This window comes from Rhinolophus hipposideros (assembly GCF_964194185.1).
Source record: "Rhinolophus hipposideros genome assembly, chromosome: 2".
Taxonomy (NCBI): Eukaryota; Metazoa; Chordata; class Mammalia; order Chiroptera; family Rhinolophidae; genus Rhinolophus; species Rhinolophus hipposideros.
This window is the reverse complement of record NC_138048.1, coordinates 2545018-2617106: the sequence shown is the minus strand read 5'-3', so window position 1 is coordinate 2617106 and position 72089 is coordinate 2545018. Positions and strand designations below refer to the sequence as shown.

General features: G+C 43.7%; 2 protein-coding genes across 2 annotated transcripts; one reads left to right on the top strand and one right to left on the bottom strand.

Annotated features, from left to right (window-relative positions):
- Window positions 1-59314: 59314 nt before the first annotated feature.
- On the bottom strand, window positions 59315-62817 carry CHST2 (carbohydrate sulfotransferase 2). The gene is made up of 3 exons (XM_081069051.1): window positions 62679-62817; window positions 61763-62061; window positions 59315-61657 (listed from the first exon to the last, which is right to left on the bottom strand). Exon 3 carries the CDS (start codon window positions 61473-61475, stop codon window positions 59895-59897), a length of 1581 nt encoding a protein of 526 aa, XP_080925177.1. The 5' UTR covers window positions 61476-61657; window positions 61763-62061; window positions 62679-62817; the 3' UTR covers window positions 59315-59894.
- On the top strand, window positions 62242-64334 carry LOC308506394 (uncharacterized protein; the record flags this gene model as incomplete). The annotated part of the gene is made up of 2 exons (XM_081069804.1): window positions 62242-63207; window positions 63302-64334. The coding sequence occupies 2 exons, from the start codon at window positions 62242-62244 to the stop codon at window positions 63305-63307; spliced, it is 972 nt and encodes a 323-aa protein (XP_080925930.1). The 3' UTR covers window positions 63308-64334.
- Between the last annotated feature and the right edge of the window lie 7755 nt (window positions 64335-72089).

Below are 72089 nucleotides of genomic sequence, written 5' to 3'. Positions count from 1 at the left end.
TTTTACTGAAACTTTACCTCCCTTTCTCTAACTCCTGGTGTATAATATTTTATCCAAGTCTGGACTGGTTTCTGCATTAAAGATCACGAAGGGAGAGAGAAATCAACTGGGAGGCTCAAAGAAAATATAGGATAACCCAGCTCAGTAGGCAGATTTTTTAAGGCAGTAGTGGGGAGAAGATCATGATGGGAATAGGTGGGCAAGGTGGGGAGAAGAGCATGATGGGAAAAGGTGGGCAAGGTGGGGAGAAGAGCATGATGGGAATAGGTGGGCAAGGTGGGGAGAAGAGCATGATGGGAATAGGTGGGAAAGGTGAGTAGCCTGGATGCATGGACTCCCAAAGAGCTGTAATATTGACATGTGGGATAGGATGGGAAAATTTAGGAAGAGTGTAGTCCAGAAGACTAACCTGGGAGCAGTTCCTATGTGCCAGGCTAAACTGTTCAGACTTAATTACACAGACACTGGGGACCCACTGAAGGTTTCTGAGCAGGGGTGGGACATGATTCCATCAGATAATCCCCCAAAGTCACTGACTGATATTACCTCAGGTACTGTCTTCCCGGAAATACTTATGTTTCAGTTAAAAACTTCCTAAAGGCACATCCAAAGAAATAGGTGCCAAACGAGAGAATATCTACAGGGGACATATCTTCGAATGGGGGCCTCCAACTACTCCACAGACCACTACTTAAGTATCAGGATGGTACTTTTTGAGGCTAAGATTTAAAAAAAAAAAGTCATGCCTGAAGTTTCCCTACCATTTTGCCCCTGATACACCCAAGACAGATGGCAATCATTGATAGAACTTACTCCCATGGGTGTACCCAGGTTTACGTGAGAAGCCAGCTCATTGAATGGTCTGAATCAATCAGGGTTCAAACAGGAAACAGTTTTATTTTCTTCCAGCCACTGCCTTTAGACCTGCCTTTTCAGGTCTCCCTTCTCCACCTCTTGACCATACTTGACTCATTTCATACCTCTCCAGTCTTTTAACGGCCAGTTAAAAGAATAAGCCTCATCTTGGTAATCAAGACTCACTCTCAGGCCTGGTTCAGTCTCAGTTAAAATATCAGTCCCGTGTAATTCAACACTCAGCCTTCTTTCCATCAACAACCTGACCTCCTCGTGTCCTGCTTAGCCCTGGTGTGCATGGGGGTAGACAGGGTTCTGTACTCCCTCCACTCAGCTCTCTTCTGGGGTAGATTCAAGGAAAAGGAGGATGGTGCAAAGTGGACCTACAAGGTATTTTTGTGATCCACTGTTGGTGCCCTGAGGAAGCTCCCACCCCAGGATTGGAAGTAAGAGCCAAAGCTCTCTCCCTTGGGGCATGTGATTCATTTCCTTGATGATTCCTTTTGAAAATCTAGTCTTCTCTTTATATAGGTTGGAGGTGCTTATTGGACTCAAGACCACCAGGCTACTTTGGCTAGGCCACCTCTTGCTAAGTGCTGCAGGGACATGCCTAGCAATAACTTCCTAGGATCTTATCCAATCATTACTGGCTTTGGGTCTTTAGCTGAATTTTTCAAGACAGCAGAAGTGCCATCCAACACCTGATGTTATGGAAGTTACCATTCACTAACTGTAACAAACATTTTTCTGTGACTTACTCACGAGATCATATAAAATGCAAGTCAGTGAGAATGAAATTATTATACAGAAACCCCTGAATCTACTCTAATTTTCTTTTTAATATTATAAAACATGGATACTTGAAGCATGACTAATAACAAGTTTGTTGTGACATGCCTCACAACTCATGTTTTGCAACATAAATGGAACCTTTCCTTTACTGGAGCAACTATAATCTTATTCCAAGTTGAAGATAAAGGTCCATTTATGCACATGTATCAATTCTAAAATGTCAGTGTTAAGTATTACTTTGTATTACTAAATTACATATCATGTGGGGAGGTAAGAAATAGTGGCTAGAGAGACAACCAAGATGGCGCAGTAGGTAAATGTGGTGTTAACCTTCTCTCACAACCACATCAAAATTACAACTAATATACAAAACAGCCATTATTGAGAATCACCTAAAATCAAGCTGAATTGAAGCCTTTCAACTAAGGACATGCAGAAGAAGCCACCTCCAGACTGGTAGGAAGGTCAGAGACGCAGAATGGGCTGGTCCCACACCCTCACATGACCATTAAAGATCGGGAGGGCTCTTTTGGCTGTGGGGGTCCCTCCCCATCCCCTAGAGGAGCGAGAGATCCCAACTCAGAGCTCCAGTGCTGGGGAGAGAAGTTCCCATACTTTCTGGTTGTGAAAACCAGAGGAGATTGTGACCGAGTGAGACTGAGGGCAGCTGCACTCACAGGCGCTCCTCTTAAAGGGACTGTGTGTGGACTTACTCACCAATGGAATCACTCACTCTGAGTTCCAGTGCTGGGGAAGCAGCTGAAAAGGCGATAGGGACAAATAGTGGGGAAGTGAGTTGTCTGGCTTGGGACGGGGGCTAGACAGGCAGCTTTCTCCTGGACGGGGCATCTGGAGGAGGTCACTGTTTCTTTGTTGAGCTCTCCCCCTTCCTGGCATGTAGACACAGGTGGCCACTATATCTGAGTCTCAGCTGTTCATTCACCCTGCCCTGGCTATTTGAGATCCCACCCCACCCAACTTTCAGGCATACCCAGGCCACTTTCAGTGTCTTTTTCATGCACACAGCCAGCCTTGGCTCAAGCTGCCTAGGGTCTCTCAAAAGTTCGGGGAACCCAGACAAGCAGCATCTGGCTTAAGCTTGTCCTATACCTCTGGCTGAGCAGCCCTAAGTCGATACTAGCGTCAGCTAGCCTTGGATCTCAGCTTGGCCTCTCAAGGTGCTTCCAAGCACAGCATGGGTGGCAGTCATCTGCGGATTTCTTTGTGGCTCCTGCTACGTGGCCTCAGGTCGGGCACGGGCTGTGGCTGAGCTTGACCTACAGTGGATCCCCTCCAAGGTGGTTGTGGGCACAGAGCCAGGAGTACAGGTTCCAGGCTCTTGGCCTCATGTGGAAAGGTGCTGGCTCAGGTAGTAAATGGTCATCAACTGTGATTGGATGGCCATCAACTGTAACCAGGGAGCCATTGGCCACTGATATAACTGTCGTGCCTACGCTAGCAGCAAATGGGGGCTAGCAAGAAGATGGTGCCTGGCAAGAGTGGATTGCAGTTAGGATGGCGGGTTGCGGACAGTGTGGCTCCTGCTTCCTGTGTCTCCAACCCAGCCGCCAGTGAGACTATAGTGGTATGACTTCCCTATCTATGGCTCCATGGATGTTCCTTTTTGGCCTCACCATGTCCTGCATTCTTATGTGGGGAGCAGGACAGAGACCCCGCATGACACCCTGCATGACAGTGGTCCTGTGGCCGACACTCCCAGTGGGCAGCTTCAAAATGAGCTGGAGCATTGCCCAGCCATCTCCAAATAGGACACACCCAAGGGGCAGATTGGGCAGGCACCAGAGTCCTGCTCCATAGGATCAGCCCCTGCACAACAATCCTTCCACTATAGTCAAGGCCAGTTCTCACAACCAGTGAACCCAAGGGTCAGTCCTACCCATTGATGTACGATTATAAAATAAATTTCAATTACAAGAGGAGGACACACACAACCCACACAAGGGACACAGCTGGAGTGTGTGGTTCAGGTGGCCAGAAAGACTGTGCCTCTGAACCCACAGCACACCTGCTACATAAAGCCACTCTACTAAGAATAGAAGACATAGAAGTTCTGCCTAATACATAGAAACAAACACAGGGAGGCAGCCAAAATGCGGAGACAAAGAAACATGTCCCAAATGAAAGAAAAGAACAAAGCTCCAGAAAAAGAACTAAGCAAGCGAAATGGAGATAAGCAATCTATCAGATGCAGGGTTCCAAACACTGGTTATAAGAATGCTCAATGATCTCAGGGAGAAATTCAATGGAGAGATAGGAAGCATAAAAATGCAGATGGAAACCATGTAAAAGAACCACTCAGAAATAAAGGATACAATAACAGAAATGAAGAATATATTACAGGAAATCAACAGTAGATTAAATGAAGCAGAGAATCCAACCAGCAATGTAGAAGATAAAGTAGCATAAAACACTCAACCAGAACAGCAAAAAGAAAAAGGAATCAAAAAAATTGAGAGTTTAAGGGGCCTCTCGGACAATATCATGTGTACTAACATTTGCATTATAAGGGTACCAGAAGGATAAGAAAGAGAGCAAGGAAAATTGAAAACCTATTTGAATAAATAATGACAGAAAAATTCTCTAGCCTGGTGAAGTAAATAGACATACAATCCCAGGGAGCACAGAGAATCCCAAATAAGATAAACACAAAGAGGCCCACACCAACACATAACATAATTAAAATGCCAAAGGTTAAATACAAAGAGAGAATCTTAAAAGCAGCAAGAGAAAAGCAGTTATCTACAAGGGAGCCCCCATAAGACTGTCAACTGATCTCTCAATAGAAACTTTGCAGGTAAGAAGGGAGTGGCAGGAAATATTCAAAGTGATGAAAAGCAAGGATATAGAACCAAGATTGTTCTACTCAGCAAGGCTGTCATTTAGAACTGAAGGACACATAAGGAGCTTCTCAGACAAGAAAAAGCTGAAGGAGTTTATCACCACCAAACCAGTATTACAAGGACTTTTAGAGGGACTTTTTTAAAATGAGAGGGGGGTAAAGGAGGGGTGAAAGGGGAAGGGATTAAGAAGTACAAATTGGTTGTTATACAGTAGTCATGGGGATGTTGGGTATAGCATAAGGAATATAGTCAATAGTATTGTAATAACTAGATATGGTGCCAGATAGGTACTAGTTCTACCAGGGTGATAGATGGAAATAGGGTTGGGGGCATGATGAAAAAAGTGAAGGTGTTAAGAAATATAAATTGGTAGTTAATACAGTATGAGGAATATAGTCAATGATGTTGTACAGATCATGTAGGGTGCCAGATGGCACTGGACTTATCAGGGGGATCACTTCATAGACTGTGTAGATGTCTAACCAATGCATTATACACCTGAAACTGAAGTAGAACAATCTTGAATGTCAACTATAAATATATAGGTATATATAGTCATGGGATGTGGAGTACACATAGGGAAGATAGTCGATGGTGTTGTAATAGCTATTATTTATAAGATGTCAGAGGGATAGTGGCTTGGAGGGTGGGTTATCACTTTACGAGGAATTTAAATGTCTAAATATTACATTGCTTTGTACACCTGAAACTAATAAAAGAAAAAGAAAAGACATCCTGGCTAATTGCTCCTTGCATCCCTGATTCACCTCTCTGAATGAAGCCAGTAGGAAATTGATGGAGAGAGTGGGAAAGGGCCATGACAGATAGCGTGTGGCATGGAGGAGGTATGATGGCTTTGCACATGCAGCCTCCACAGCACACTTGCTAGAGTTTTCCGGTGACTGGGTTGTGAACCCCCTTGGTCTCTGTGGCCTAATGTGAGGTAAACCAACATTAGAAGAACTGCTGAAAACCTGACCCAAATGCATCACTTTGGCACCAATACCTACTCCCACCCCTTGGTCTACGACAGATGACAGCCTCAATCTTCACAGTGGTTTCTTCAATCATTGCAGCATGCAATAGCCTCTGTTTCTGTGAGCAGGGAGAGGTTCATAAAGAGTAGCCAATTCTTAACAATTTCTTAGTCTCTTCTCAGTTAGCGAAAATATTTAGAATCACAGGCCAACCAACAACAATCAACAAAACTCTAAGCACCTACTAGGCACAAGGCTCTGCAGGCCCCCAGTTCTATGGTAAATACAAGCCAGTCTACCTCTAAGACTAGAAAGACTGGACCCTTACCACATAACACTAGATCTCACAACATTTTTTCTTTAGGAGTGGACCTCAGAGTGGGATGTGGGTCACGAGGGAAGGAAAGGAGAAAGATCATCAAGAAGTGGAAGAAATAAGTTTCTAGCACAAGATGCTTAATTATAGTTAGAAATTAGAGACTACGAAGAACTAGGATTCTTAAGAGAAGAGAGGTCTAGAGATAGAGTTGATTCTGAAATCAGGAAGTATGACTCCTAAACGAGCCAGATTCATCCATTCAACAGATTGGATTGAATGATTTCTAAGGCCTTGCTCCTCAAGGCATATCCACAGACCAGCAGCATCACCACCAGCAGACCTGGAAACTTGTTAGAAATGCATACCCTCAGGCCCTACCTCACAAATAAAGAATCAGAATTTGCATTTTAACAAGATCCCCAGGTTACTCACAAGCATTTTAGAGTTTAAGATGTACTGGTCTGAGCGCCAAGAATTGATTATACATATGTCTACAGATGGAGACCAGGAAGTCTGCTTGAGCAGAAAACATTCTGCACTGCTGAGGAAGAACCAACCCAAAGCTTGTCCTTCTCTACACATCTAGAGAATTCTCAAGTGGCTCGTGCCTCTCACCTGGAACGCAGTTTTTTCAGTGAGAGCTATTGATTGCTACAGCTGCTTTAGAATTCAAGAGTGCCCTCTTTTCAATCACTGAGACTGGAGGAGAGCTGCTGAATTAGAACTCAGAATGCATTCTTCCTACAAATCAGTGTTAGTTATGTGTTGGCATGATTTATACCTCCAAATTAATTTATATAAATGATTTATACTTCCCAAAAAGACCCATGACAATTTGCACCAAAAGAGATATATTCAATAGGGCCATTAAATGCAAAAGAAAAATTATACAACATTGAAAAAAAAGAAGCAAAAGGAAATGTCTCAAGCACCTTGGGTATCATGACTCTTTAGGCTAAGCAATAAGTGTAGGTCTGGGTTGCTGGTAGCCAAACAAAAAGAGAAACATGATGAGTTATAAAATTCTCATTATCTGAAACACATTGCTCAAGGGAGACAAGATATATTTTTGTTAGGAAGAAGAAGTTAAGTATTTAGAGAAGGAAAGTTTAAAGAAACAAGTCTGCCCTCAAAATCTTCAGAGGGAAAAACAGACTTCAGATGAGTTTCAAGAATAAATGTTCTTCATTTTATATATACCCTTAAAAAAACTCTGTCTAAAATTCTTCAGGACAGCAAATACTTTGTCCCCCTACCAAGGCACTGAATACAACCTGAAAATTCACTACTAGTGAAAATATATTTCCTTCTTTTCCTCTCCCATACAGACTTAACATTTAAAACACTCAGATTTTCAAAGCATTTTCAAGTATTATACAGTGGTCACCTGTAATCTGCAGGGATATGTTCCAAGACCCCCAGTGGAAGCCTGAAACTGCGGATAGTACTGAACCCTGTATATACTGTTTTTCCCTATATGAACATAGGTACGTACATTTTCACTTTAAGGAAGCACTTTACGGCTTCTCTTTGGCATATCTGAATTGCCAGTATCACTACTCTTGCACTTTGGAGCCAGTATTAAGAAAAATAAGGGTGACTTGAACAAAAGCACTGAGATACCATGACAGTGGATCTGATAACCCGGATGGCTGCTAAGTGATTAATGGGCAGGTAGCGTGCACAGGGTGAATACATTGGACCAAGAGATGATTCCTGTCCCAGGCAGGACAGAGTGGGATGTCTCAAGATTTCATCATGTTTCTCAGGACAATGCCCAATTTAAAACTGCTGAATTGTTTATTTCTGGAATTTTACATTTAAATTTTCTGACCGAGGTTCACCGTGGATAACTGAAACCTTGGAAAGTGAAACCATAGATAAGGAGGGGCTACTGTACCTTGTTTGACCTTCACAGCAACCTTCGGAAATTATGTTCTCTATGGCACTATGAGGAAAGCAGGCCCAGGAAAGTTTCTTGCCTAATTCACACAGTGAGTCAGTCTCAAAAGTTAACCTGGAATCTATGTCTCCCTAAACCCAGTCTGGTGTACTTGATGTTACTATAAGCTCACCATTCTTGGAAGTCGAGATTTAATTCCAGTGATCAGTCTGAAAAGCTCATTTCCAGCCACCAAATGGCAGATTCTTAGGGGAAGCAACTCTTTAAGACAAGAGGAAGATGGACCTGTAATACACTGCAAAGCCAGTGACTGCCTGCACTTAGGAAGCTCATCCCCAAAAGGATCAACGAAAGAGTGCCTCCACCTCAAAATGCCTGCACTTTATAGCTCCAGCTGAAACCCTAAGAGGAGGTTTTAAAGACTAAAATAACTTTGAGAAGGGGAAGGAGAAAAGTAAGCCTACCATAATCAAAGAAAAACAGCCAAGACAAATGAAAGCAATGTCTGCTGGGAAGGGCCATTCAGCGACAAGCTTGTCTTGCCAGAATATAAGTCAAGAAAAGGTGTCAACATCAAAACTGAGATTGCAGAAAGACAGGGTGAAGATGAACTGTGCAGTGGGGCAGGCTGATGACACAGAAGATGATAACAGAGACTCAGGATACAAATAATGTCGCCTCCACTGCAGGGAGAGCCCCAGCGCCACTCACTTCCAGAAGGAAATTCTCAGTGTCTTCCTGCCAGGAAATTTGAGCCAAGAGCAAAATAATCTCTAGTGCCTTCTCTCCTCACCACTGATCCACCACTCAGGCAAACAACCTGGAAACCTGGGGCTCTGAATAACAGATAGCAGCTGAGGACACTGTTTTGTGGTAAAGCGAGTCTGCTCTGTGGGCCATTTAGTAACGGATCATGTTTCCCTTTTCATTGCTGTGGCTAGGAAGCTCAGAGCCAAAACCGCAGCCTGCCTCTTGCAAGGGTTCAGGACCAGTGGTGTCTATTTCTTTGTGGCTTTGGATTTACATTTATTTCCTGCACCATTTTATCCAGTGACTGACATGTATTTTTATGTCACATTAAATTGGTTTAGAGTGAGGTGGGATAAGATGATAAATAAATAGGAAGAAAGGACCATGACTCTGTGTGTGGTATGCGTGTGTGAGGGGGATGGTGAGAGGAGAGAGAAAATATTTGTGAGTTACGAATTCATGCGCACCATTGGGGATAACAACAGGAACCTCACAACATCTGCCAAGAGTCCCACGTTCGTCCCACAAAACCCTGCTGGGCAAAAGAGATGGCTGACAGAGCAAGAGACCAAAACCAAAACACTGGTGCTGTTATCCATGCCTGTAAGACCCACAGCCACCATTCCTGAGAATACCCAGGAACTGTGCACTTTGCCACACTGTCCTTTTTCATTTTGGGATAACTTATATACAGTTAAATACAGAGATCATAAGTGCTCAGTTCAATGAATTTTGACAATTATATGTACTTGGGTCACGACCAGTTCCATAAGGCAGAGATCATGTCCATCACCCCACAGCATCCCTGTGCCACTTTCCAGTCAGCTCTCTCCCACGAAGACAACCATTGTTTCATTTCTATCACTGTAGGTTCATCTCGTGTGTCGTAGAATTTAGCATAAACGGAATCATGCTGGATATTTGCTTGGCATCCGATTTCTTCGCTCAGCATGAGGTTCCCTCATGTTGTGAGGTATCAGTAATTTGTTCTTCTTTATTGCTGAGTACTGTTTAATTATATGGATGTACCATAATTTGCTTCTCTTTGTACCTGTTGATGGCCATGTAGGTTATTTCTATTCTAGGTTCTGGCTATTGTGAACGAGACTGCCATGAACATGCTTGCGCAAGTCTTTTTGAGGACATACATTTCCATATCTCTTGTATAAATAGCTATAAATTTAACTGCTGGGTCAGAGGGTCAGTGACATTGGCGAACAGTCTCCAAAGTTGTACCATTGAAGTTCCTACCAGCAGTGTATGAGTGTTGCAGTTGTTATACAACTGGGTTTTATCAGTTGTTTTAATTTTAGTCATTTTAGTGGGTATCTTGTAGTATCTCATTCTGGTTTAAATTTGCTTTTTCCTGATGAATAGATATATTAAATATCTTTTTGTGTATTTTTTGTTCATTTATGTGTCTTTCTTTTGTGAGTTCTGTGTTCAAACCTCTTGCCCATGTTTTTATTGGGTTGTTTGTCTTCTTATTGTTGAGTTTGTGATATTTTCTGGATATAAGTCCTTTGTCAGACATATGTATTACAAATATCCTCTCACAATCTGTATCTTGCCTTTTTATTTTCTTAGCAGTATCTTTTCACGAGCAGAAATTTTTAATTTTGATGTAATCTAATTCATCAATTTTATCTTTTATGATTAGTGCTTTCCATGTCCTGACAAAGAAGTCTTTGCCTACCCTAAGGTGATAACGATATTCTCCTTTGCTTTTTTAGAAGATTTATGACTCTGATTTTGTGTATCATGTTTATAATCCATCTCAAATTAACTATTGTACATGGCCTGCTGTAGGAGCCTTCTCATTCCCACCCCACCCCCCAGCTCCAGTTATTCGAGCATCATTTATTGACAAGCCTTTCTTTTCTTTCTTTGAAATAAATTGTCACCTCAGCCAATTACCATGTTTTCATATTTAATCTTCATAGCTGGTGATGTACTTTCCCTGTTTTACAGATAAGGAAACTGAAACTCATAAAGATGAGATGACCCAATGTCACACACCTCTGAGATGAGGCATGTGACTCCCATGCAGGACTGCCTGACTATAAGGCATCACAAGATACAGCCTCCTTCCTTCAAAGACCCAATCAAAGTCCGCCTCCTCCAGCAGGACTTCCCAAGCAATTCTAATCTTCTCTCTCACTTTCCTAAACTCAATTGCACTGAGAATATGAATTTAGTTACAGTGACAGTGGTTGTTATACTGATGTGAATCATTTTCTAATTGATACCTATGTCAATTCCCAAAAACTGTTTTTCTCTGTCCAACAATATTGTTTGGAAATTAGCAGAAGCCAGGTCTTAAATTTGGTTATGCCTTTATATCATCAAGCACAATGCTGGGTATACAGTAAGTGCTCAATAACTACTTCCTCTGAGTGGAAAAGTAGTGTTCATTTGAACAGGAGCCCTGTGCCTTCAGACCTTGCTCAAGGCACTTTGACTTTTGTGTTAGATCTCCAAATCCCACCTCAGTTCTCCCCAGAAATGAACAAGAATTTTAGTGGGACAATTCACCTGTGGAGAATTTGAAAGTAATAGTTGAATGTCCTTCAAAAATATTAAATCCCCAGAAAACCACAGCTTTGTCATAACTATAAAATGTATATGTGCTACTAGACACAGAGAAATAAACAGACGGAACACTGAATCGTGGGGCACTGGCCGACAGGGGGGCTCCAAAGAGTCCCGAAGAAGGCATTTTGAAGACTTAAAAAGACCAACCCCACCAGACAATACATGGGTACTGAGCTGAACTACGGGCCACAAAGGTCCAGGCTGGAGGCTCAAAGGCCACCAAGAAACGAAGTTAAGAAGCAGCACCCTTGTAGGGCAGGACCGTCTGGGAGTCAGAAGGGCCACTGGCCTGGGGCCCACCCAGAGGGTGATGCAGCTACTGACAAAATCAATTAATCCTTCAAAACAGCCTGTTTTGAGGAGTGGATGGAGTGATTTCCACCCCAAGGACACTGTTAGCAGGAAATCATGGGAGGGTCATGATAGAGACAAAGTCTCCAGGGAGGAGTTCCGGCAGCCTCCAGAGAAACACAGAGGTGATCAATCATGAGGACAGCAAGCCGGGGTCTCAGAATTCAGAAGGAAGTAAACAGCAGAATAATGGCCCTTGTGACGAAGATATGAAATCCAGGTTGTAAAAAGAGAAACACTCCCGCTGCAGATACCAACGGAGAGTTCAGCTTCACGATCGTGTTTGTGGGACACTCCCAATATAGGAACACAAACATTTCTGTCTCCACAAGCAAGGGTAAGTGGAGAATTCAGCAAATCTCTGGAAAACTAGGGACTGCTTCTTTTCTTCATCTAAATTGTCAGAATACATTTAGAACTCTACAAATAGGACCTTGCAATTAAGGTTAAGTCTCACCATTTAGGTAAGTCAAGAGGAAGTTAAATTGTTGAATCAAATCAGTTTATAAATATTTCTCTAAATGTCTCTTCAGGTCTTTATAATCTTTCAGAGTTCTCTGAAGAAAATAACAACAATGATTTTCTCACCAGGTACGAGGCAATTTGCTTAAAATATATGTACATACACAGGAACCCAATTACCCACACAAATGAAAGGAAGCATGGATTATTCACCAAGAGTCATTTAGGCAGGTAGTAGCGATGGCCACCACTTATTAAGGGCTTACTATAGTTCGGCAGGCCCTGTGTACCTACATACATGAATTAAATCCTCGAGAAAATTCTGTGATAAGGATAACATTAATGACTTACACAAATTATTTCATTTAGTTGTCATATCAAAGTTTAAAAAGGAGGCACTACCATTTTCTTGTTTTGTCGATAAGGAAAGAATTTGGAGATACTAACTAGCTTTCCCATGATCACACAGCCATAGAGTATGACCCAGGGAATCAATCTGTGTCTGATCCCATTGCCTGTGCTTTTCACCAGTAGACCCTCCCCACATTTTACAGATGAGGAAGCTGAGCCCCAGAAAAGCTAAATAACCTCAAAGAACACAGAAGTAGCGAGTGGCCACATCAGGATGTGAACTCTGGTCTTTCTAATTCCAAACCTCCAGGCTCTTAAGCTTCGTATTGTATTACATTAACTTTCACATCCAGTCTACTTCTATTTTTATTTTATTTGAAGACTTCATAAACTATGAAACTGGGGAAATCACAGGGCTTCCAACCAACACCAAACTTCACAGTAAAGGAATATCTCAGAAGAAGCTGGGTAAGATATCCGAGTGACCCGCCCTGCCCCGTGTTTCATCTGGCCCTGAAGGATGGCCCAGAGCACTGCTTGCACAACAGCAAAGCTGACCATGCGTCCCTATCTAAATCACCCCTGCCCTGGCATTGAGGTGATTACTCTCTAGGATGTAAGGTGAAGACATGTAGGGACTGTGGGAAAAGAGAGTCCATTGCTTTTACTTCATTATTAATAAATTAATGTAGAGCTCACAATAGATAGAAGGAAGATGGGTCCATCACAGAGAGTAATGGACATCTGCTATTGGTGATTTATCACCCTCTCTCCATTGGTGGGTTTCTATTCAGGATGCTCTGCCTTCCCACAACCCAGGGGTGGGCATGTGACCCAGGCTACACCAATGGAACAGCCCCCAGAAATTGACGTTTCTGGAATTGATTCATCCTGGCAGCCCTAGCCTGGCACAGCAATGATTGGCCCCTGCTACAGAGTTTCCCAGAGCTGTTACAGTCCCTGCCGTCATGAAACAGGATTCAGTGGCTTTCTCCTCACTTCTGTGAGCTGCCTCATGTCCTCCAGCACGTTGCTTTTTTTTTTATGCTAGGTCGGGTTGTTTTCTGTGGCCTACAACCAAAAACATCCTAACTGCATCTCCTGCTAGCCAAGCGGAGGCAGAATTTGACCTTGGTGAAACTCAGCATCAGAATTTTCTACAGAGATCAAGAGGTAACTGACTAACTGACTCAGCTAGAAAAGGAATGAGTGGAGAAATGGAGGCTGTTCTGAGAGGCAAGAAAATGAGGAAATAGGCTCCCGTTTTGTTGGGTTTCTGCATAGTTTTACACCCCTGAAGTCCTCTGTCCCTTGCATGAGTCACACCTTTTCAGGTTACTCATCATTTAAACCCAGAGATTTGCTGTCCTGTGAGAAGCAGTTCAGCTATCTAGACCATGATGCTAATGAGAGCAGCATGTCTGACGTGATTCTTGTGGGCTGGTTACCTTAGTTCTGAGTCGTAGGCAAGAAAATCATTCAAAACTTGATCATAGTTCTTTTGACATTTCACACGGCTGGAGTAATGAAGCTGATGGACAACACTAATCATTGCCACAAGTTCAGGTTCAACTCATACTTCTTAAGACCTGCTCCATGCCAGGTAGTGCATTAGGCACTTCACATGCATTATCTCACTGCCTGTCAAGTAGGCATTTGTGACAAATGAGTCCAAGTGTATTAGAAATGAGTGGCATAACCACATTAGACAGGGTGAGGAAGGAAGGAGCTGAGTTAAGTAACTTTGGAAGACTCTCTCTTGACTGGATGCTAGAAGGCTAAAGACAGGAAAAATACATAAACACTGTACCCCAATAAATCTGTTTCTCACAGGGGTATTATGTTAGCAACTCTGAAACAACTTTCTATGTATGTAGATCATATATACACATATACATGATCATGAGAACCAAGTTTCTTACTGCTACGAAAAGAAGAAGTTACAAATAAGGCAATGGAATGCTAGGATAAGTCCTGTGGTGCTGATGGGCATGGGAGTTAGCACTGTGAACTTACCCATAAGTGTGTGTGTGTGTGTGTGTGTGTGTGTGTGTGTGTGTATTAAAATACACATCACATAAGAAATTACCATGCTAATCCTTTGTAAGTATGCAATTCGGTGGCAATAAGAACATTCACACTGCCTGGCACTCATCAGCACCACCATCTCCAGAGCTTGTCCATCATCACAAACTGGAACCCTGTACCCTTACTCCCCATTGTCCCATGTTCTTGTAATGCCTTTGGCTTTGATATCAAGGATCATGGTTAATTGTCCACATAAAATAGTGTACACACATGAGTGCCCCAGCTCAACCTGTCTCCTAAGAGGCTCTACAAGGTAGTAGCAATGAGCACAGCTACTGCCTGATCTCCGTTTCTAATACCAGGTTCCAATAAAAGATACCTGTGCTCCATGAGAAGTCTTTGATTCGAGGGCTGGAGCAAGAAAAATACAGCATGAACTTTGAGCATCTCACAGTGGCAAAAAGTAAAGGGTGATTTTAGAAAAGAGAGAGAGAGAATATAAGGGCATGTTAAAAGGCACACAGGCCAACCTGAAAGAGCTCCCAATGGCTAAAGCTGGAACAAGTTGAGCAACGAAATAAATAGTTTTGTTGAGTATTGAATTATAACCCCAAAATTAAAATAAATATCCCTGAGCCCATAGTGTGACAAATAAATGAGTGAGTGAATGAATGAATAAATAATAAATAGGTGGGAGAGATGAGACAAGACTTACTTATAGAAGAACTCCAATTAGTAAATATGGAAAGAATAAAAGAAACCAAAAATCACTACCACTGATAGATGCTAAAATTTGTGAGTGAAAATTAAAGGAAAAACAGGATATTTTCATAATCTCAAATTATCTTTTTCCAAATCAATATTTATTAATTTCAGAGGCAAAAAAGGTCATTTTAGAGCAAGGAAATCACTTTAGCCAACTGATCAAGGCTAATATCACTAGTGACATGGGTATGATACCATGTACCCACTGATCTGACCCACTGACAAGGGCACGTCACACCTGTGGTATTCCCAGAAATTCATCACTCCAGTCTAATCATGAAAAAATATCAGACAAACCCAAACCAAGGACACTCGACAAAATACCTAATCAGTATTCTTTAACACTATCAAAGTCATGAGAAATAAGAAGAGACTGAGGCATTGTCATAGATCAGAGGAGACTAAGGGCACATTATGCCCAAGTGCAGTGAAGCATCTTGGATTGGGTCTGCAACAGGAAAAGACGTTACTAGAAAATTCTATTATTGCCTGTAGTTTAGTAAGTAGTATGGTACCGAAGCTAATTTCTTAGTATTCATAATTTTATTTATGTTCCATTCTAACATTAGGGGAAGCCTGGTAAAGGGTATACGGAAACAACTATTTTGATAACTGTCCTGTAAGTCTAAAATTATTTCAAAATAAAAAGTTTTCTAAATATCTGGACGAAAATAAAAGCACACAGAATAAATACTTGGAGAGTCCTGAGACATCATCTTTCTAGGCAAAGAAGGCACATTTTCATTCTCCTGAATTTATTACTCATAGTAAGAGTTTGCCATCTCTGCCAGCCCCAGAACATAAAGGCCGGCAGGGCACTGGTCAGGCAAGGGACTTGGAAGGACTGTGCCACCAAGCTGAGGCAGGTCTGACTGGAATTGGGGGAACTTGTCAGGGTAAAGTTTTTTCATAGCTCTGAAACGTACAGATATCTTTCCAGGCTTGTTGTGAATATTAAATAAGGTATTAAATAACTATCCTTTCTTTTTTATCTTTTTTGTTGTTTTAAACATTTTAAAATACAAAAGGAAAACAAGATGTGGCACCTTTTACATCAGGGTTTTATAATCTAGCTTGAGACAAAATGTACACATGTGAAATAATTACCAAGAAAAACTTTACACTCTGAAATAATCAAAGCTGAGTTCAACTGGAGAGTGGGACAGGGTGTGCCAGAGCACAGCACACGCAAAGGAGTAGAAATGGGAGAATTGTGAGCTGGCATCACCCCTCCTTCTCTCTTGAAGAGGGGCAGGCCTATCCTGAGCATGGAGTGTACAGATAAGGAAAGGATGGGGCTACAAGGGGCAACTGAGCCTGACGTGGAAAGAAGCAAAGGCCTGAACGCAGAAAGACATCTGGATGGGTGCCGAGTATTACCACTTTGCAGATAAAAGCAGACCAGAAGGAGATACATTTTTTTGGAATACAAGATGAATGGAAGGAAACAGTAGAGCCATACTGACGAACCAGAGAATGGAGCTGAACTCTGGAGAGCCTGAAAGGCGGGCTAAGTCTTTATGGATGTCAGAGGCGAGAGGGGCTGTGCCTGGTCCTTTAATGAAAGTGGGGCTCAAGAGAAGCATCTAATGTTTTTGTTTGGACTGTACTTGGTAGCCCCGAAGTGTTTTAAGCAAAGGACTCGTGTTATCATAGCATGGTTTACCAGGCAGTTTTCTATTGCAGGAAATCAAAGCCACTTAGACAATTTTAAGTGGAAAAGGAATTAAGTGCCTATAAAATCAATGAAGGGCTAGAAGATTTAGTTGTAGGCTATCCTATTAGAGGGACTGTAAATTGGTGAAGGTTTTTTGGAAAGCTGTTGAATGGCACCTATCAAAACTGTAAATGGATCAAATATGATCCAGGAATTCCATTCTAGAAAAAAGACTCAATTCTAGGAAAACATTTACATATGAACACAAAGGTAAATAAACAAGGTTGTTTAGGGGAGGATTATTTTGTACCAGTGAAAAATTAGAAACTCCTAAATAGAAGCGGTTAAACAAAGTCTGATGTAAATATTACGCACTCTCTAAAAGACCTCGAGGCCTGACAATTAAATTCACGAACTTGTTGCAATGATGTTGTTAACTTTTATTGCTGTCTGAGGGATTATTCATTATAAATTTGTACCAACTGGACAAACAGTTAACCAAGTTTACTATTTGGAAGTGCTGAAAAGGTTACATGAAAAAGACGAAAACTACCTGAACTTTTCACCAATTCGTGGCTCTTGCATCACGACACCGCACCAGCTCACACGGCACTGTCTGTGAGGGAGTTTTAGCCAGTAAACAAATAACTGTATTGGAACACCCTCCCTACTCACCTGATCTGGCCCCCAATGACTCCTTTCTTTACCCGAAGATAAAGAAAATATTGAAATGAAGACATTTTGATGACATTCAGGACATCAACGGTAATATGGCGACACCTCTGATGGCCATTCTAGAAAGAGTTCCAAAATTGCTTTGAAGGGTGGACTAGGCACTGGTGTTGGTGCATAGCTTCCCAAGGGGAGCACTTCAAAGGTGACCATAGTGATATTCAGCAATGAGGTATGCAGCACGTTTTCTAGAATGAGTTCGTGAACTTAATTGTCAAACTTCATATATTGAAACTTTATGGAAAGATCTCCAAGACAATTTGAAAAAGCAAGCCACATAGCAAAACCTATAGTATGTCCCAGTTATGTGTTTTAAAAGTGTATGAACTGAACAATTGCAAAGCACTCTTCACAGAGCTGCCACTTGAGGTAGGAATAGGAAGCTAGAGCAATGGGGGGCATGCAGTTAAGAGGGCTGTTGTGTTTTCCTGCAAATATTCCTGCATTGTTTCAGCCTTTTATGTGAAGCATGCATTCATGTATCTCTTGTATGGTAAAAATATCAGTAACTTCCCCCTAAAATGCAATCAAGTAAACACATCTGGATTTAATTCAGGTCATGATAGGGATGGGTGAGCAGTGACATTCCTCTCACCTAAGAAATGAGCTGTTGTCCATTTCAGGTGAAAATGACTATTGAAATGGAGTGCTGAGCCTGTTTCTCCTGATGTTGCTCTAGTGGACTGGGAGTGAGGGGAGAAGTGGAAGTTTAATTTTTCCTTTGTGAGCCATTTAGGGTTGTAGGTGGTACCAAAAGAGATGTACTGAAAGCACAGAGACACTCTCTGAATTGATTGGAAGACTGAAGATCTTGGAAAACAGACAGAAAACAGGAAGCTGGCATCCCAGGAGAACAGACAAGTTCCCATGCGGGCAGGGTGTTGTCAGCTTATCCCCAGCAGGGCCGGTGCCACGGGCCTCTGCCTGCCACGACTGGCCTCCAACAGACTGCATCCTTCCACCGCTCCCTGAAAATTCCAAGTCCTGGGGAAGCGTCTTATTTTCCAAACAAAGATGAAAGGAATGAAGAGTATGTGTCCATTTCCTGGGTTTGATCCTGGGCATGGGGCCCTGCTCCTCTCCTCGACCTCCATCATGAGAGACTTGTCTCAGATAAGAAGGATCCTCTGACTCCAACAAGGATGACAGATAACCATACTTAGGTTGACTGAAGATTTTGCCCGATTATTAAACAGATTATTAAACACCTGCCTAAGTCTCCCCAATTCGTTTCCTTCTGATTTCTGAGCACCTCGGGTTAGCTTAGCACTGCACAAGCCACGTGAGGGGGGAGGGCTGCGCAGAGAAGGGCGGCCTTACTCTGACAAGACTTTTGTAGCAGCATCCTGAAACGAGCACTGACTGAGCTGAGGCACACAGATGATTCAGCTGGAGCCATGCGCCCCATTGCAGGGGCCCCATCGCCCCATCAGGAAAGGAAGCAAATCATTGCAATGAGTCTAGGCTGGCTGGCTGGGAGGGCGAGGGCAGGGCTGTATTCAGCAGGCTGATGGGTTACATTCCAGAAAAGAGTTATTCAGCCTAGACTAGACATAAAAGCAAATTCAATTGAGGTTCATAAAACTTATGAAGCATATGCTAAAAAAGGCCTCAGCAACTCACTCCTCAGCCTTGTCCCATAAATAACACAAGGACAAAGGGATAAGGAGAAATGAAATTGGAGACTAGGAAAACCATCTCTTTTGCACATGAGGAATTTAGAAGAGGCGCACTCCTGCATCAGGCAGTAGTTGCCAGAGCACAGGGAAGCAAAATGTCTTTGGAGAGGCCCATTTCATTTCAACTTTTTTTTTTTTTTACCATTTCTGACATTTGCAGATACATGGTATTGGCATTTCTTGATTTAGGATGCATTTACATGTTTATTGGAAAAGGAAGCACTCAGGGGGTGATCATTTCCCATGTGTAAGAGCGGTTCATAACTAACATATTCACTTCTGCATTTCACCCTAGGCTCTCTCTACATCACCCTCGTCAGTTTGGGAAAGGAAGCATGTGGATTTCTTTTCTCTGGAAAAATCTCTGGGCAGATGTGGTCACAAGCAAAGAGGAGTCTAAAGGCTTGGTCCCATCTTAGACATCAGAGTCCCATCTGCTGATGGCTGGAGAAACGCACACATGACCTTTGCGGCACTCTCACTTTCATGGCGGAGCTGCCAGGGGTGCACCAGCTGCAGTATCTAACTACACACCAGGAGTCCTTTGCCTGAAACTGAATTCCTCTTCTCATTCAGTAGACCAGCAGTTAAAACAAGCAGGTTTGGGGGAGTAAATACAGTTCCCTAGAAATGCATTGGTTGTCGAATTTTTTTCTAAAGGACCAAACAAAGCAAATAGAACTATGGCTGGTCTCTCTCTCACCATTCTAATGTCTTTAGGTCGAGTCATTCCTGGTCAAGATGAAGGGGCAAGAACTGCCTCTGAAATGACAAATGCAGAGAGAAGAGCCCTTGTGTGGCAAACAGAGCCAAAAAGACGCTGGGGGATGTGACCAAGAATAAAAAGAACCAGGACGAGAAACCAGGCTAAAGAGGGGCAGAGTGAAACCTAGCCAGATCTGGAAATGCAATGGCCTGTCAGCGTCCTTACAAAAGATTGCTTCAATTTAAATTGTTTTAAGGAACAAAAGACATAGAAGGCCAGATGCCATAATTTAAGACAAAGCAGTAACTAGAAAGGCCAATTCTCCTACAGAAAACTAGACTATATATTGTTTTCATTATCTGTTCATATACCCTCTTGTGGGGACAGAGCCAGGAGTGCAGTTTCCAGGCTCTCGGCCTCACGTGGAAAGGTGCTGGCTCAGGTAGTAAATGACCATCAACTGTGATTGGATGGCCATCAGCTGTGGCTAGTTGGCCATCAGCTGTAACCAGTGGGCCATTGGCCACTAATATAACTGCTGTAGCTACGCTAGCAGAAAATGGGGGCTAGGAAGAAGATGGTGGCTGAGCCTGCAAGAGCGGATTGCAGTTAGCATGGCAGATTGCAGCTAGCAAGTGGACAGCAGGTCACACGTCGTGTGAATCCAGCCTCCAGCGAGACTATAATGGTATGACTCCCTACCTACGACTCCGTGGGGGTTCCTTTTTGGCCTCACCACATCCTGCATTCTTATGTGGGGAGCGGGACTAGAGACCCTGCGTGACTCCCTGCACGACACCTCTGTTTTCACGTAAAACCCAAGGCCCATTTCCAAAAGGAAAAATGTACTTATGTCTGCTAGCCCATTGTTATGGAAGCTAGTCATATTTGTTAGAAATGTGTGCAGCTGCAAAGAACAGAAACTTGACTTTTAGGAACTTAAATAGATAAGGATTTATTGATCTTATGCAAGAAGCAGTCTGTGGTCAGCAGTCTAGCAAGAGCACGGGATCTTAACACTGGCATCAGGATTCCAGGGTCTTCTCTTTTTTCTGCTCCACAAGCCTGTTATTTTAGGCTTACGTCCTAAGGCTTGTTGCTCATGATTCCAAAATAGCTGCAGCACCTGCAGTCATCACAACTATGTCCAGACAGGAAGAAGAGAAAGAAACAGAAAGGGGAAGCATTTGTATCCAGAAGACAAATGGTTTTCCAAAAATTCTTTGGAAGCATTCTGCTTACAACTCAGTGACCAAAATGGTGTCACATGGCCACTTTGAGCTGGAAGAGGGTATGAGAAGCATGCATTTTTAGCTGGACATATTGCCAACACTTAACAAAATCACCATTCTATTAAAAGTGACACTGTATATTGGATGGGCAACCGGCAGAGCCATGGTGACAGTTGGGCTAAGTGTACCATGCACGGCCTGTAAGCATCAGCCCAGTTAACAAGTTGTCGTTCAGCGCAAGTGTCATGATCTGCTGAGTTCAGATGGCTGTGTGAGGAACACTGGATGTTACATTCGTGTACAAATGTGTAATGCTGATAGATTTGTACGCCGTTAATCTGATCCCAGAGTTTTCCACATCTATAAAACGGTTGTAAGCAAAGTTGGATTATCTGGTGGAAGAAGGGGCAAAGAGTCCTTTTAAAATTACGGAACATGCATCTGATTTAATTTTCTCCTCAGCTGCACACAGTCTACATTGTGATTATTTGTTCCCATAATTATCCAATTTCCAATCCCACTGAAAGCCCCGAAGTTGCTTAATGAAAATATGCCTTTACAAAATAACATAGTGATTAGACATGTATGTACTTCACAAAGTGATAACCCCAATAGGTATTACGCATCTGACCCTGTACATAGTTATCACAATATTATTGACTGCGTAATATTGTATATCGATGGTAATTGAAAAACAAATTTAACTAAATAGATGCATAAATAAAAAAGCATGCCTTTAGGTTGTTGCTGTTAAGCCAGGATCTCCTAGTCACATTGTCAGAGTTCCTGAATGTCCACCCTGCTACTGCCGCCAGCCTCTGGGCGTTTCCAGGCAGAGGTACAGGGAAGAGATGAAAGTGAGAGAAGAGGGTGAGTGAGGAGAGCTAAGAGAGAGCTGTCTGAACACTAAAGCAGGCACAGGTCCCGACTCCTGTGGTCAGGGCTCTCCTGAAAGGCTCTGGGTCTTTCAGAGTGACCCTGGGCTGGGAAGGCCGCTCAGGTAGAAAGTATTGGAAGCTGTGGAATGCGTCCGAGAATCAGAGTCCCTCGCTGGGGCATCATGTGCTTTGTCCATGCCTCCTGAAGACAGTGCCCACTCTGATGCGGAGGACATGGGCTGGCCATTGCTTTATAGCTTCCTCCAGAGAATTTCTTCTTGAATGTACTTCCCTCTGTGCAGATACCTCGCTGAGCGGCCACTGCTGGCTGGCGCGCATGGGGCTATGGGACAACAGAGTATCTGAGAGAGTTCCACAGGGCCAAACCACAGGTCGGAAACCCTCTTGCAAGTTAGTCTTCCTCTACCTCCAGCCCCTGATAGACTCTCTGAGATCACCCTGCATTCATCATCTGTCATGTCAAATGTCACTTTCTCAGAGAGGCCTTCCCCAGTCCTTCCCTAACACACTTGATGTTTCCCTGCTCTCTTTCCTATTTCTTCACGGTGCTTCTATTATACGTGTGTTTCTTACACATCTGAAAGCTTCGTAAGGGCAAGTCCTGTGCCAGTACTCTGTCCTGTGCCTAAGCAGTGCCTGGCATGTAGAAGATGTTCAGTAAATGTCAGTCCAATAATTTTTCAAAGATTTTTTATTAAAATATAGCTAACATACAATATTATGTTAGTTTCAGTTGTACACCATAGTTACTCAACATTTATTGAATATTACCAGGCATGATTCTAAATGCTTTGCATATATTAATTCACTTAAACTTTATAGCAATCTTATGAGGTAAATACTGTCATTTCGTTTTCCAGGTGAGAAAACGGAGGTTCAGTGAGGTTAAAGTTGCACAGTAAGTGGGGGAGCTAGGACTGAAAGCCAAACAGTGGCTCCAGAGTCATGTTAGCCATGGCTCCATTCTGCCTCCACATCGTAGAAGTTTCCACACACAGTGAGTTGGGTCATAGCAGTGCCTGGCTGCTGTTCCCAACACGTTACCATGGGGATCTCGTACAATCCTACAGTTGTCCTTACTTCTTAATCTTTTTCTGCCTTCTTGGACCATACTTCCCACTACTTAAAGTGACCCCAGATCTCCTTTAACACTTTATTAATCAGGCATAAAATAGACACTGATAAGCATGTATTAAAAACTGTACCAAAGTCCTTAAATGCCTGGAAGAGTCATAGTTCGCTGGAAATAACGTACATTTTAAAGCCAACTGTGAAAATGTTTATCCTTTTCTGCTCAAGGAATTTCGATGAAGGCAGATAGAATTTATTAACTATCTACTTCATTCGAGCTGAATGTTTTGCATGCATTATTTCTAATTCTTTAAACAATCCTATGAAGAAGGTAACATTTTCCCATTTTTGAGATGAGCAGCTTATGAGCAGCTTCATAAGTTTCAGTAAATTGCCTAAGGTTGTATCATAAGAAGTAAGTGCAGGATCAGTATTCCCGTTCACCAGATTTCACCATTTTTTAATGATTTAAGCATCTACCCAGACCTGAGTTCCTCACAAGGAAAGTTTACAAAGCAGTAAACATTCAACCTTGGTCTCAAAGGAAATAAAAATCCATAAGGCATCATGTGATGTCTAAGAGAGTTTAACAAACAGAACTTTTCCATCCTGATGAGAAAAGGTGCTATACTTCTTCTAACAATTGTGCCAAGAGGAAACCATCTCTAAAATTGCTAGAGCCGGTTCACAAATCACAGGAGGAAAGAAGCATTATGACTCGGCAGTTATGTCATGTATGCCCAGATTCTTCCAGAGAGAAAGCCACCTTATCTACAGCTCCTTTCTGCAAAGGTTGTGGTTTTTTTCTCTACTCCAAAAATCAAAGCCACCCTAAAAGGATGAAGATTGGCCCATTATTGGAGATGATGATGAGGTTGTAATTATCTTCATTTTACCAAGGAGGAAGTGAAGACTCAGAGTTTCAGTAAATTGCCTAACGTCATTTATTTCATTGTCAGTGAAGCCCAGACTTAAATCCCCATCTTATGACATTAAAGCCTGTGCTTTTCCTCCATTTCTAAGAGGAGCTTCATTGTCCAGCACAGGATACAAAGGGCAAGGAGAAGGAGGAAGAGAGAATGTGTCCTAGGCATGGGAAGCATCATTGAAATAAGCCCATTCTGGCTCAGGTTTTGACTTTGGGGACTACCATACTTATGTGTGTTTAAAAGCATTAATGTACGTCATACTCACAGCTCATGGGGTTTCATTATGTGAAGCTTTGGTGGTTCTTGTCTCCAGGAAGAAACATCATCAGGATCTGGGCAGGACATATTCCCCTGGACATGGGGGCTTAGAGGTTTCTCGAATTTCTTCTCATTTCCTCAGTCAAGCAAATGGTGGACCACTTAGATGACAGGCCAACTCTCACAATGACTGAGAGTTTGTTATGGGCTCCAGAGTCAGACAGAAATGAGCCCAACTCACCATCTCCGCCACCCACCAGGTGAATAACTTCACTTTCTCCCACCAGTAAAGTAAGGTTGACTGGTACATTGCTCAGGAGTGGGCATGAGGTCTGGATGATCTCATGGATACAAAGCCTTGAGCACAGTGCTGGCACTGAACAAGCTCAGCTCTTATCTCTGTCCCTTCCAGCTGGAAGTAGATGGTCCCAGAGGGGCCATTTCTGCCCAGCAATAGGGAGTTAACAGGACAGAGGAGGCCAAAACTGCTCTTCCTTCCAAGGTCAGCAAGGCATTACCTAAAGAAATTTATTTCAGACAGAACCACACGGGCTCCCTGAAAGAATCACGTGGATGCAGAACAGGGAAGCAACCCTGCCTCCCGCCACGTGGGTGCAGAACCCAGAAGCAACCCTGCCTCCCGCCACGTGGGTGCAGAACCCAGAAGCATCCCTGCCTCCCGCCATGTGGGTGCAGAACCCAGAAGCATCCCTGCCTCCCGCCATGGCAGCTGGGGTGATGTTTGCTGAGGAGCACCATCATTCACGTGGAGAAAAATAGATGAAGGAAAATACCCAGGAGCAGCTGGTTTGCCAAGCAGCCGTCCAGAATCTAAGTACACTTGTTCAATAAAAATGCACAAAAATACTGTTTTCCTTTGTTTATACCATTTCTAGCATAGAAACGTTGTCTAAGAGACCCATTACCATAACTGCGGTCACCCTCTGTGCACATAACCTGCTTCTTTCACAAAATATAATTATTCCCACTCTCCATGCTTTTAGCCAAAGATTAACTTGTAGCAATTTGAAAGGTCAAAGCTGAGATCAAGCTGCCTGTGTTTTAATCTGCAAAAAACAAAAATTGGGCCAAAACTTCAAAAATAACAAGCCCTGCGGGTAGACAGTATATTCGTAAAAGGGTTCCTGTGACATATGAACTGGTCTTTGGGTAGACAGCTTTGCCTCTGAGCAGCAGGTGTGAGCTCTGATGAAGGACTTGCCATAGTACAGTAAATGCTGGTGCTGTGTTGCAAAGGAACAAGCAAACAAAATAGAAACAGCATGGGATCCAAAGGTTCCACAGCTGAAATGAAGATTGTCTCCAGCATAGTGGCCACAGTGATTTATTCAGTCAAATGGTCAAAATAATGGCCTTGGTATGTTTGTATTGATTGTTCTTATTTTCACTGACAGAAATCATATCTGCTAACTCCATCTCTGGGTATGGGGGTTGGGTTTGGGACACAAATTTGACCAAGAGTCACCATAAACCATCCGGGAAAAAATGTACTGCCCTTTGCACAAAAACAAAACACATTCCCTTCCACATGGTTTTTCTTCAAGAAGAAATAACGAAGGAAAACAGTGCTGAACTGTGCTGTGCAATTCTTAATGGCATTTTAATAGTTCAAATTAGGAGCAAAAGGCCTCTTGGCATGTGGTTTTCAATAAACATTGCCCTATTGTGGTATTAATTGGGGAGGGGAGAGACAAACCAGAAGAGAGAAATCAGACGGCAGGCCTCAGTGCTGGCTCGCACGGTGAGGTGGTCAGTGTCACAGACGCCTCCCTAAGCTCCTCAGAAACAGCAGGCAGGCCCAGATGTCACAGTGAAGCAAATCCTGTCTGCACTCCAACATTATGCAATGACTTACAGTGCGAAGTACACGCCACACACGGTTGACGGCTCACTGGCCTGCACACTGCAACTGCTTCACTTACGTAATTTTCAGCTAGGGAAGGAAGCTTTAAAGTACATAAGAGGAAAATGACTCTTCATTTACCACCAAAATCCATCTTTACTAATCTCTACAAGGAAGGTGATCATAATAATGAAATTCCAAAAGACAGCTACATGGAATGTGCGTTTACAAGTCGGTGACATACCTGAGACCACAGTGCACCAGTGAAGGAGGAACATAGTCTTGGTTCTTTTAAGTAAAGTTGGTAGCTCAATTTACTGTTCACCCTGAGAAGAATATACCTGCAAAAAAGGACTCCTCGTGGTTAACTGGACTCAAATTCATAATAAGAATGTAGCAGCCATTGTGTGCAGAGGTCCCTCATGCATACTGTATTTCAGAGAAAAGGCACAGACTGGGCTGCCAGCCTCCTGCACTGTGCTCCTGCAGTCTGAGTCGGCCCTTAGAAGAGATCAAACGTCAACCAATAGAACTGAGACTTTCCCCATCCACTTGGAGCTGCGTAGCTATATTCTCATTTCATCTTCACTGACCAATCAGAGCAGCTCCATTCCGATCACTGAAGACAGTGTTATTTGGACATATCAAACTGTGAGGATTTGCAGTCTTCATTTGCATATAAATGGACCAATCAGTGACTTGTCGTCACTTCTCTATATCAGTCAGCTTCACCTCTGCCTCAACAAGGCACACTTTCAGTTTCCACTGAAGACTGTGTTTCCCTGACTAGAAAGGCAACATGGGAGCTTAAACTCCAAAGTCACTCGCCCAGGCTGCCTCAAGGCTGGGTTGTTTGACTACTAAACTTTCTCTAGCCATGCTCTTCCACAGCCATGATGAAACACAACTGAGCTATCTGCACTGAATAAAGTCTTCCCCCCTCACTAAACCCCAAATTGGAGAGTCCTGTTGGCACTGAATTTGTGGAGATGAACTTTTTTTAAAAAATTTATCGGGGTACCTGATTTCAAACTATACTACAAGGCTACAGTAATCAAAACAACATGGTACTGGCATAAAAATAGATACATAGATCAATGGAACAGAATAGAGAGTCCAGACGTAAATCCATGCCTATATGCCCATCTAATCTACGACAATGGAAGCAAGAATGTACGATGGGGTAAAGATAGTCTGTTCAATAAGTGGTGTTGGGAAACCTGGACGGACACATGCAAGAAAATGAAGCTGGACCACCTCCTTACACCATATACAAAAACAAATTCAAAATGGCTTAAAGACTTAAATGTAAGATCTGAAACCATAAATTATCTAGAAGAAAATATAGGAAGAAACTTCATGGACATTACCCGGAGTAAGATTTTCACTGATATATCCCCTCGCGCGAGCGAAGTAAGAGAAAAAATAAACATGTGGGATTACATCAAACTAAAAAGTTTTTTCACAGCAAAGGAAACCATCAATAAAACAAAAAGGGATCCTACTCTATGGGAAAAGATATTTGCCAATGATATATCTGATAAGGGATTAATATCACAAATCTATAAAAAACTTACTCAACTCAACTCCAAAAAAACAAACAACCCAATTAAAAAATGGGCAGAGGACTTGGGGAGACATTTCTCTAAGAAGGACATACAGAAGGCAAGAAGACATATGAAGAAATGCTCAACCTCACTAACCATCAGAGAAATGCAAATAAAAACCACAATGAGATACCACCTCACTCCAGTCAAAATGGCTATTATCAATAAATCAACAAACAACAAATGCTGGCGCGGATGTGGAGAAAAGGGAACGCTAGTGCACTGTTGGTGGGACTGCAGATTAGTGCAGCCACTATGGAAAACAGTATGGAGGTATCTCAGGAATCTGAAAATGGAACTACCCTATGATCCAGTAATTCCACTCCTAGGCATCTACCCGGAGAAATCCAAAACTCCAATTCAAAAATCTGTATGCACTCCTATGTTTATTGCAGCACTTTACACAATAGCCAAGATATGGAAACAACCAAAATGCCCATCGGTAGATGACTGGATTAAGAAGCTGTGGTACATTTATACAATGGAGTATTACGCAGCCATAAAGAAGAAAGAAATCTTATCATTTGCAGCAACATGGATGGATCTAGAGAACATTATGTTAAGTGAAATAAGTCAGAAAGAGAAAGACAAGTACCATATGATCTCACTTATATATGGAATCTAAAGAAAAGACTATGTGAATGAACTAATCAGAGTCAGTTTTGGGGACGCAGAGAAAAAACCGAGAGTGGTTAGATGGGTGTGTGGGAGGGGGTTGGGGATAAGGGGAAAGGTGAAGGGATTTGGAAGCAGCTGGTAACCACAAGATGGCCTCAGGGTTTTTCTTTTGAAAATTAATTTGGGGAAGGTATTCTATAATGTTGTAAAGATTTTGTTGGGTATCCGATGGACATGCGTCCTATTTGGGAGACCACCTCAGGGATACTGTGGATACCTGATCATGGCATTGTACATCAGAAGCTAAACATTAATGAATGCCAACTATAATTTTATATATATAATGTGATGGTTCAGTGTGAGGTCGGAGGGATAGTGGATGGGGGAAGGGGGGTTCACAGTATGAGGGATATAAATGATGAACGTCTAAGTATTACCTTGTTTTGTACACCTGAAACTAATAAATAAATTAATTAATAAAAAAAAAATTTATCGGGGTGACAATTGTTAGTAAGATTACATAGATTACAGGTGTACAATTCTGTATTACATCATCTATAAATCCCATTGTGTGTTCACCACCCAGAGTCAGTTCTCCTTCCATCACCATATATTTGATCCCCCTTACCCTAATCTCCCACCCCCTTACCCTCTGGTAACCACTAAACTATTGTCTGTGTCTATGAGTTTTTGTTTCTCATTTGTTTGTCTTGTTCTATTGTTGTTTTTGGTTTATATACCACATGTCAGTGAAATCATATGGTTCTCTGCTTTTTCTGTCTGACTTCCTTTGCTTAACATTATACTCTCAAGATCCATTCATGTTGTCACAAATGTTCCTATGTCATCTTTTCTTACCGCTGAATAGTATTCCATTGTGTGTATATACCACAACTTCTTTATCCATTCATCTATTGAAGGACATTTTAGTTGTTTCCATGTCTTGGCCACCGTAAACAAAGCTGCAATGAACATTGGAGCACACGTGTCTTTATGTATAAATGTTTTCAGATTTTTTGGGTAGATACCCAGGAGAGGGATTGCTGGGTCATATGGTAATTCTATTCGTAACTTTTCGAGGAACCTCCACACTGCCTTCCATAACGGCTGCACCAGTCTGCATTCCCACCAACAGTGTATGCGGGTTCCTTTTTCTCCACAGCCTCTCCAACACTTGTTACTATTAGTCTTGTTGATGATAGCCATTCTGACTAGAGTGAGGTAATATCTCATTGTGGTTTTTATTTGCATTTCTCTGATGATTAGTGATGTTGAGCATTTTTTCATATGTCTATTTGCCATTTGTAAGTCCTCTTTAGAGAAATGTCTCTTTAGGTCCTCTGCCCATTTTTCAATTGGGTTGTTCGTTTTTTTGTTGTTGAGTTTCATGAGTTCCTTGTATATTTTGGATATTAGACCCTTATCGGAGGAACTATTTGCAAAAATCTTCTCCCATTCAGTCGGTAGCCTCTTTATTTTGTCGATGGTTTCTTTTGCTGTGCAGAAACTTTTAAGTTTCATATAGTCTCATTTGTTTATTTTAGCTTTTACTTCCATTGCCTTTGGAGTCAAATTCATAAAATGCTCTTTGAACCCAAGGTCCATAAGTTTAGTACCTATGTTTTCTTCTATGCAGTTTATTGTGTCAGGTCTTATGCTTAAGTCTTTGATCCATTTTGAATTAATTTTGGTACATGGTGACAGATAACAGTCTAGTTTCATTCTTTTGCACGTGGCTATCCAATTCTCCCAGCACCATTTATTGAAGAGGCTGTCTTTTTTCCATTGTATGTTTTTAGCTTCTTTGTCAAAAATTATCTGTCCATATTTATGTGGTTTTATTTCTGGGTTCTCAATTCTATTCCATTGTTGAGTTTCATGAGTTCCTTGTACATTTTGGATATTAGCCCCTTATAGGAGGCAATGGTTGCAAAAACCATTCAGTTGGTTGCCTCTTTATTTTGTCCATGATTTCTTTTGCTGTGCAGAAGCTTTTAAGTTTCATATACTCCCATTCGTTTATCTTAGCTTTTGCTTCCGTTGCCTTTGAAGTCAAATTCATAAAATGCTCTTTGAACCCAAGGTCCATAAGTTTAATATCTATGTTTTCTTCTATGCAGTTTGTTTTTGTTTTCTTGTTGAGTTTTTTCAGAACTGCAATCTTGAATGCTCTGTCATTTAAGTCACATATTTCCATATCTTTAAGTTCTTTTCTGGAGACTTTTCACTTTCTTTCTGAGCTGTCTTGTTATCTTGGTTATTCGTGGCAATTACTGATTTATTATTTCTCTTCCTAGACATCTACAGGAGTGGCTTCTGCAACAGGTTGATAGGAAGAGGTATTTCTTTTGTTTTCCAGTACTTGTTGGTAGTGTTTTATTTTCTCTCCGACTGCAGCCTTTTCTTTCTCTCTCACATGGTAGTGCTATGTTTTCTCTGCACTATTCCAGCTTCTCACACAATGGGGGGATTCCCTGGGAGACAGGCTTCTCCTCTGTTAATAGTTCACCTGGGTCACAGGGCGCAGTGTCCGTGTGGGTATGTGGAGAGCTTTTGAAGTTCCAAAGCTCTTTCTGCACCAGATTCAGAGCCCTTATGTTTCAGCAGTTCTGTTTACTCCTGCAGGGATCCGCCCAGATAGGTGGGGCCAGGGGCGGGGTGAGTTGTGAGAGGTGGCCCAGAGCAATGGCGGCAACCACCACCACAGCCGGTCCTGCTTCCACAGCTTCCTCCCCTTTGCCGGAACTACTTGGGCTGCGAATCTGTGTCTGAGGTCCACAGTTCTCAGAACAGCAAATATTCTGTTCTTTTGATCTGACACTGCTACTGTTCCGCTTCTAGCACCGGGCAGGTGGGTGCGGGGCGAGCTCTGGGAGGGTGGGGGCAGCGGCTAGTCTCAGTACCTAAGGCTTCCGTTCTCTGCTCGGCAGTGATGGCTTAAACCACCATTTTCAGCCTTCTTCCCTAATTCTTTTCTCCGAGTTATCTGCCGTGAGCGTTGGGTTCAGCCGTGTTATATGCTGCCCCCTCAGCCCTGTGGGCCGTAAGCGGAGCCCTAGCAGTCCGAGTCCTTCCCTCTCCCGCAGCTGCGGTAGTTCCAGGATGCAGCGAGCTCAGAGCAGTGAGCTAGGTCTGCGTCCTGTGCCCGCACGGCTCTGTCTCCACATTTCTCCCTTCCCTCCTCCCCCGCTCGCGTGATTCTCCCACCTGTAGGTGAATTCAGTAGTGGGCCTCTTCATCTTGCCTGTCTGCTGTGCAGGGAGTCCTTTGTGGAGTTATAGTTGTTTAATTAGTTGTAAATTCCAGGGGAGCTTTACAGAGGCTCACCTCAAGCCCCTATTTTGATCCTCCTAGAGATGAACTTTTATGAACAGTAGAAATTGACAAGTCATCACAGAGCTGTAATAAGGCAGATTTCACCATTCCTGTTCTAGACCCTGAGGATACACTCATGACCAAAACAGACAAGATCTCTGCTCTCAAGGGGTTCCCATTGAGCACCAAGGTGCTAAGTAAACAAATCAACCAACAAAATAACATCCAATAATGACAAGTGCTATGGAAAAAGTAGAACTGGGGGACAAAAAAGAGAGTGCTTCATGGTCAGGGAAGCCTCTCTGGAGGGTAGATTTAAGCTGAGACCCAAATGGCAAGAGGGGAATAGCCATGCAAAGATCTCAGGAAATAGCAAGCATTCCGGGCAGAAGGTACTGAAGTCCAAAGGCCCTGGGGGTGTCTGTGCCATGTGCCCTTCCTTTCACCACCAAAGCAGGTCTGTGTCATGTCAGACCCCACTGCAGCATTTCTTGAACAGATGGCCTAGCTCTCCAGGATAGAACATGAGCATGTTTCTAATACAGAAAATGACCATTTTTTTGAAGAAGTGAATGTGATGCTAGGGGATTATAAGGGCATAGAATCCCAAGAGAGTAGGAAAAATATAAGTGCTGTTTTCTAGATGCAAGAACTGGTTTTATAGAACCCCCTGTAGGGCAATTAATAATAGCAACAACACGTGGAATCAAAGTGGAGATAGCGGGAAGGTCCTGAAAAGGTGTTTGACAAACACCAGATTGTTAGGTTTTTAACAAATACTGAGAGATAACATACTCTGTTGCCAAGTCGGCTGATCTGGGTCAGTCACAACTTTTCCTCTGCCCCACAGTTCTTATGATGACAATAACACCTGCGTGGAGGTAATCTACAAAGGAGAATTGGAGTGGAGAATTATATGGTGGAGTAGCAGGAGCCAACGGGAAGACAAGTCTCTGTGTTCTGGGATGAGAGAAATTGATTTTCTCTACATCTGGAGCTCTGAATAAAGAAATGATGCTCCCAAGTGTCTTCAGAAAGGTGTCATAGTGTGTCTCATGAGGCTAGGGTGAAAGACTTGAATGGATTTTATTTTTCCAGAATATAATTATAAGGAAAGAACTACTAATAAGAAGCATTCTACTATTGAATAATCCAGTGAAGCTCACAGGAAGTAGCAGAGATATCTGGATATCCTTTCCAAGCCTGTTGGGGATTTCCTTCTCTTTAGAAGGACAGTGTCATTTAAAGTCTGGTATACATCCTATTCAGATGTGTCTCTTGAATAACAACTACTTTTATAATAAAAACCCAGGTTTGATGGTATCAGGAACTGCTCATCTTTTGGGGAACTGGCTCTGGGTAAAGCAACCAAAAAAATGCATTTTTTATAAGAAAATATATAAAATTCCCCATCCCTTCTCTCTTGAAATCTTTTATTTTTCCTAATGCATCAAATAAAATGTAAAAATGTCTGACTTTCTAGATAAAAAGAACTAGGTGTTTTGATTTATATGATTGCTCTAACTGCATTACCCATGTGGGAAATTGTTGGTTAAATCAGCATGATTGAATTGTGTTCCAAGAGTTTCCTCACTGCAGTCCTATTTGATCTGAAGAGTGAATTTGATAAGGAATCCATAGAAAATGAAATGGAGACACTCTTCACCAAAGCAGAACAAATTAGCTTTTGTACTGGGAAGTTTGGTCTTAGAGTTCATAAATTACCCATTGACTATGCATGTAACTCCATAATATCCTTCTGTGGAATGGGTGTTCCAGAGTATCAGCTATGATGAGATTTGACATGATTCAATCATCTTGGCAAATGCATTACAAACTGTGAAACTGAATTTCTACTAAAGTTGTATACACACTAGCACAATTGTTTTTAAAAATGAAAAATGTAGTAGTTAAATAGCACCTAAAAATACTGAACAACTAGCCAGGCTAATTTTGGCTTCACTAAGTTAACCAGTAACTTCAACAAATGGGCTGAGTTAACCAGTTGATAGGAACTAAATAGATATAGTCGGCAACAAAACACACAAGTATATAATCAGAGTTAGAGTATCTATAGTTAGTTCTCTTTTCAACTATAATAGCAATAAATTTTGGTACTCAAGGGTAAGAAAAAATGAATTATTAGAATAGTAAATATTCAATAAATATTTGTTGAAACATAGTAAATAATAATAAATTGAGGATTTGGGGTCAAGATACCAGAGTAGGTAAATGCTGTGCTTGCCTCCTCTCATGACCACATTAAAATTACAACTAAACTATAGAACAATCAACATTGAGAGTCACCTAAAGTCTAGCTGAACAGAAGCTATATAACTAAGGATCTACAGCAGAAGCCACATCAAGACTGGTAGAAGGAGAAGAGACATGAAACAGGCTGGTCCCCATACCCATGTGCGGTGGTTAAAAATCAGAAGGAATATCTTAGCTGCTAAGGAATATCTTACCTTAGCCCTTGAGGAGCAAGAGGTCCCAGCCCCACACCAGGCTCCCCAGCCCAGGGTTCCAGTGACAGGAAAAAAGTACCCATAACTTCTGGCTGTAGAAACCAGCAGAAATTGTGGCGAAGTGAGATGGAAGGCAGTTGAAGTACTAAGAGTATCTCTTAAAGGGCCCATGCATGGACTTACTGACAAATTCACTTACTCTGGGCTCCAGTACAGGGGCAGCAGCTCAAAAGACACCAAGGACATATGGGGAGGAACTGAATTGTCTGGCTTCAGGACAAGGGCTAGAGGGACAGCTTTCTCCTGGACAGAAGAGCTGGCGGGAAGCCATTGTTCCTTTTGTGAGCCCTCCATCTTCACACTGTACAGACTTATACAGCCACCATCTCTGAGTCTCCATCAACCTAGCTAACACCATTTGCCCCACCCTGATGATTCCCTGAGGCCCCTCTCAACTTGCAGCCCCCACCCCCCAAGCCACTTCCATTGGCTTTTCTATACAAATAGCCTGTCTTGGCTCATGCTGCAGACTTGCCTAAAACTTCTTAACAGTTTACAAACCCCAAACAAGCAGCATCTGACCTGCTCATGCTCTGAACCTCTTACTAACCAGCCCCAAGACCAATATTGGCAGCAGCCAGCCTCTGTTTGCAGGTTAGCCTCTCCCAGGGACCTCCAAGCCCAGTTTGGGTAGTGGCAATCTGTGGATTACTTTCTTCGTCATTCCAGGTGTCTCGAGGCTTGGCACAAGCTGCCACTGAATTTGGCCTGTGGTGGGGCATTTCCCAGGAGTCTCTGGGACTGACACACATGGTGGCCAGCCTTGGACCACCCAGAGCACCACCCAGCTGCCTCCAAGGAAGACATACCCAAAGGGCAGACTGGGAAGGCACCAGAGCCCTGCTAAAATGAATCCTGCTCCATAGAGTCAGCCCCTGCACAACAGCCCCTCTACTTAGTCACAGCCAGTCCCAGTGACATGCAAACAGCAACTAAGGCTCAACTACAATAGGAGGACACAAACCCACACAACTGTCATATCTGGAGCACCAGCTCAAGCTCAAGTGACCAGGGAAGCTGCGCCACAGGGAGTCTGTGACCAGGAAAACTGGGCCCCACAGCACACCTACTACATAAAGCCACTCTACAAAGACCAGGAGAAATAGCACCTCTACCTAATACATAGAAACAGATACAGGGAGGAAGCAAAAATGGGGAAACAAAGAAACATGTCCCAAATGAAAGGCCAAAACAAACTCCAGAAAAAGAACTAAACAAAATAGAAACAGGCAATCTGCCAGATGCTAAGTTCTAAACACTGGTTATAAAGATGCTCAATGTTCTCAGTGAGAACTTCAACAAAGAGACAGGAAACATAAAAATGGAGATAGAAAGCATACAAAAGAACAGTCAGAAATGAAGAATACAATAACTGAAATGAAGAATACATTACAGGGAACCAACAGTAGATTAGGTGAAGCAGAGGACTGAATCAGCGATTTAGAAGATAAAGTAGCAGAAAACACACAATCAGAACAGCAAAAAGAAAAAGAATATAAACAAATGAGAGTATAGATGAGGGTAAAGTGGGTCAAATATATGGTGATGGAAGGAGAACTGACTCTGCGTGGTGAACACACAATGTGATTTATAGATGATGGAATACAGAATTGTACACCTGAAATCTATGTAACTTTACTAACAATTGTCACGCCAATAAACCTTAACTGGAAAAAAAAAAAAGAGAGTATAAGGGGACAACATCAAGCCTACCAACATTTGGGTATCAGAAGGAGGAAAGAGATCAAGGAATTGAAAAACTATTTGAAGAAATAATGACAAAAAACTTCTCTAATCTGGTAAAGGAAATAGACATACAGGCCCAGGAAGCACAGAGTCCCAAACAAGATGAACCCAAAGAGGCCCACACCAAGGCACATCATAATTAAAATGCCAAAGGTTAAAGACAAAAAAAAATCTTAAAAGCAGCAAAAGAAAAGCAGTTAGTTACCTACTAAGGAGCTCCCATAAAACTGTCAGTCGATTTCTCATCAGAAACTTTGCAGGCCAGACAGATTGGCACGAAATAGTCAGTGATGAAAAGCAAGATTACTCTGCACAGCAAAGCTATCATTAAGAATTGAAGGACAGATAAAGAACTTCCCAGTAAGAAAAAGCTAAAGGAGTTCATCATTACCAAACCAGTATTACAAGAAATCTTACGGAGACTTCTTTAAGATGAAAAAATAAAAATAAAAAAGATGAATAACAAAATGACAATAACTACATACCTACCAATTACTTTCAATGTAAATGAATTAAATGCTCCAATCAAAAGACAGAGGGGCTTAATAGATAAGAAAAAAAGCCCCTTACATATGCTGCTTACAAGAGACTCACTTCAGATCAAAGGATACACAGAAACTTAAAATAAAGGATGGAAAAAATATTTCATGAAAATGAAAATAAACAAACAAAGCTGAAGTAGCAATACTTATACCAAACAAAATAGACTTTTAAAAAAAGACTATAATAAGAGACAAAGAAGGACCCAGTAATCCCACTTCTTGGTATTTATCTGAGGAAACCCAAAACACTACTTCAAAGGGTCATGTGCATCCATATGTTCATTGCTGCATTATTTACAATAGCCAACATATGGAGAAAGCCTGGGTGTCCATCAATGAATGATTGGATAAAGAGGAGGTGGTACATATATACAATGGAATACTACCCAGCCATAAAAAAGAATGAAATCTTGGCTTCTGCAACAACATGGATGGACCTAAAAGGGTATTGTGCTGAGTGGAGTAAATCAGACCAAGAAAGACAAATGCCATATGATTTTACTTACATGTGGAACCTAAAGAATAGAAAAAAATGAACAAACAAAACAGAAACAAACTCATAAATACAGAGAACATTTTGAAGGTTGCCAGATGGGAGGGATGACGGAGGGATGGGTAAAAAAGGGTAAAGGATTAGGAAGTACCAATTGGTAGGTACAAAATAGTCATAAGGGTGTAAAGTATAGCAAAAGGAATATAGTCAATATTTTAATAACTATGTATGGTGTCAAATGGGTATTAGATTTATCAGGTCAATAACCTCATAAGTTATATAAACGTCTAATCACTATATCATACACCTGAAATGAATGCAATATTGTATGTCAACTGTAACTGGAAATTTTTAAAAAGTTATTCAAAAAATCATTTAAAAATAAGTATATATACTGATATTTCTGTAACTGTTTGAACAGTAGCTTGTATCCTGACACCTCACAGATTATAAAAATAAGGTGATAATAAAGAAGTAACTGAGCAGTAAAGAATGAAAAGTGGCAACATGCAACAAAAACCCCTTATATTGAAGCTTACAGTTGTTCTGGTTGACGACCAAATTAGCACCTAGATCTTACTTTCTGAAGCTTTCCAATAAAAGGAATCATGGCTCCTTGGAAAAATGGCTGATTCCAGGAAAGGGAAGGAAAAGTAAAAGATGAACTTGGACTATCTTACGGTGTCAAAAAATAAGAAATGCTCAAAAACTTTCAGAGATGTGCCAAAATGACACAAGAACCAATTAGCCAAATCTGGGAAATTTTCAGCTATAAAATAATGGTAGTAATAGGTCATTGCCTACAGAATTAAATAAAAATCCATAGAAATGTAAAGAAATAGTTAATTAAACAAATAAATGAGAAAAAAGGGGAAACCTTCTTCTTGCAATAGAATTCTAATTGATAAATGTAGAAAAAATGATGGAAATAAAGAATTACTGTTTGACAAATACCCCAGTAATAATTGTTCCAGACAAGAATTATCAATGGATGCTAAAACTTAATGGGCACAGTCTGAGAAACAAAATATTTACAAGGTCTCAGAGTATCTCCCCACAAAATGCTATTACAAAGGGGACAATAATAACTTTTGAATGGAAAAATTTGCCAGAGACCGTCTTAATAAAGTTATCCAAATTAATACCACCAGTTATGGAAGAAATCAATCTCATGTGCCTCCTAATATGCTGCACAAGAAGAACACAAGATCACTTCTGTGGTGTTCTTGTGAAAAATGCAGAACGTGAACTTAATCATAATGAAATCTGGACAGATTCAATTAAGGGACATTCCGCAAAATAATTGGGCCTTCAAAAATGTCAAGGTCATGAAAGACAAAGACTGAGGAGGAAGCTGTCACAAATTAAAGGAAAATAGGAGATATAACAAGTAAATGCAATATGTTATCCTAGACCAGAAAAGGGACATTAGATGGAGAATTGGAGAAATGTGATTAGATCTCTACATTCTACAACAGTATTAGATCAGTGTTCATTTTCTGGTGTTTGTAATTTTACTGTGGCTATGTGAAATGTTAACATTTGGGGAATATAGGTGAAGGGAGTGCAAAGGTTCTTTGTACTATTCTTGCAGCACTTTGTAAAACTGAAATTAGTTCAAAATTAAGCATTAAAAACTAAAGAAAATGTTTACAATGGTCCTGGTTGGGGTTGTGGTTGGAGGTGGCAAGGAGGGGGCAGCCAGCTTTGTAGGGACCAAACTGTGGTCTGTCAGAGAGCTGAGAAGTCAGCTGTCAACAGGAGCAGCAGTGAAAGTGCAAGGGTTAGATAAAGCCTAAACCCGGCACTAACCTATTAACCTTAGCCCGTACCTTTGGACACACTTTCCTGTTGTAGCTACAGATGCTTCCAACCCTATACTGCTCCCAACTCTTCTCAAAATGAAAAACTACTGAAGGAGGTTTTGGACAACTTACTTAACCTCTTCGTTCTTCATCTATAAAATGAGCCCATACTAGCAGTTAAGTCATAGGGTTGTTGTGAGGCTTGTATGAAATAACGTGAAAAGTGCTTACATGCTGACACAGAGAAAGCTCTTGATACATGTTAACTGCTCAAACCCTCACCTTCTTCATCATCCTCATTATTATTTTTGGCTTACAAAGCCCTACAAACTGTCTCACTAGAGTCTGGTGCCATGAGAGTGGGCACCCTGCCCAGCGTGGTCACCACTGTAACCCCAGGACTTCACACAGTCCAGAGCCGGCACTCAATAAGCATGCTATGGAATGGAAGAAAAATACATCTAGCCCCAGCTTACCTCTTGAATTATTTTGAACAGAATTATAGCTGCTATCACAGAGACCCAAATTACCAATAACTTAAATAAGACAGAAGTTTCTTTTTCTTTCACATAACCATCCGAGCACAAGCAGTCCGTAACTATCAGATGCCTCCAGTAACAGGACCCAGATCCTCTCTTGGGGCAGGGTCACCCCCAGAGTGTTCATGACCTCATCCACACTCCAGCCCACAGGAAGCAAGAAAGGTAAGGAGGAAGAACACTCTCAGGGCACTGCCAAGAGTATGTGCCCTGAGTAAGGAAACACATCACTTCTGTTGCCTTCTCATTGACCATCTCCAATTGCAAGGAAGGCTGGGACATGTAGTCTTTATTACGGGCAGCCACGCACCTCACTAAACTTCAGTGGCTCTATTACTATAGATGAAGAAGCTAATGCTACTGGGAAGCCACCAGTCGTCCTACCAATCTCTCCAGCCTCAACATTCACATTCTATACACCAGCCCTCCTGCATTTCTCCAGGCCTTCGCATCCACTGCTCTCTTTGCCTGGTGCCCTAACCTTATCTCCACCCCACAACCGTAGGGAATTCCTAGCTCACCTTTTCAGACCTCTGGAGAGAAGGCTTCAGACCTCTGAAGCCTTCTTGAGTACCCCACCACCCCATAGGAATTAGCTATGCAAGGCCTCCTCCTTCCCTGAACATGTCCTATAGTGGCGCTTGTCACACTGCATCTGGACTATGGATTAGTCTGTCTCTCCTACTACAATGTGCACTCCAAGAGGGCACAGAATACGTGTCTGTGTCCCTTGCACATGATAGCTCTTTAAATTTCTGCTGAATTATTAAATATATACTTTTGAGATTCTATGTTGAATTTCCAAGCTACTGTTGCTTTGTCCAGTGGAAGAATATTCTTAACATAAATATGACCATCTTACCCTGGACCCTGGCAGGTAGCAGAGAAGGTACCAGTGAAATCAGACTTAAGAGAGAAAGGAATACAGATGCTATGGGCTCCACAGAACACTGGGAATGCTTGTCTGGCTCCTGACTTATGTTTACATCTGGCTGAGCTGATGGACAACAGAGACTCATCTACAACGCCCCTCTCACTGAAATCAGCCAAACTGGGGGCTGAGTCTGGATTCAGGACAGCACATACTGGCCTCCTGGGCAAGGAGGGCTGCTGTGGCAACATCAGGACTCTACTGGTTGAAGTCACAGCACAGATGGCTTATGAACATGAAAAGCCTGTTTAATGTTAAAAGCCTTTCTTTTTTTTTTTTTTCCCAAATTAATTCCTTTGATGCCCCTTTGGTGAGCTGGAGGCAAAACTATGAGCCCAGGAGAAAGGGCATTTCAATCATTTCCGTGAGTTCCAAATCAGTGTCTTAAATGTATGTTTGTAGATTCAGGGTTTGTTTTTGTTTCTTTGAGGAAGAGGAGTGAATGATATGGTTTTAAGCTGTTTTGTTTGCCCAAGTCTCAACAAAAGGGAACAGAGAAAAACATCAAGCTCAGACGGAAGAATAAAGAGAAGTCACCATTTGCTCAGGATGTTCCACTATGAAACCTAACTGTAAACATAATCCTAATTCTCACTTTGTTCCTGGGTTAGAACTCCTATCTCCATCTCCTTTCCTCTCTTAATGCCATACCACTTTCCTCATTTCCAAATCAGAGTTTTAAACATAAGTTTGTGGAGTCAGGGTTTGCTTATTTGTTTGAGGAAGAAAGAGTTCTTTCAATATTATATCATCAAGCACTCTAGGGCTACACTAGGTTTCATCTCACTTAATTTTCTTGCCAACTATCTCAACTCAGTAATAAATAAATAAACAAACAAAGAAACAAACAGGGTTCGGAATAGTCCCCAGCTGATAAAAGACAGTGGCTTCTCATCAGAGACCACAACCTGGAAAAAGAAGCCAAAGATACACTATTTTCTCTGTCTACTCAGGGAAAGATAAAAAGAATGCAAGAACCCTTTCATGAAGAAGTTAATGAGGCAATAGATCGTTCTGGATCCTTGGCCCATACTATCTGCAAGGTCACCAGCTGATGACACCACTTTTCATCAAAGATGCCCTAACTTTGTCCTCTGACTTGGTGTTGAACAGACTAGAGTGATTATTTGTGTGTACTTTCTGTAAAACCAAACCTGTGCTCTGCAGCTGTCTCCTTTGTCAGTGAACACAACTATGACATGAAACAGTAATAGTTGTCACCTACACAATGTCTTTATCCTATTTTTAAGTACATACCACTGTGGAAGATGACAGGTTTGGGATTTTTTTTTTTCAATGTACACTGAATATCACAAGATATCTTCATAGTGCCTTGATGAGCCAATCTCTAAAACACCAATATCCATGTGTGACTAAGTTTTAAATGTGCATTTTTATTAACAATGGGGCCACTGAGGTCCCTTGCTTGTATTTCTGATGAAGAAAACACAAAAATAAATCTACCTAAGTCATTCCATACCAATTAATTCTGAATGACACATAAACAGAAATAATTGCTTTCTTTCTGTACCCACATAGGACATTTCCATTAAAACTGTTCATTTGGACAATTATAAGAAAGATCCAAGGGCCGACCCAGTGGCTCAGGCGGTTACAGTTCCATGCTCCTAACTCCATTTTGATTCTCACATGGGCCAGTGGGCTCTCAACCACAAGGATGCCAGTTCAATTGCTCGAGTCCCACAAGGGATGGTGGGCTCCGCCCCCTGCAACTAAGATTGAACACGGCACCTTGAGCTGAGCTGCCTCCCAGATGGCTCAGATGGTTGGAGCATGGGCTCTCAAACACAAGGTTGCCAGTTCGATTCCTCGACTCCCGCAAGGGATGGTGGGCTGCGCCCCCTGCAACTAAGACTGAAAGGACAACAACTTGAAGCTGAATGTCACCCTCCACAACTAAGATTGAAAGGACAACAACTTGACTTGGAAAAAAGGCCTAAAAGTACACACTGTTCCCCAATAAAGTCCTGTAAAAAAAAAGAAAGAAAGAAAGATCCAAGATGGCAGAATAGATAAATGCTATGCTTGCCTCATCCCATAACACATCAAAATTACAACTAATTATAGACCAATCAACCTGAAGAACCATCTGAAGTCTGGCTGAACAGAAGTTTTATAACTAAGGATATAAAGAAGAAGCCACATCAAGACTGGTAATAGGGGCAGAGATGAGAAATGGGCTGGCCCAAACCTTCAAGTGGTGGTTGAGAACTGGGAGGGATGTATCAGCTAAAGAGCTTCCCCCCAGAGGATGAGGCACACCATCCTCACACCAGGCTTCCCAGTCCAGAGTACTGGTTCAAGGAAGAGGAACCCCCACAACATCTGGCTTTGAAAATCAGTGGGGATTATGACCATCTGGGTGGGATGGAAGGCTGCGGGCAATCCAGATGTCCTCTTAAAGGGCCCACACACAGACTCACTCACTCACAGACACTCACCCTAGCAGAGGGCTCTGGCAGAGGGACAGTGACTCAGAGGGCATTGGAGGCATAGAGGGGCAGACTGAGGTGTGTGGCTTCAGGTAAGGGCTGGAAGATAGTAGTCATTTTTCCTGTGTGGGGTTTTTTTCTGACAGCCACTAGGGAGGCACCATTTTTTCTTTGTTGAGCATGGCAAATCTGAATCTAATTGGTCTGGTGAGCTCTGCTGCTCCACCCTGCTGACTCCCCTGGGATCCCACCACACCCAACCCTGTCCCACACAAGTCTGTATTGGTGGCTGAAACTTATGGGAGCTGGCAGGTGGCAACAGGCCTCAGAGTGTCCTGGCTTTTTGCGGAGCTACCCCAGACCCGGTACCCCAGGCCTTATTTCACAGTATGGCCTGTCCCATGTGCCTCCAGGTCCAGCACAGGCAACAACTAACCATGGATCGCTGTATGGCTCCTACCAGGTAGTCCCCAGCCAGTCACAGGCAGCGATTGACCTGGGTCTGCACCAGAGCCCCTTTCAAGAAGCCCCAAAACATTCTTTGAGATTGGCTTCAGACCACAGCAGAGAACTGCCCAATTAGCCCCACAAGTGGCACACCCAAAGGGTGGTCTCAACAGGCACCAAAGCCTGATGAGGCAAATCCCACTCTGTGTGGTAAGCACCCCCGCACTGACACATACTGCACAGCAGCCCATAAGCTGTGGATATGGTCAAACCACACTGCCAGTCAGCCTGACAGTCAATCCCACCCAATGACATGACAATAACAATCAAGGCTCAACTATACAGGAGGGCACACATAACCCACTCAAGCGACACTCCTGGAGCACCCAGCTCAGGTTCCCAGGGAGACTGAGCCAGGGCCCCACAGGATAAGATTGTAATAAAGCCACCTGGTAAGACTGGGAGACATAGCAGGCCTACCTAATACATAGGAACAAACACAAAGAGGCAGTCAAAATGAGGAAACAAAGAAATACATCCCAAATGAAAGAACAGGAGAAAACTCAAGAAAAAAAACTAAATAAAATGGAGGCAAGGAACCTACCAGAGACACAGTTGAAAACAATGGTTATAAGGATGCTCAAAAAACTGAATAAGAACTTCAACAAAGAAATAGCAAGCATAAAAAAGGACACATAAACCATAAAAAAGAACCAGTGAGAAGTGAAGAATATAATACCTGAAATGAAAAATGCACTAGAAGAAATGACCAGCCACCTAGATGAAGCAGAGGATCAAATCAACAATTTGGAAGACAAAGTAGCAGAAAAAAAAATCCCAGTCAGGACAGCAAAAAGGAAAAAGAATCCAAAAAAATGATAGTTTAAGAGACCTTTAGGACATCAAGCATAACAACATTTGCATCATAGGAGTACCATAGGGAGAAGAGAGAGAGCAAGAGATTGAGAATCTATTTGAAGAAAAAAATGACTGAAAACTTTCCTAGCTTGGCAAAGGAAATAGATATACAAGCCCAGGAAGTGCACAGAGTCCCAAACAAGATGAACTCAAACAGGCCCATACTGAGACAAATCATAATTATAATGCCAATGGTTAAAGACAAAGAAAGAACCCTAAAAGCAACAAGAGAAAGGCAACTTGTAACTTACAAGGGAGCTCTCATCAGGCTTCCAGCTGATTTCTCAACAGAAACTTTGCAGGACAGAGGGATTGGCAGGAAATATTCAAAGTGGTGAAAAGTAAGAACCTACAACTAAGGGTACTATATCCAGCAAGGCTATCATTTAAAATCAAAGCACAGATAAAGAACTTCCCAGGCAAGAAAAAGCTAAATAAGTTCATCACCACCAAACCAGTATTATAAGGAATCATATACATGTATATACGTAATAAAATTGCAATAACTACATATCTATCAACAATTACTTTCCATGTAAAGGGATTAAATGCACTGATCAAAAACATAGAGTGGCTGAATATATAAGAAAACAAAACCCTTTTACATATGCTACCTACAAGAGATTCCCTTTAGATTGAAAGACACACACAGACTGAAAGAGATTGAATAAGTTATTTCATGAAAATGGAAACGGAGATTAAACAGCTGGGGTTGCAATATTTATACCTGACAAAATAGACTTTAAATCAAAGGCTATAACAATAAACGAGGAAGGACCCAGTAATCCCTCTTCTGGGTATTTATCTGATGAAACCCAAATCCCTACTTCAAGGAGATGTGGGCATCCATATGTTCATTGCAGCCTTGTTTTCAACGGCCAAGATATGGAGGCAGCCTGGGTGTCCATCGATGGATGAATGGATAAAGAAGAGGTGATACATATATACAATGGAATCTTGCTCCTTTATAGAACGGAATAGTTTCTTACCATCTGCAGTGGCATGGATGGACCTGGAGTGTATTGTGCTGAGTGGAGTATGTCAGACAGAGAAAGACAGATACAATGTGATTTCACTTAAATGTGGAATCTAAAGAACAAAATAAACAAACAAACAAAACAGAAACACATTCATAGATACATAGAACATGTTGATGGTTTCCAGATGGGATGGGGTTGAGGGAATGGGTGAAAAACAGGACGGGATTAAGAAGTACAAAATGGTTGTTACAAAGTAGTCATGAGGATATAGGGTATAGCACAAGGAATATAGTCAATAATACTATAATAACTATGTATGGTGTCAGATGGCTACTAGATTTATTGGGATGGGAGATGGGAGAAGGGAGTGGGGTTGAGGGATAGGGTGAAAAAAGTGAAGGGATTAAGAAGTACAAATTGGTAGTCACAAAATAGTCATGGGGATGTAAAGTATAGGAAATATAATCAATAATATGATAATCACTATGTATAGTGCCAGGTGGGTACTAGACTAGTCAAGCGGATCACTTTTTAAATTATATAAATGTCTAACCACTATGTTACACCTGAATTAACACAAAATAATATTGAATGTTAACTGTAACTGAAAAATTAAAAAGGGGCGAAAGGTGAAGGAAAATAAGAGGTCCAAATTTCCAAGTATAAAACAAATAAGTCATGGGGATGTAACGCACAGCATAAAGAATATAGTCAATAATATTGTGGTAGCGTGGTATCCAGATGGTTGCTGGACTTATGGTGATCACTCTTCAGTTATATAAATGTTGAACAACTGTGATGTACACCTGAAACTGATATAATGTTGTACATTACCTATATTTTTAATAAAAATCTTTAAAAACTGTTCATTTAATTCAAAATATGGATGATACGTGATGATGATTCAAATCTGAAATTATTAACAGATCCCATCTGACCCTCTAGATTACAAAATTTGAAGTTTTCTATTAAAAAGGAGAAGAAGAAAAGAAAACACTGAAAACGTGATAAACAGAGATCCTTCGTATTACTCACATGTGAGGAAGAGTTGTGTGAGGTTTTCCTCTTCTTGGCAAATCATCAAACCTATTGGAGGTTTTTAACTTGACAGAAAGTAGCCATGTCAGTCTAAAACGAGATCAGCTAGAAACTCTTTAACTAGGAAAGGAGTTTTGTTGTGAGAGCTTGGGCTCTGAATTGAGGCTGCTGTTTCTACCCATTCATTACTAACTGTGTGACTTTGGGCAATTACTTTACCTCTTTGAGCTTCCTCTGTAAACAGGGATATGAGTGGTGGCTAGCTTACAGGGTCACTGTATGGATTAAATATATGCCCAGCACAGTGGCTGGAAGAGTACAATCAATCAGGGTGGGCAAATTATCATCCTCTGAAGGCCAAAGGAAGGAGGATCTTTTCTACTCATTCACTGAAAATACAAAGTTGCCTTTGAAAAGTACCGAACCAGTTTGATAAATCTAAAAGGGCTGCTACCTGTCCTGCAGGAAGAAGGCATTTTCTGCACGAGCTGGCTGTCAGGTGCGCTCGCACCCTAACCTGTTAGGTTCGGTACCCTCTATCAGGTGCACTCAAGCCCACAGTGGGGTGTTCACCCCACCTTGCTCAGCTCTGTCAAAATGCTGTTATTTTCACATGAAATAGCTTCCTTAAATATACACACTATATACACACATATAGATTAGAGAGCTAGATGATAGATAGACAGGTGTAATGCATAGGTGACCATCTATTACTGCCATGCTCTGATTTCCACCCACACTCTGAGGCCTGTCCTGAGCCTTCAGACCGGTGTGGCCACCTGTACAGAATTATCCCCAATGAGAGCTCCTCCAGTGACTGCATGTTGAGTGTGTTACACAACATATCTTGATTACTCTGTGGTGTCTTTGCTTTCTACCATTATCAGAGCTGTGAACCAAGTTGGCTGTCAAAAATTGTGTAAACAAAGACTCCTAACCTGCCACAAACAAAGGACAAGTAACATGTAGAATATTAAAATGCAGGTTATCACATTGGAACGTTTTCATCAACGTGGTGAAGTAACCATCTATAAGCAAGTCATTACCACGAGGCCTTATAACATTCCTGCCACCCAGAGAACTGACCCACAGCTGGGGCTCATCACTATGGACTAGAGGATGGAAGAAATGATGGCCAAAGGTCTGAAGTGATTTCAGGTGGTTTGAAAAGCCTGGAAGGGCAACTGCCAATTGCTATGCCAGGACCACATCAGCCCTCAGTGATAATGCTGAGCGGGTCACTGCTCCCACTTCCAGGAAAGCAAAGTACAGTGAGGAGGAGTACATGTGTGTTCTTCTCCTGTCCCCAACCTGAAGTCTCCTAACAGACAAATTCTTAAGTTAAAGAAAAGAAATGACTCATTCTTTCCGCCCTGCGTTATTCAAAAATTATGCAAATCATTTGTCACCTGTACACATGTATAAAACATGCATATATGATCCTTAGAGGAGACTCTGTCTTTATAAATTCATTCAAAATTCATGTTATCGTTGGATGTAAAATTCTTACAATAGAAATATCTTCTCACTAAAGGGGGTGAGACGAAATCAGAAAAGAAGAAGACCTACATCATCATTTACAGCTAACATGCAATTTTTAGGGGGTCTGGCAAGTCAAGCTCTCTCATCACCTTAAAACAAGCTAAGAAATGAGAGCATTTGTCATATTTTTGTGTTATTTATACAATGCTTGTTTACCTTTAGCCCTCCCAATAATGCATGCTCAAAAAGACTCCAAAAATAAAATTCTTGAGTCAGCCACATGGCTAAAATGCTGCAGGATGGAAGCCCAGAATTCATTTTAACATGTAGTATTCCCTAGACTGTGACAGAATTCAGGTTTCAATTAGCCTTCTCCAGGCTCCTGCAAATCAGGAAAAATCTAGTGGGTTGTTAACATATTCATAAGTAAACAAACGCTGGGTTCCTTTGGCAGGCAGCCAGAACGTGGGGCCAGGGCCGATCCAGGTGTGCAAGGTGAAGCCGTGGGGGCCCTTCGTCTCCTCAGTCTGTGGGCCTGGGTCAGCTGCAGGTGCCACTCCTGTCCTGCGTATCTTTATCTCTCATTTATGGAGCTCTGTGTCAAAGATGCCTGTTGAAAGAGGCCTGAAGTGCAGCCGGAAGGACTGACCTGGGGCGATGCTCCTTGTGCAGAACCCCCGTGGGCTGGATGTTGGCAAAGTGAAATTGTCTGTAGATCTGCATGAGCTTTAATGTGCACGCAGATCGCATGGGGACCCTTACTAAAATGCAGGTTGCAACCTGGCAGGACAGTGAGGAGATGACGCTGGCGGTCTGAGGCCCCCACTTGGAGCAGCAACACAGTAAAGTGAGCACAAGGCCATCCCATTCACAGTTCAATAAACATAATGTGGACGCATCCCGGCGCCAGGCTCTGCCCCTACCGCAAGCACAAAGATAAGACGCGGGGTCCCGCCTCAGGGAGCTTGCCATGCGATGGGGAGGCAGCTTACAACACACAGAGGAAATTCAGCATTGGTTGGGATTCTGCATTGCAAGAAAGAAAGGCCAGTCCAAAGTGGCTCAAGCCCCTAGAGAAGGTAACTGACTCCTGTAATTACAAAGCCAGGCACAGTGACTTTGGGTCCAGTTTGAAGCATCGCTAGGACTTGGCTTCTGTCTCTCTCTTTTGGCTCTGCTTCCTGTAGTTTGGCTCTCTTCTCCTGGAGGCACCATGGATGCCAGTCCATATGTCTTCTCCTCTTAATAAGAGTGCCTGCCAATCCCAGAAGTCTCAGCAGAAACTTCAGGGTTCCATCTCATTGACTAACTGGGTCACGTGCTCAGTCCTTAACTAATCACCGTCCTGGGAAGTCAGACTGTGAGTCTGGCAAACGCTACTGTTTAGGGTGGAGTCAGCTGCAGCATAAGTACATGTACCAAGAGAACAGGAGGCATGCATTCCAAAAGAAACTCAGGGGTTGGATACTGGGCAGCCAACGGCCCACGCTCACCACTACAGACGTGTCATAGAAGCATGTGCAGACAGACAGCAGGCAGAAAAGCAGTGGCACCTGATATATTCTGTGAACAACAATGTGTGCGTGTGTGTGCGCATATGCGTGTGTCACCAGCCACAGGCAAAGCACACACAGTACCCAGTCTGCTTTCCTGGGAGCCTTCAGCACAACACTGACCCACGTCCACCTAAGCCGTGGTGTGGGTCAGTCACTCTTGAAATATTTCATTCACTACTTTCTGTGCAAGAGATGAGAAGTGAAAGGTGTGGTTTAATCATTCCTGGGGAGATTAGAGCTAAATTAGAATATGAACCAGACTGACACACATCAAATATTTTGAAGACAGTACAAAGTACTGTGCAGCTCAGCACTACTTTGTGCTCGAAGGAAGGAGACGTCGGTGCGAGCCGAAACAGAACCTTCCGCAGGCATGAACACAGATGCAGTAACGAGCCAGCTTGGGCACAGGCACATGAAGAGACCAAAGAAGTTGTAGGAGAGGATAGTGTCATCTTCAAAACCCAGGGACAAGTACAAGATGTGAGCACCCAGACCAGGGACCTCCTCTCCACCATCCTCCATGACTTCGGTGTTAATTCTGGGACCCACGTGACATCCTAGCCTTTCGCTCCTAACGACCTGTCCTCCAATCCAACAAGCTGCCTTAGCCCTTGACCAGTAACAACTGCACCACCTCAGAAACGGTCGTTTTAAGAATTCCTGACCGCACGTTCTACATTCTATCCTGCCAGAACCATATAAATACATATATACATACATACATATAATATATAAATAAACTGTATATTTACATTTACATAAAATCTCAGATCTTTGATCTCATTGAGAGTTCTGATCCAGTACCCCTCCTACTTTTCACCTATCTCTTACTCATCATCCAATTAGCCATTTTCTTTACAACTAACCCAAAGCAGCAGGATGAGAGAAACATGCAACCTTTAAATTCATTATAGATACAAATTCCCAAAATGATGATAATGTTGTTGATGATAGTGGTGATATCATTATCGCCAAACACTTCTTGAGTGTCATTATGAGCTAGCCTTATATTCGGTTCTGAGTCAGAACATATGTAGTTCTCTTTGGCTTAATTTGGCTTAGTATTTCTCTGAGGAACCACTACTGGCTTTTGGAGCAAGCCAGTTCTTCATTAGGTGGGACAGTCCTGGGCCTGGCAGAACATTCAGCACTCCCAGTCATTAAACACCAGTAACACTCCCTGGTCATGGCAACACACACATACACACACACACACACACACACACACACACACACACACACATTTTCCAAAGGCTGGCCCCCAACCAGATTGCAGAGACAGTCTCACATCCTAGTGAGAACCATAGGCTGAGCGGAAAGAGTACTAATTTGGACATCAAAGCTGACACTTACTATACTTTCAGACCTTGAACAAGCCACTTAGCTTCTCTGAGTATCAGTTTCTTCTCGTATAAGAGGCAGATTGCAATCCTACTTCTGCCTAGTGGTGGCAATTTTCAAATGATCTAAGAAAATACTCATTAGGATTGTATTTAACAATCCTAAACACTGACAGCAACAGCTGAAACAATGAGGTGTTTCTTTTTCCCACACTACAGGTATTCTGAAGGCTGGTGGTCCACTGCTGACGTGGCAGCCCCGCAATGTCATCATTATCCCCAGCTTCTGTCTTTCTGCGAGTGGCTTTTACTGTCATGGCTGCCTCTCAGTCACAACATAGAGACCCCATTTTCCAGACTCAATCTGCTGAAAAGACAGACAGACAGACAGACAGACAGAAAGGAGGGAGGGAGGAGAGGAAAGAGGGAAGGAAGACACAAAACATGCAAGAAAAAAACAAAAAAAGCTCTGTCTGTATCAGAAGCATAACACCTAAAAATCCCCAGCAGACTGCCATATACATCTCATTGGCTATCACATGATCATCCCTACCCATAAGTATAAGGGAGACTGGGGGGTATTTTTCAGTAAGCATATTACCTCCTTGAACAAAATTAAGGTTCTGTGAGTAAGAAAGAGGAGAATAGACAGTGGGTAAGGAACCAGCACTACCTTCCATACTTGGTAAACTGCAAAGCATTATGGACGTGTAAGGTGCTATTATTATGAAAAATTGAAAAAAAAAAGCATCACAAAAATACAGGATCTACGTGAATTTAGCTACATTAATTAATCCACATTTAACATAAATAAGTTAATGCTCTCTTATACATCCAGTAAGCATGGTAGCCTAATTAACTAATAAGGCCCATCTCCGCCCTCATTTTAACACAGCAATGCAGAATGAAGCACCTTGTGTGTGGCACACTCTAAAGAAAATATCCCCCAATTATTCAAGGTCCCAGGAGAATAATAATAGTGTAAATGAATATAGAAGACATTTATTGGTTTAAGGCCACCTGGTATCCATACCCCTACTTTTGGTAATTGCACCCTGATTTTCTTACGGAAAATTACTTCCCCACATTGTGCAGGCTGGTGGGACTGTCAGTCAAGCTGCCCTGCTCAAGTGCCAAGGAACAGAAACCTGCCCCAACCTCAGCCAATGCAACTCTCTCTTCCAGGACTCTGAATTCAAGGGGGGAGGGGGAGAGGCGAAGAAAAGGAAGAGGGAGAGGGAGAGGGATGGGGAAAGAAAGGCGGGAAACAGAAGTGTCCAACCTTGCTCTTTAGCTGTTCTTCAATTCTGTGGGCTCTCCACATCTATTCCAGTTAATTTTCCATTTTGCTCAATTTGGTTGAGTTGGTTTTGCAAACAAAGAAGCCTGACTGATGCCGAATACCATCGCACTTCCAGGCCACCCAGACACTCAGCTGTCTGCTGTGATTTCAACCGCAAGTCCTACTAAAGATTGACCACATTCCAAAAGGGCACTCCTCTGACCCCCGGACATTCTAAGAAGACACTGAGAAATACTGGAGTGGCCCGAATACTGGCAGGAAGCAAGAATTTTAAAAAAGTCTTCAGAGGAGAATAGGCCAGAGAGCACGGATTGGGGATTGGAGCTGTGATTTCTAGTTTGTGGTTTTCCTCTAACTAGGGACACACACGACCTCTTTCAGCCTTTCTGCACCTCAGTTTCCATACTTGTACATGGCTGAGCTGACTCTGTACATCAGCTTTTGTAACCTGCCAATATTTCCTAACTTTTCTAGGTCTCCACCTGCCCACAGAGTCCATAGCTGCATAGCCTTAGAATTACCACCATCTATCAGCCTCCTGAAGAGCTGTACCGTACTCCCAGAGCTGTACCCAGGCCATGTCTCCTTTAAAATTTAGGTGTTTGCCTAGAAGCCCCAGCAGTTGGAGAGAAACTTCCCTCCCTCCCGAACCCCTCCAGGCACTCCTGGGGAAAGCTAGCCCTCCACAGAGCAGCTCCAGCTCCTGGTTTCTGCTTCCCAGATCTCCTCCTGTGGCCCCATGACACCCTGGTTGCCACAACTCTGATCTCTTCAGCCTGTAAACACCATCCTCTCCAGGCGAAGCCGGTAGCAGCTTTTCCTGGAGGTTTGGGGAGACATGCCGCTCAGTAGAACAAAAAACTCCACGCTGTACCTCATCCTTCCCGTCAATGGCCATTCCCGTCTCTTCTGGGGAGCGTGACTGTGGTGTCCCCTCCTTGGGCTCCAGCACCCTGTCATGTTGCTTGTCCGTTACTCTTTCCTTTACCTCTTCCCCTCTCTTTTCAAACTCTCTCCCAACCCCCAAATTTCCTGTTCAGGTTTTACACAGAGCTTTTTCCCACCATCAAAATGGCCTAGTATAGGTTTTGCTAAACAAAGGTCATTCTAAGAGGAACTTTGACCAATAGAACTTAAACCAATAATTACTTTTTTCTTTCTGTTGTAAAAAACAACAACAACAACAACAACAAAAATGCACCTCTAAAGATACTGATAACTCCCCGGCTGGTAGCACAATGCCTCAAACATTCAGGATACATTTCTCAGGAAGCACTTGGCTGGGAAAAATGGATTTGCTCTTTTGCCGGTATCCTTTAAGTGGAAACAGTGTGATCTCTGATGTGTCAAGCAAAAAGAAAGTGGCTGTATCACTTACTGGCTGTGTGATCTTAGGAAAATTACCCATCTAAACCTCTATTTACCGTCTGTAAAATGGGGAAAATAATACTGATTCCATCGGATTGTCATGAGAATCAAATAGAATCCTACACATAAAGTGCTTTGCACAGTGACTGGCACATAATGAATGTTCTAGAAAGGGTAAATGATAGTAGCTTATTATTATCACCATCATCATTATTGCTACTTAGGGCATTTGAAAGTGAAATTAAAATGGTGATAGAAAGTTACAGAGAGCACAGCACATCGAGAAGTCACTTGGGAAATGTGAGACTATAAATGAAAAACTATGTGTGCAAAGACTTAACCTAGAAAAACTGCACTCAGGACTCATGTCCTGGGAAGGATGCTGGTCTCACCAGCAAGTAGGCCTGGTTAAATAACAGGGCTAAAAACTATAAATGTGAATGCCATTAAATATGTTTTATTCCTATTTTTCTTTTAAAAAAAATAGCATAATACCCCTTTTCATCTAAAGGTACTAAGCACCAATATGAGAACATCAAATATTTTAATTCCTCCCAGGAACTAGTTCAGTCCTAGAGAGAATAAGCGTTTACCAGCGTAACTAGGACATCTGAAAATGGATATGTAATATTTAGACCTCCACATTGTTTCTTGAAAATTTTCCAGCCCCTCAAAAGGGTGAAAGAGGATCATAATGGCAGCGAGCTCCACATGTGAAAAACACATACACATCACAGCCTCTGTTATAGGAATACATTTTCCTACGGAGCCCTTTAAACATTGTAACATTTCTATTTGACTGTAACTCAGTTGTCACCTCCCTTTTGGGGACCCTGATTGTCTCTGTGTTTCAAATATGAACATGGAAAGACCACACCCGAGGCCTTCCGCAGGCCTTACTGCTATTCCTTTCCGTCCATGTGAACTTGTCTTCTTTCTGTTTGTCTGCCACCCACTTGAAGTCCAGGGTATGGCGGACCATTGCCCACTAACTCTGAAGCCTCTTTGCGGACGTGTCTGTTCCTTCTGCTCTGGCTTCTTGGGATACATCTGTTTAGCACGCAATAAAGAGCTGCAGGCAAGGCGCTGCCTCGGTGCTGGGGAGATGCACACGAGTAGAAGCCAGTCCTTCCCCAGCTGGAGGGCCCAGCCTCAGAGAGGAAGTGGGCTGTAAACCAAGTCCCAGTGTGCAGAGACTGCCTTCACTAGTTCTATGCCTGAGGCAGTAAGGGGAGCAAGGCACCCGAAGACCGTTGTGCGTCTCAGAGCGAGACCAATGCATAAAGGCTTCAACGAGATCCAGGATCTTCAATACTGAGTAGGAATTCACAAAGTCGAGAAATGGGAGGCAAGAGCGGGTAGTGAGGGTGGAGAACTGTTAGCCAGGAGGCAATGGAGCTTATCACACATATAATAACAATGAACCTAGCCGACTCCACTTAGCATGAAGGGGAGGCATGCCAGTTGGCTTGGCACATGCTGCCCCTTTCTCCCTTGAGTTTACTGTGGCTTGACCTTTTGCTTTTAACACATAGACGTTTTCTCTATATCACACACAAAGTAAATAGCGAGTCCCACAGTAGTTCCAAAGGGGAGGGAACATTATCGTTAGGGAAGCTGCCAGCCCCCACAGGCTGAGGACAAGATCATGCTCTCCACACTCATGGAAGACATCCGAGCTGTTCCTGGAAGGGTCCCCACAAGCTGTCTGTCCCGAACAGGACCAAGACCAACCGATGACTCAGTCACTTGCTGCCATCAGCAAGGGCCCTGGTCATGTGCACACATTTGTCCTCACACCCTTAGAATGCCACCACGCAAAGTGCACTTGTCCCACTGGGGTGTCTGCTTTACCTCCAGTCATACAGCCACTCATACCTCTCCACCGATCCTCCTGGTACGTGTGGCCACCGTCACTTAAGCTCTCCTGTAGTTAGGCATTTCAGTCTCTGCATCTGGATGCTGGGCTGTCTTCACGGGGTACAGCCTGCGCAATTTGTGGGCCCCACACTCAGAAAGGCCCCCTGCTTGGGCTATTCTCTGCTGTTGTCGAGTTGAAATGCTTAATGATTTTTTTAACAAGGGGTTCCACATTTTCATTTTGCACTGAGCCCCACAACTTAGGTAGATGGTCCTGTCTAGAGGACTAACTGCTTTAAGGTGAATTTCTACCAAGCCCTGTCTCTGCACCTGGGATGGGAGCCATTACTGAATGGTTCTGAGTAGCTTTTGGTTACAGGGATCATTTTCACTATCATTCACTTGGCAGGGTGACTGTCACAAACCTGAAAGTTCAAGCAGTCCAAAAACACTTTTGACATCTGATTACAAACAACTGGTTCAACCAAAAGTTAAGCTGTGGCTTTGGCCACCCTTTGTCATCCTGACAAGCGTCCGGATAGGCTCCTGCCCCTTGCAGACTCCTTCAAGTTTATAAACAATACCCCCCCAAACACTGGTTCATAATGTTTCCTGCTCCGCAAACTTAATATTCACAATTCAACCGTTTCCTCAGCATTATAGACTAACAGTGTACAGAACTGCATCAGATGTACTAACAGTCAAGCCCTATCATTTCAATTATTAAAATCTTTTACCCGAGCAGCTCAGGGGCTCTTACCTGACCTGCAAAAGCAGCAGCAGGAGTCTCCAGAAAGGAGGGAAGCTATATGAAGAAACTGTGTTCCCAGCCGGCGTATCCAAGTGAGTGACAAAGGGCACCTGTGAACGGTGCATTTACCCATCACATCCCTCTAGCACTTCCTCACACTGCATTGCCGTTTTCTACCTGTCCACAGTGGATCCTGCCACACAATTGTCACAGGTTCTGAAAGAAAAATTGGCCACTCACTCTCCAGAGGCCTGAGATCAAAAGTGTCCCTCGTCACGTACCTGTTAGCTGGCATTGACACATTCTCTTTTCCAGACCTCAGAACAATGCAGAAACTCAATTGTACTCACATGTGCAGGAGTGTGTGTTGTGTGGATGGAGGGAAGAAAGTTGGGGGAAGTGGTAAAGTGACACCGCTTCCTCAGTCATGACCACGGAGAACACATGCCTTTTTATTGCCCTCTTGGTCTTCCTGAAGTCATCTCTGGAGACTGGATTTCAAATATGAGCGTTATTTCATTGCACAGATCCAGGGTATATTAATTTAATGGCTTCTCTCAGATTCACAGTAATGTCGCACCAACAGCCTAATCCAGCCACAACTGTCTTACATGCAACAGAAATCCTGGACAGAACTAGCCCCGGGCCGGGCAGGGGCTGCGGGAATAGGCAGCCATTGTCTCATTCAGCACCCACACAGGCACAGCTCCTCGGAGTAACCATTCCTGTGCCTGGGGAACCCGCTTCACAGTCCCTCAAACTGTATTCACCACAGTCACTAAGAATCACATGGTTCCTGCAATAATGAACGACTTTCTGACCCGCCTGCCCTTCAGCACCAGGGCACCATTCTGATCCCTGCCTGGATCTGGTTAATGTGACAGGAAAAACAAATAATAAAAAGCACACTTCTCATCTGGAAACTTTTACCCCTCCACATTCAGAAATTCTGACCTTTTGTTTTTAATTCATCAGTGGGAAATATTGGTCTAGGCACATTCACCCTGGAAACCCTGAAGCTATTTCTGTTGCCCACTCCTCACACCTAAAGATAGCCTAACGCCCACTTCCTTCAGCAGGCTTTGCTGAATGGCCTGGCACTGTCTCCAAAGAGGTACCACATTCTTCCTCTTTCCCTTCTGAGCACTTTCAAAATCTGACAGTTACATATTTCATTCACTCATTTCATAAATATGTACCAGATACTCTTACGCGGTAGACACTGAAGGGTACAGGATTTGCTGTCCCTGCCTGCCAGGTCCCTGGGGTTCAGTCTGAATGGGGCCTTTGAGCGCCTCTGAGCTAGCTCCCTGAAACTCGAGCACCTCACTCACCCATGTCGTCGTCGTCTTGTTCCAAACGCGTATTTGTTGACTAAATGCAATGGGTAGGCTTCGTTTTATAAATAGAGCTTTCTAATTAACAAAGGCATTCCAGAGTCAAAGGGGTAGGTCAGGCGGACTATCAGTTGAGCAGAGTTTGAGAATAAAAATCACTCTGATGACCTGCTCTGAAGAATATTTCATCCTGCTGATGGATATATTGCCAAGTTGGGAAGTGTGAAAGGATCTCTTTCACCATTCTGCTGTCTCAGAAATGGTCACAGGCTCTGTTGCAATTTGTTGTGGCACAGGTCTGTTTGCACCAAGGGCTGACAGAAGCTTATTAACGCCAAAAAATACTTCTCTCGTTCTCAAACTTGTGGAAGCTGAATGTCATTGATATGATTATCTCGGCCATTGGTGGGAAGTACACCTGTCTCACTTTCCTAGAATGCAACCAGGTACAAGTCTCCAGAGCAACAATTCACCTTTTCAAATTACGGAACCCAGGAGTGGCAGAACGGAGAAAATTCAGCTGCTACAAAACAAGGGAATTACAGACAAAAAGCTCCATTCGAACAAAGCCAGGGAGAACCGTTGGTGTTTAGCTTAAAATTTTACCTGAGCACAGGCCACAGCCGCTCTGCAGGCTGCACGGGGTGAATGCAGCATCTAATGTATTTCTAAATACAAGGTCCCAAAACATTGTGATTCCATTTGAATGCAATCAAAGTCCTTCAATATACTGAAAAGAATGCATTCAACTGCTTAAAAACCCTTCACTCAGAAACTAAGCATGGATTTTACTGTGATTAAGTAGTATGAGCTGAGTCTAATGCCATATGAAATTTATTTTTAAATGGTTATTTTATTCAGAGTGGCTGCTTCTTAATGATGCTGTCTTAATTTCCTCTTCAACCTGTTTCATCTATAGTCATCCAACATTAATATTTATTTTGTTCATTTAATTTTAAAGTATTTTTAAATGAAAGCTATTACAAATATTCTACTGAAGATAATCAGCATAGGCGCTACCAGAAGAATATCACAGAAAACAGCATCAATATATTGTAGCTGTCATCTGGCTTAATACACACAATACTATAAACTATTTTAATAAATTAAAAATAAACCATTCTAGAATGTGTTATTAAAATCGACTGCTAAACACATCTTTGTTTAAACCTCTGTGCTTCTTTATCTTGGAATTCTTAAGTGTAGTTAGGTTTCACACTGTAATGAAAATTTACTTAAGAATCATCTTGTTAAAATATTTCCCATGTACATATTTTATCATACTTTACTTGACATAAAATCTTCAGCACTTACCCTACATAGATAGGCCTGAAGAGATCTCACAATATAATAGTCATTATAATATTGAACTTGTACCCTCTTCAATGTAATATGTTAACTACACTGTCTCTTTTTCCTATTCAGGCTCCATAACTTCTTATTGTAATGTGACATCCTGCAGAATGTCCCCATACAAATGGGCTCAGGACAGCAGCAACACCATTACCACTGCAGGAAAATTACAATGTGTTCTTCCCTGGAAAACACCAAATCTCAAAATCCAACACACTAGCTCATAATTCATATTCATATCTAAAAGAAGCTCTTGGCTAAAGCTGTATACCATTGGCCCCCAGGGGCATCACAAGTAAATCAGTATAAATTCACATTCTCTTTTGCACTAATTTGGATGGGAAGCGAGGAGCAGAAAAGCCTGTGAGTGCCCTTAGATTTTCAGATCAAACTTGCCTTTTCATGTCTCCGTACACTGTCAGCAGGAAACCACTGCAGACACATACACTTCTGTCACTTTTCTAACCAAACAAGTTGCAACCATTGCCAACAATACATCCACACTAATTGTTGAGGTTTGTGTTCAAATCATAAGAAGTATTTTTTAATTACATACTTTTTTTTTAAAAAATCCTTTTTCTGAACTAACCTCAGGACCAAAACATTGTTCTCCGCTAAGACAAGGTTCCCCAGTCTTAACAGCAATCAAAACCGAATACCTTCAGATTCTCAAGGGGTTGCCTCTTCCTTTCTGTGTTCCAAGCGGAACAGGAAAGCAGTGTGTGCCTTCTCCTCCGGACTGCCTCTGCCTTTACAATTTAAATATTTGTTCCCATTCCTGGGCACCTGACAGGCCGTGACTTACATGTGAGGAAACAACTCCCAGGTTCTTATCAGGGAGTCAGAAGCTGCTCCCACCCATCTTAGCTGTTCTCTAGAAAACAGACTGGAAAAGGGGGTTGTGGAGGGGAAGCACATTCTGTCTGAAGCTACACAGATTAACACACGTAAATCCAGAGTAATGGAGGCAAATATAAAAGAATATTATTTATTATCTTCTTTATTAATACTCACATAGAACCTTTGTTTTTTACAGAAAAGTCTACTTTAGAAGGATGCCTCCTTGGTTTATCATGCCCAATGGGGCTTTTTGCTCTGGGACCACTTCCCCTTTCTCTATTCCAACCCCCACATCCAAAGTACTCTTTTATATGTTCACAGATACCACAAAAAATTTGTAAACAAGATTTGAGTTACTGGATCTTGATTTAGTCAACATCCCTGTGGAGGGCAAGTAGTGGAGAGGGTAAGACATGGCAGAAAAGGGAAGAGAGAAAAGGGAGGGGAGGGGACAGGAGGCTCGCTGGTCAGAACTTTCAAGTCTCGCTGTTTCTGAGATGTGTGTGTATTGTGACTGTCCCTTGGAATGCAATGACTCAGAACACTGACAGCAAGTGCCTGTGTGGTTACTTATATTATACCGGTATATCTATAACAGAGTTATGTGGGCTTCCTCAGTTTGGGTGTGGGCTGTTTTTGTTTGAACACACCACAATCCTCTTACGGGTGTCTCCCACACAGAGTCAAGTCTCCCGGGAAGACCTCTCAGAGCCGGGGCTTGCGGAGCAGGGTCTTGCTGAGATCTTTGACCTCTTCCGGGCTATTGACGCGCTCGTAGCCCAGCACCGCCATGGGCTGGTAGCAAAACTCCTCCACCTGTTTGATCTGCTGGAAGGTGAGGGCGGTTCGCCAGGCATTGGCGGCCTGCGTGGCGTTGCGTGCAGACACCACGAAAGGCTTAGAGGAGGAGCCCGAACCACTGGTCATGTTCAGGGCAAACTGCTCCATTTCGGGGCTCACCAGCAGTCCCACAAAGTCGTACACCCTCCGTAGGATCTTCACGGGGTCTCCCACTAGGTCCTCGTACCGCACCACCAGGTAGTGCCCTTGCAGCCAATCGGGGGGCTGCAGGGCCGTCTGCAGTGTCTTCGCCATGCTGTTGCAGATGACCTCCATAGCGCCAAGCGCGTGGTAGTCTGCCGGGCCACCCACACCCTCCTTCTTGGCGCCGAGCTTGTGGCCAGCGGCCTCCAGAAAGGGCATGCGATGGGCTCGTGGGTCGCGGCTGCGCACGACCTGCAGGCTCTCACGGATGAGACCATGGCGCGAGCGGATGCGTGAGCTGGCCACAGCTCGGGGATCTCGCACCAAGTGGATGACCTTGAGGTCCAAGGCAGGGTCGCGCAGCAGCGGCGCCAGCACGGCCACGTCGAAGACACGCACACCCTTGATGACCAGTGTGCGGTACTTGCGGCACTCCTCCTCGAAGCGCGCCAGGCGCTGAGGTGGGCACTTCTTACACACGCGATCGTCCACCAACCCTACGACCTCTTTGCGATAGGCAGGGCAGAGCGGCGACGAGCACACTACCTTGTTGGTGGCCGCACCGAAAATGCCCAGCGTCGTGAGGTTGCGCCCCCCGCTGCCGGCGGGGCTGTACAGCTGGAAGACCGAGAGATCGCAGCGATAGAGAGCGCTCAGCATGTCCCGCGCGGCCCCTTGCAGGGAAACGGCATCCCCTGGATACAGTTTTTGCCACACGTGCCACACTGGCTCATACAGGAAGAATACCTCGGGGTTCTGGTTGAAGAGCTCGCCGAAGAAGGAGGAGCCTGAGCGCCAGGTGGTGAACACGTACACCAGCTGCCGCTTGTCTTCGCCGGCCCCGCTGCCCCCGGGGCCTCGGGTGCCATTGCGGGAAGGGGCGGCAGCGGCGGGCGCTGCCCCGACGGCTGCAGCGGGAGGACGGTACGGAGTGCGGGGGTCCAAGCGGGTGTGCGCACGGCGCGACACAGCTGGAGGGGGCCCCGGGCGCCCCCAGCTGCCGCCAGACGCCCCCGCCGCGACACCAAGCGGCCCGTCGGGGCTGCACTGCTGCAGCGGCTCCTTGTGCCACTTGTAGTCCAGGAGGTTGAGCATCGTGAGCACAAGCAGCAGCGCGTACCCTGCACACAGCACCAGCGCCTTCCTGCGGAACACCTTCATTCCGAGCGGAGACGCAGGCCAGCGGCGGCCCGGGCGCCGGGGCCACGGCGGGAGCAGGGCGCGGGCCGCGGCTGCAGGCGCGGCCGGGAGCAACCGGGGGGGCGCGCCCGGGGGCAGGGCTCGCAGCGGGCTGCGGCTCATCACAGGCACAGCCCCGGCCGGCGGCGCGGCGGAGGCGGCCCTGCAGCCCGGGAGTGGGACGCAGCGGGCCGGCTTCGGGCGCGGGGACTGGGTCCGCGGCTCCGAGGCGGGCGTGGCAGCAGCGGCGGCTGGTCCCCGGCGCCCAGGGCTGGCACTCCCATGGCAGCGGCTCGGAGAAGGACCTGCGAGGGTAAGCGGGGTAAGCCGACGCGCCCCATTCCGGCTCCCTGCCGCCTCCTCCGCTTAAGAAACGCCCACCCTCGGGTCTGCCTGGCTCCCCAGCTCACCTGGAGCCGCCGACGCGACCCGGGTCAGCCCCGGATCGCGGCCCAGCGGTCTGTCCTGCTGTTATTCCTCCCCCGATTCCTCGCGCGCTGTCTTCTGCTGGGGCTCCCCGTGCCTCCGAGGGGGCCACGGGACTCGGCAGCCCAAGCCCTGAGCAGAGTTTCCGGGCAGCGGGCGCCCTGCGGCTCGGGAAGGGAAACTTTCACAGGGCCCGGAGCTCCGCTTGCGCCCGGCTCTGGCAGCGTCTCCTCCGCCTTCTCGGGATCGCAGTTTCCTTCCTCGCTGCTAGGGGCGAAGCCCGCTGGGGGGAGGGGGGGAGGGGGCTTATACCGGACCCAGCTCCAGGCAGAGCGGCTCCGCCTCTCTCGCGGTCGGCCTCCGCGCCCCGAATCTTCCCATCTCTCCGGCGGCGCTGGAGGGGGCGCAGCGCGACCCTGCAGCAGCGGCAGCGACGACAGCTGCTTCTTCCTCCACCCAGAGGATGCCCGGCGGGCACTGCCGGCAGCCCCGACGCTCGCAGCCCCGCACTGGCCGGGAAGGATCCTGCACACGCAGCTCTCGCAAAGGAGCCGGGGTCTGCAGCGCTCCTTCCCGCCTCGCCCCGACACCAGCTGCTCCTGGCCAGGGAGGAATCCGGGCAGAGAAAGCCCCGCCGCCGCGCGAAAGCGGCGCCCGGGAAGATGCTGCCACCCGCCTCCCCCACGCCGAGCCGCCGCAACGCGCTCGGCCGGCCTCTGCGCGGCTCCTGCCAGGCGCCGCCGGGTTGGTGCGCGCCGCCGTCCGTCGCCGCGGCTCCTCCCCTTCGCCGCGCGGCCCTCCTCCTCCGCGCGCCCCGCGCCCGCCCCCTCGCGACGCCCGCTCCCGCTGCCGCTCCCGAGGCCGCCGCCTCGGGGGCTGGAGGTGCGGGGCTGGGCTTACCGCGGCGCTCCTGGGGCGGCCATTCGCGCGGCGGAAGGGGGAGCCATCCGTGGGCCCAGCGCCGCGGCGCGCGCGGGGCTCTGAGCGCTGGGCGCCCGGACGGCTGGGAAACTGGGATTCTGCGCGAGGCTGCCGGGCTGCGCCGCAGGCTTCGCTCCCGGAGAGAGTTAGTGCTAAAGTTTGCGCAGGAATCGTCCGGCGGCCGCCCACTCCGCTGCTCCCCGGGGGTCAGCACAGCCTGGCCGCTCCGGGAACCCAGGACGCCCGGCCGCGCCCCGCAGCGCTCCGCGGACGCCGGGCGCCGCTCGCGGGCTTTCTACTCCCGGCCCACGCGTGTCGGCTGCCCCGGGGTTTCTCCCACGCCGAGGAAGTAATCAGTCTCTCTGACCCTGGGGTCAAAGAAGACGCCTCCGTTTTCCGGAGGGCCGTGCCAGTGGGTGTCTTCCCCCGGCTTCGCTCCGTCTACGGATGGGGCGCTTTCGGGCTTGTCGCGCCCGCAGCAGCCGCTGTCCCCAACTCGGCTCCGAAGGTGGCGTCCGCTGCGACTGATGTCCTCAGGGAACGGGGGGTGGGGAGGGCTCTTTGTTCTAATTTACAGTAAATTCTTGTCTTCTTGGTTTTAGCGATGAGCTCAAACCATTCGACCCCAAAGGAAACACCGTTCTTGGAAGAAGAAGGTCATTTTTGAGTTGGTTTAAATGCTTTCTTTCAAGATAATGAGGAAAAGCGTTCTCTCTCCCTACCTCCTGTCTCCTCTGTCGATTCAGTGAGCCAAAGCAGACGAAGCCATCACCCCAGTTTCATCCCTAAAATGGGGACAACTGTAATAGCCTTCCTAACTGAAGGTGATTGGTGTAAGACGCCCAGATGATTAAGCCCCCGGAGGCCTTGGCTGAATCGCGACGAGTCTGACGCGCGCTAAATACCACTGATCTGGAGCGTTTGGTTTGCCTCTTTGTCCCCAGGGAGTTTTTGGAAGTTTGACAAACATAATGCAAATTTATTTTTGTACTGTTTTAGACAGCCTCTCTCAGCCAGAGGATCCTTCTAAATTTAAAATGTTGCTGTTTCCGTTGTTATTCTTCAGTGAGGCTTATAGAGTCTTCTAAATTCTAGGACTCTAGAAAGTGACTTACCTCATGTGGGTTTTTTAGGGTAGGAAGATGTTTAAAGAACTTTACTTAACCCCTTTTTCCAGAAAAATCCATAATGCCACGAATAGAGTTCATATATTCCCCCCCCCCCCGTGGTTTTGATAAATTGTAAGGATGAGGCATTTCTAGGAGAGATTTTATGCAAATAGAGGGAGAGCAGCTCTCAAATTTTACATAACATAACTTCTGGGAGCAGGTCAGGATAAACAGACGTTTATAAGCCCTGTTTACAAATGAAGGTGATAGAGTTTAATTGAAATAACTCCCATATCTTCATTTCTGGACTCACCTGCCTCCCTTCACGTGCTGTCTCCAATGTCCCTTTCGCTTTTTCCCTTTACCCTTTCTCCACAAAAACTAAAGTTAAATTGGCATATTAAAAGACTGACTGACGGAAAAAAGACGTAGTTGGGGAGTGGTTGTCACTGTGTGAGGGATATAAATGATAAATGTCTAACTATTACATTGTTTTGTGCACCTGAAACTAATAAAGATAAGTGTTAAAAATAAATCTCGATCTGAGTATTCAGCATGATTCCAAGAAAACTAGTACCTAATACTTTTAAGTTAGTCTCTGGCTTTGTGGTTACTCAGAAAGCTGTGAATGGCAGTTATTTGATGTAAGTACCTTTTTTAAACAATTTTTTTCATAGAAACAATTTTGTGGCAATTTTGTAACACTTACTATAGTTAGCAAAATAGTAAATCCATTTGCCAGACGCCCCCACAATGTGCTCAGCTGGCATAAATTTACTGTTTCCTGCATCTCCACCCTCTCCTTACTTGCAAATATTTTACCGTTTTGTACCCTGTCATGATTAATTCCAAACTTTGTTACAACCAGTAACATCCAAAGACTCCTAATGCCTGCTGCATTTGTTCAGAGACTTCTTTCATTTTAACCCACTTATCCTTTTAGCACAGTAATGACCCAGACATATAATAAGTCACATAATAATTTCATTGGCAGGGGAGCCAATCATACCACAGAGCTGTCCTTAATTTCAGCTCTTTTCCTCCTTCTCTGCTGTCTGTGATAGGGAAAGGAAACTGCTGTGGCTTTTACCTAATCCTGGACAAATAGGGGGCCTAACATTCTGGGGAGCTGTAGACCCAGCCTGTGGAATAGGACCAAGAGATCTTCCAGCACCTTCCACCATAGTCTGAATTGGGAAAAGATGGAAGGCTGGGTTTCCTGGACACTTCCCATCCAGGCTTGTCTGTGTTACTGGGGGCCTGCAAGTCTCCCCTTTGGGGAGTGTGTGCCCTTGGGCACCAAGATAGATTCCAGTCACTCATGTTCAGCAAATGTGCATTTTCAATGGAACTTGAGTACACGGAATTGGATTAATCGTAATCCTTGATTTAAAACACTCATCATCAGTCCAAGGGTGGCCATTTTATATGATTTTAAGTAATATAACGAATACTGGACCTATTACAGAGCACAAAAACTCCAGAGGTAACCACTCTACTTAATTTTATTTAAAAATGTAAATGAAATGGTCAAGTTCCTAGAGGAGGAAAAACTTTCCTTAACTGTCAAAGAAAGAAACAGCCTGAATAGTTTCATGATTATTAAGGAAATGAAGCAGTCATTTAAAATCTTCCCATAAGAAAAACAACAGGCTCTGAGGGCTTTAAAGGAGCGATCTACCAGACTTTCAAGGACTAATGTCTCTGTTATACAAACTCTTCCAGACAATAGAAAACAAGGGAACACTTCCTCAACTCAGAGAAAGAAATAGGTCCTTCTCACTGATTAATAAATACACAAAACTCCTTATCAAACTAGCAGCAAAACATATGTAATCGAGTATGGGAATACAGACAGTGCACTACAGCCAAGTTGGGTTTATCCCAGGCATATCAGGATAATTTAATAGTAATAAATAGTTATCGAACACCTACAAGGTGCTGGGTGCGGGTCGGACTCTGTGGGAATCAGAAGAGAAACAGACAAGCCTGGTCCCTATTCTCATGGACTCTACACTCAAGCGTAGGAGACATTCAGTAGACACTCATTTAAACAGATAAAATTATTTTAGAGAATGATAAGTGCTATGGAGAAAATAGAATAGATCAGTGTTGCAGAGAGGGGCTGGAAGCCGCTACAGTGAATTGGGGAGGCAACCTTTGCAAAGGGGAGGTGACCCTGGCAAAGAATGAGGAAGCAGCCTGTGAGAACTGATGGAGGAGCACTGTGAGCAGATGATAACGGCAAGTGCGGAAGCCTGGAGGGGGAATGAGTTCGGTGTGTTCAAAGAGCAGCTAGAGGCCCCTGGGGCTGGGGCCGAGGGAGAGAGGTCTCAGGGGCCCCCTGGTAGGGGAACACCCTGCTTTGCAATGCTGAAAGGGTTTCCTTAACTTTAGACTTTAAAAAGCACTTTGTTAAGAAGCACAAAAAGGATGTTATGGGAGAAATGTGCTCTGGGAACTGAGCTTCTCCAAGAACAGGAGCAGCTAATTATTAGGTTGGTGCAAAAGTCATTGCGGTTTAAAAGGTTAAAAAGAATTGCAAAAACCGCAATGACTTTTGCACCAACCAAATGCATCACCCTGGTGTTGTCTTTATTTGAGTACCACGGTCTCTTCCCCAGGCTCCATCTGAATATGGTCAACCTTTCAGCATTTTGCCTTTTAGACCCAGCCCAGCTTTCTACTTCCTGGATTTCACCCCAGCCTTGAAAGTTGGTAACGAAGTCTTGGAATTTCTGTCCGCAGTTTTCCTTCCAGACATTAGCAGATAAGGACAAGCTAACTGGACCAGGAGGTGTTCCCCTGCCACAACTAGAGACACCACCTTCTCCAGTCTCCCAGCCATTTCTCTGCTGCCTGCGGCACGCTCTTGGGTTCTGCTGACCCCCATCCATTCTCCCTTCCTTTGGTAACAGTGTCTGAACCACCCCACCCTATAGTATGTGGCTTTGGTAGGAACTTTGGCCGAGATACCCCTCCTTTCCCTTCCTCCAAAGGGACATACTAGCAAGTTAGATGTTCTTGCCATGAAAGTTCCCTTCATTCCTCTATTCATTCAGTCCATATGTGCTGAGCCCCTACTATGTGCCAGGCGATCTGAATCTTCATCGGAGAGACCGAAAGATGGAAAACAGTTGCTTCCCTCTCATCCCAACTGTACAGCCTTAGAGAGATGTCCCATTACCCTTTCAGAAGGGACCCTTGTAAGCCTATCCCTTGTAAGCCTATTGCTTGGTTTTTCCGTAGATTCTGTGAGCTCCTCCAAATGCATCCGTAAATTTCTGCCTCTTCCCCATTAAGATCATTAGAATCAGTTTCTGTTATTTACAACCAAAAATTGCTAATGACATGGTGACTTACCACCTAATTACACATTTGGTTTCATTTGTGCTTTGTCTTTGTGCCTTAGTCTCCATCTGCCCTTGGAGCAGTGCTTTCTCTTTGAGTTCCCACCTCTAAGTTCTAGTATCTAGCCAGCCAGTGACCCTAAGGAACTCCAGCCCGGCCCACACATCAGCACCAGTGACCTCACCACTCACTCCTTTCCCTGGCCCTGTTTATCTCCAACACTGGCTGGGCTGCTCACTTGTAACCCCTGACCCCTTAGCTACACAGCCAGGACTGCTTGCACACTAATTAGGATTCCTTTTTAGTCAGATTTATTTCCAGAAACCACTCTAATCATCAGTATCTCCTGACTTCTGTTCCCAAGGACATGCTGGGCTCCTTTATTATTTAATCATAGCCCCACCCCATTAAAAATATACGTACAGAGATGTGAAGTGGCCCACAAAGATAAATACGAGAAAACTGATCAAAGGGAAAATAACATGAAGCCAGGGATATGGTCTGTATAATGATTCATTCCATTAAGTCCAGCACAGTTGGTAAAGATGTGTCCAAAAAAAATGGCTCTGAGCTTCCTAGTCGCCACAGTAAAGAAGTAAAGTTGCTCAGGAGATCGACAGCTTTGCCTACCATAGAGAACTAAGAAAAAATGCTTTCTTCCTTCTATTGTAAGGTTTAGTCATGTGATTCCTTTTTTTAATCACTTTATTCCCAATACTACAATAGTATCTGGCATATGAGTGCTTGGTAAATACTTGGCTGACTTACGATGGGTCCTTCTAAAAGAATTACGTGGTATAGAAAGTGGGTTAGGTCCTTAACTATGTCTCTACAATCTGCAATGGAAATGACTAAAGAGTTGAGGCAGAAGGTGCTGGTTCTTATAAGCCCAGTAACTGCAACCTAATGGCATAATGTCGCTCCTCAGTTCACTAAGGGCAGTTTTGTGTGAAGCACATCCACCATGCTGAGGTACTGGCCTGCTGGTTCATCTCAGCAGGCTGCATGAAGATATTTGTCATTCCAAAGTGTATAGGGATGAGCAGGCTTCTTGGAGAAAGCATTGCCTGGAAACAAAAACCCAGCTCTGTCCTCTTTCCACATTTCCATGCCAAACATCTCCCAACGGTAGTAAAAGCTGTGTCTTGCACCATCCACAGCTGGAAAGTGATCTTGAAGTGTTTGAAAATCATTTCAGTTCCCCAATCTTCCCCCTTGGTATCCCAGGACTCATGAATTATAAACACACTAAAATAGGGTGGAAACTGGGAGCGTGCAGTGTGCCTTGCTCTAATCACTGCCCCTTGTCCCCAGTCTGCAGCTCCAGTTTCCAGGAATTCCTCCACAGAGTAAACCTGTTCTCTCCATGGGGGGCCTGTCTCCTGACAGTCAGGTGCTTAGTGGCCAGCCAGCCCTGGAGCTGCCGGGAGATGGCCATCCATCTCACTGTGGGCCTTCTGGACCAATCTCGCACCTGGTCTTAAACAGTCGTGAGGGATGACTCTCACTGTATTTTGAAACACAACATTTAAAAATGTGGAGAAGCTTTGATGCTGAGATTTTAGTCCATGATCAGAAATGCTTAAAAAATAATCAACCAGTCACCAAAATCAACTGTCATGAAGAAGCGGAGATAATATCACATTAGTAGGAACTCTATGGGTCATCCACATGGCTCTGCAGAAATCAAATTCTGTTTAAAATAGATAAAAGATGGCTTCAGTGTTATTTCTACCTCAGTTACCCCAGTATCTGATAAAAGGCTGTAAACTGGAAAACCCTGTCTATATTGACAGAAAGAATTAAGTCCTTGAGATTTAGAAACAAGATGTAGTAGCTCATGTACAGAATTTGGAATCAGCCCTGGACTCAATTTCCTGTAAGTTTACTACTGGTTCTATGTTCCTGGACGGGTATGTAATTCCTTGAGCCTCAGTTTTCCATCTGTAAAACAGGGGTCACAATAGCTGTCTCACAGAATGGCTAGGAAAAGCCAGGGGGAGTGCAGAAGTCAAGCACACAGCATGGCATGGAATGGTTAGTAAATAACTCAAAGTGTGATCAAACAATATGGTGAATGTTTAAATTTAAAAATTATTATAGTAAAAACACATTGCCATTAATCCTCCTCAAAATACTCCCCTTTGCTTCGAACACACTTATCCCATCATTCTGGCCACTTTCTGAAGCAGTTCTGGAAGTCCTCTTTCATGAGTGTCTTTCGTTGTGCTGTCATGGCTGCCTCGATGTCCTGAATCATTTTGACTTTGGGGAAGAGCCAGAAGTCACACGGTACCAGATCCAGTGACTAAGGTGGATGAGGACACACCATAATGTTTTTATTTGACAGAAATTGCTGTACCAGAAGTGATGTGTGACATGGAACGTTGTCATGATGGAAGATGATTTACAGCACACTTTAAAACACACCTTCTCTCAACCATAATCACACCCGACTGACTGCACCAAACAAGTTGAAACTTGTCACACACTGTTACTAAGGTTCGACACTCCACTTCCCATATTAAAGATGCCTGCCTTTCCTTTGGATGGCCCTCGGCAGCAGCAGTCACCCGATTGTTTCATCACAACAGAAACAACATCACACATTGCTTCTGGTATGGCAATTTCTGTCAAATAAAAACAGTACTATGTCTTCATCCACTTTATTCACCGGGTCTGGCACCGTGTGACTTCTGGCTCTTCCCCAAAGTCAAAATGACCATGAAAGGTAAATGTTTTGAATCGATTCAGGACATCAAGGCAGCCATGACAGAGCAACTAAAGACACATGAAAGGGGACTTCCAGAACTGCTTCAGAAAGTGGCAAGAACAAAGGGATAAGTGCGTTTGAAGTGAGAGGGAGTATTTTGAGGGGAATTAATAGCAATGTGTCTTTCAATGTAATACATTCTTTAAACTTAAACATTCACCATATTTTTTAAACTTAAACATTCACCATATTTTTCAATCATACCTCATAATTGCTGCCCCTCTGGTGAAGGACCTCTTCTCCTTTGGGAGGAATGAAGCCAGTTAAAAGAACTCAGGGTCTACAAGAAAGAAGGCTGCCCTATCACTTTTTTTACTTTATTGTTAGGGACATTCGGGGATTTGGTTTGGTGAGGGCTTTTTTCAAGGTGAGGAGGGTTCTGGTTGAGGTTTGTAGGAGCAGAAAGACAGAGAGAAGGGGTCAGTGGCAGCAAAGAGAATGGGGCTTGTCGCGATGGGAAATTTGTTGGCTTTGACGTCCACTGGGCTTTGCTCCTCAAAATGTGGTCAGTGGATCAGGTGAATTGAGGTCACCTGGGAACTACAGAACGTCAGGCCCCAGACCTCTTGTATCAGAATCTGCATTTTATAAAGACCTAGTTATAAAGACCTAGCCCTATCCACACAGCTTTTTCCTTTTGCATAACTAGCCCGGTGTTATAAGAATAATAATAAAATTCAAACCATAGACCCTGACCTCAGGGTGCTTACTTATGGAGGCAGAGAAAGAGTCAAAAAGGATACAATGAAGTTAATCTTTTAACTCAAGACAATGATAGAAATACAACTTCAAGGCAGTACAATATTTACTCTAAAACTGACAAGGTCTATAATGAAAGATGTAAGTCTACTTCTAAATATTATCTTTCTGCTTTCCAAGTGAGTTTCCAAAGATTGGACACTTGATAAAACAGAATCTGTGCAGGAGACATATTGATAACCTAGGCCACTCATTAAAAAATAATAATAATAATGCCCAAGGAAGAATATGGCCCTTTGAGAGCATGTGGATTCATTCAAGAAATGTTTACTATACACACACACAAACACACACATACACACACACATACACAGACATACATACACCTACACACACATACACACATGCATACACACGCATACATCTACACACATACACACACAGACACACATACAAACACATACACGTACATACAACATACAGATACACACATATACACACAAATACACACACACATACACACACCTGCATTATAACAAGATCCTTGAGTAGCTGCTCTGCACATTAGATTTAGAAGCACAGTAGCAGCCACTTTGGTGTTTAATGGTGGGTACACACCTACAATAAATAACTCAGGGTCACACAGGTGGGTAGACACTGGTTTTCCCCCACTCCTTTTTGTTGCATAAGGTTACAAGCTGCCTAGTAGAGGCTTCTTCTGGAGCAGCTTCTAGCCTATGCAGTGCAAATTTAAAAGAGTTGCCTCCCTCCCCACCCTTCCCTGCCCCAGCTACAGCACCATGCCAGGTACACAGCTAGGGAGCAGGTGCTGGAGCTGTTGTGCAGTACACAACCATATGAGGGCCTGTTCTTAGCACAAAAATAAGTAAATTCCCAGTACTAGTCTATCACTCTCAACTTTGGTATTTACCAAAAGCGATAGAATTAGCTGTTTGCTTGCATTAAACAGATTGAAAATTATGGCAGCACTTAATCATAGTAGCAATACATTGTGACATCAATTCTTTTTGAAGAAAGACAAGGGCTTCAGGCACATCACAAGTCTTGCAGTACATGTTGCCACACATAAAAGCAAATTCAATTCTAGGCAATGTTATCTCCATTCTTGTAAGTTATAGGAAAACTATATGCAGAAACATTGCAATTTTCCACAAGTGACTTCTGTGCTCATGTGTTTAATTTTTGCAGTGCATTGGTGAATTAAGTGGAATGGACAATTTTATACCTATGTTGTTTTGGCAGTCACAAGATAGAAAATCCAACAGGGGAAAAATTGGAGAAAGAAATTAGCTCTCAACCTAGAGTTTTATTCTGCATCTTCTCAGCTCTATAGTTAGACTTTTCCTCTCCTTCATCTTCTATGAGTTCTGAATTCCCAAAGTTCTATGTCAACTCTTTATACTTTGGCTCAGATCTTGCCTAGTTACATGCTGAAAA

Coding starts and splice junctions, on each gene's coding strand:
- CHST2 (XM_081069051.1), bottom strand. CDS start 61,475: ATGAGCCGCAGCCCGCTGCGAGCCCTGCCCCCGGGCGCGCCCCCCCGG.